The 51,838-nt window shown below is 34.2% G+C and overlaps 1 protein-coding gene and 2 long non-coding RNA genes across 3 annotated transcripts; 1 reads left to right on the top strand and 2 right to left on the bottom strand.

Annotated features, from left to right (window-relative positions):
* Positions 1-8,208: 8,208 nt before the first annotated feature.
* fshr (follicle stimulating hormone receptor) lies at positions 8,209-43,448 on the bottom strand. Its single transcript, NM_001001812.1, is given in 10 exon segments — positions 8,209-9,805; positions 11,686-11,871; positions 14,827-14,901; positions 14,987-15,055; positions 17,446-17,526; positions 17,645-17,719; positions 18,039-18,110; positions 18,400-18,474; positions 22,196-22,267; positions 43,218-43,448. Coding segments are annotated over 10 exon segments (2,007 nt in total). The 5' UTR covers positions 43,391-43,448; the 3' UTR covers positions 8,209-8,676.
* On the bottom strand, positions 33,381-34,925 carry LOC147841407 (uncharacterized). The gene is made up of 2 exons (XR_015504134.2): positions 34,876-34,925; positions 33,381-34,185 (listed from the first exon to the last, which is right to left on the bottom strand). It is a non-coding gene; the product is annotated as an uncharacterized LOC147841407 (long non-coding RNA).
* On the top strand, positions 35,148-36,888 carry LOC147841406 (uncharacterized). The gene is made up of 2 exons (XR_015504136.1): positions 35,148-35,194; positions 36,084-36,888. It is a non-coding gene; the product is annotated as an uncharacterized LOC147841406 (long non-coding RNA).
* Positions 43,449-51,838: the final 8,390 nt, after the last annotated feature.

Raw genomic sequence — 51,838 nt, 5'->3', positions numbered from 1 at the left:
TGCTATAAATATATACACATGAAAGTCAGGTTTTCCTCAAAAGATATGTAAATAATGGTTTCATTGTGTTCAACAGAAGAACAAAACTCAAGCAGGTTTGTAAAAAGATGAGTAAACGGTGACAGATTTTTCATTTTTGCCTGACCAAGGTCATAACAGTTTCTATAAGCTCCTTCTGGCTTCTCTGTGTGTGGTTTTCTCACTGTCCACCGTTCCCTTGACTTTCAGCATTGAACCCCTGGCCTTGATACATGCGCCATATCTTCATAACAGATTCCTCTTCTCAGTGCTCTTCCTCAGCCCATTTGAGGCTTGGGTTCAGGGTGGTTTTAGTGTAGCACAGCTGCTGGAACTGCCACACACTCCCACAACACACACACACACACACACACACAACAGCAGAACAACAGCTCTCTGTCTCCCAGCTTAAACATTATTGCAGGTGCAGAGATAAGAACTGAGTCAAGTCTTGAAGAATCAATCTCACTCCTAACTTGCCCTTTATATTGTGCCTCAGTTTGTGAAAGGAGGGTTTTCCTTTACAGCGGAGGATCTTTAAGATGTACTATAAGTGCTTTTGACTTAAAACTCGCACTCTGTCAGACATTCTCCATTCATACTGCGGTTGGCCAGCGAGGTTATTGTGACCTTGAATAAATCATTCCAGTGCTAAAGGACTGGAATATTTGCGATAAGAGGGGGAGATGGCAAGGGCTATAAATGTCTTTTCAACGCACATGAGAACTAGAATGATATAATAGATTAGAAAAGCCATTTGAATGGACACTGATGGTTAATATAATGCAATTAAAGTTTTTAATGATTTTATTTTTTTAAAACTGAACAGATACACACATATTCATGGTCTCAAGCCTTAAAAAGATTGTTCACCCTAAAAGTCTGAGGATTAGATGTGATTTTGTTTCATTGATTAAATGTTTCAATTTTATTTTTCCATTTAGTCAAAACCAAAATAACAAAATTTTTAAAAATATTTTTATTTCCTAAACAGAAATGCTTCTACCAGTTTTGAATGATATGAGGGTGAATTTATGGTCCACGATTTTTGGACCAAGATTTGCACTTGGGTGAATAATCTTTTAAATTTTCCGCAAGAACAGATGTAAACCATTTGACAAAATGTAGTAGAAGGTTCCACAAGTATGGCAGTGATGTTCTTAGAATTAATAATCAAACATTTTAATAATCTTAGGTTTCACTTTCAGGTACGTGTTAAATGAATCATGGTGTTTAAGACAATACAAACATGAAACATTTTAATAATCTTGAGAACTTCTTCCTCTTTAAATAAAAAATTAAATTTGAAAGAAACAATTCAAAAACAATTCACTGAGAGCCGTGTGCTGAAGGTATTTATACCAAAGTACGCTACATAAAAGTTGCCATGGGTAATTTCCAGCCCGATCTTACGAAGAAATGTAAGAATTTTATGTTTTGTCACTTTAGTGGCTAATTCGGATAAGTTCAGTTGTACGAAAATGTACGATTTAAAAAAAGAGGTGTGGCACCAAACCCCAACTGTCACTGGGTGATGAGCAAATCATACTAATTTGTACAAATTAGATCATACAAATTCATACAAATTAGCCACTAAATCAAAACGTTACGAATTGTCATAAGATTGCATTGGTAATTTTCAAATTTATTTCAGAATATTTCAAAATAATTAGAAAATGTTACTTTAAATTGGATTATCTAATGTTGTAAAATAAAAAAATAAATAAAAAATAAAAAAACGAGTTCAATGCTGAACACAGAGGTCAAGCAGAATCTGCCTTTGACTTGATTTGCACACTAATTTTGAATAATATGAGGGCAAATAAATGGTAAGTATATTTTATTTTGCACTTGTATAAATAATCTTTTAAAATTTTCCACATGAACAGATGTAAATCATTTGACAAAATGTAGTAGAAGGTTCCACAAGGACCTAGTATGGTGATGGTGTTCTTAGAACCAACAATCAAACATTTTAATAAAAGTTTTATTTTCAGATAACAAATCATGTTGTACAAAACATGAAACATTTTGATAATCTTACAAACTTTTTCCTCTTTAATTAATTTCATTTTGGAATAAAACAATTCATGGATGTTAAAGGGTCATGGAACCTTTATTTTTAAGTATGTGCTTTTGAAAAAAATAATTATCTACTTTTTTTTAACATATACATTTTTTGTACACTAAAGCCCAAAGTAATCTTGGTAAAACTTTACAATAAGGTTCATTAGTTAATGCATTTACTAACATAAACTAATCATAAACAACACTTATACAGCATTCATTAATCATAATTGAATATTTACTAATGCATTATTAACATCCAAGTCCATGCTTCTTAACATTAGTTAATGCACCGTGAGTTAACATGAACTAACAATGAACTACTGTATTTTCATTAACTAACATTTACTCACATTAATAAATATTGTAGTAAATGTATTGTTCATTGTTTGTTCGTGTTAGTAAATGCATTAATTAACATTAACTAATTAACCTTATTGTAAAGTATTGCAATCTTTAGTTTCTTTACACGCTTGTTGGTCCATAGCATGTAAATTGCATGATGCAAATTTTGTCATGATGTGTGTACTCGTATTTTTTGGCATTTTCCTTTTTAAAATTGATTCTGCACTATGTAGTTTTTCCACAGGATGCAAACACAGTGTTTCAAGCATTTTCAATCATTTAAATATAGGTCTCAAACTCAATTCCTGGAGGGCAGCAGCTCTGCACAGTTTTGCGCCAACCCTAATCAAACAGCTGATCCAATTAATGAAGGTGTTCAAAAGTAGTCTTGACCAGGTTGTGTTGGAGCAAAGCTGTGCAAAGCTGTGCAAAGCTGCGTCCCGCCATAAATCAAGTTTGAGACCTATATTAAAATAATCTAACTGATTACATTAGGATTACTTTTCATAATGGAAAAACAGAAAGTTTTCAAGTATTAATCATTTTCAAACATTTGGTTACCGCACTTTCAATTTACTGTCAGACTTTCAAAAATGATTCATCACTTGAATTAAAATTAGAATCAAATTTGTACAACACAGACAACACCATTTTTTTCCCTTTAAGATTATTCTGTTTAAGGGGTTAGTCACCAACAACTGCCATTCTGAACACCTGAGACTTTGATTAATCTTCCGAAGGTATTTTCAATAAAATCCGAGAGCTCCCTCTTCCTGTATGCACAGCAAAGGTCCTGAGACATTTAAAGTCCAGAAAAGGAAGCAAAAACAATACATTCCAACTGACTGTAATCCACATTCTAACTACACTGTAAAAATATGAAGAGAGAATTATGAGTAGGGCTGGAGGTCATCGCGCGCACCCTGTCAAACACCACCAAACCCCCACCCCCCGATAGTTAAGCGGGACTCTGCAAAATAAACCGTGAAACTCTGACCAATGTGAGGAGAGTTTACTCACACATGACTTGTTTCAGTATTTTGGTCCGTTTAGAAACTTTGCAGTGTGAAAGCAAACTGCACTAAGAACAAAGAGCAACACTGTAACAATTTTAATCCCTGTTTCGTAACAAATGAATCGATTCACAGGTGTGAAAGCACCTTAAGTCAACGGAACTAGTGGCGCCCCTAGAAAATTTTCTTAGGAGTGGCCAGATGAGGCCACACCAAATCTTGAGGCGCACACAACAAAATAATGTGTAGTGAATAATGAGTAATGTTACATACTTTTTTCTGGTAAATAAAATAATGTAGTTTAAATAATTATTCTTAAAATATTGCAATTTATTCCTTGAAATTATTCAGCATGAGTACACGTGCAAACCAAATAAAAAACAAATATTTAATTTAAAAACACTTTTCAGGTCAGTTATTTTTCACATACCTTTAGTGTACAGCATACAGTATATCCCATGTCTAATTTAATGAACATTAATGGATTAATTAAAAAAAACTGACAAATGAACAAACTGAAGGAAACGCATTAACCATATACACACACAGACTCACTACAGACCGTAATAATATCGTTTATCCTTGTTCCTATTCAAGTGTCATTAATAATAATATGTCTTCTGTCGATGTACCTTTTTGTAAAATACATCCTCAAAATCATTGACATTTTTGGCCCTTTTAAGTCAAACAGCAAAATATTAAAGGTGCTAAATAAACTAGATTCAGTGGATTTCAAAACTTTTTGGTATTTGTGGTTTTCAATCAGAAAAACAACAACTTTTTAATAAAAAAACAATAATTTCTTAATAAATAATGTACAAGGTCTGTGAATCGGCTATGCTTGTGGCACTGATCAATTCACAATAATTTAGGGGCTTCATTTTATTTCTTTATTAATTAATTAATTTATTGAAATATTGTTAATTTACGTAAGTACATTTAAATTGATAATATCAACAGCAAAATCACATTGGGGTGGCTCTTTGGGGGTGCCCCTGAATGGAACTAATTTAAGTAGATATAAACAAAGTTGTTTCCACAGACTTTTTTTGGTGCATAAAACTGTTCTTGCAGCTTCATATGATTACAGTTTACTGTAAAACTCCTGAAGTCACATGGAATGGTTTGACAATGTCTTTGATTTCTTTTCTGGATTTTAAAACATCTCAGGATAGTTGCTGTCTGTAGAAAATAAGAGAGCTCTCAGATTTTATCTTAAATGTATCAATTTGTATTCCGAAGATGAACCTAATTATGCTCATTTTTGGGTGAACTAACCTTTCGAATAAAGATTTGAAAATTATAACACTGTTTTAAAAATCCACTTAAAACTGGCAACTAACAGTGCTTAAGATGGAAAAGAGTTCATCTAAAAAAAAAATCGAAGGAAGTAAAACATAATGTATATTTTCCAGTGTTAGGGAATATCTAGCTGACACCACTAAAACAATAGCAGTTTAACAGTAACTCATCTACTTTTAAAACAAGCTTTTGTAGTTACTTTTTCCAGCAAATAGTGCAGAATGACAGTGGCTACATTTCATTTAGTTCATCTGCAATAGGCTACATAGTGTCAATCAGGCTAGCTACTTTTCAGTATTAACTTGCTACCTTTAAATTTACATTCCCATACTGATATTTTGTCAACGTGTCAAGCGTGGCTGGTAAAGTTGCTTTTAGCTAAAATAGACAAACTAGTAAAAAATGGAGACTAGCATCATTATAAAAGCTACAAAAGCAACGGCAAAACATCTCTGGTAGCTAACTGTACACTAATAGTTATATTAGAAGTTATACCTTAGTTTCAGTTTGATAGCATTTTAATACTTGGAAAATACTGTCATATTTGCGCCATTTTCAGATTTCTAAAAATAATTTTTTTAATAACACTTTTATTATTGTGACATGATGCTTTTTTGACAAAGGAAACCAGCCAAAAGCATCAAAGTAGAACACTAAACAGCCTATGAAAACATCAAAAACAGGCAAATTAATATTACAAAAAGATCAAAAACAAACATATCCAACAGCAAATTATTAAGAAAACTACATTTGTAACTCTTTACACGTTCATATGTAGCCGTGATTACACTTTTTTTTTCTCAGTAACTGTAATGGTTTACAGTTACTGTTTTGTACACTGTTGCTCACACTGTCAAATGTAGTACAACCCCTGGCAAAAAGTATGGAATCGCCACTCTTGGAAGATGTTCTTTCAAATGTTAAATTGTATAGAAAAAAAAAACATACATTCCACAAAACTATTTTCATTTAACAATCCAACCTTCTGGCTGTATGAAACATTATAAAAAAAAATTTAAAAAAAGATTACTGTAGTCAGCTACAACTCTTTTTACAGACCAAACAATGGAATCACTCATATCTGAGGAAAATTATATTAAGTCAGCAAATAAAAACACCACTAGTACTTTGTTATAAGACTTTGAATTGTCTGATGCAAGGATTTAACAGTATTCTTCATCAATCTGTCTCCAACTTTGTTATATTGCAGTTGCATGGAGAATTTTCTTTCATTTCCACTATTTTCAATTAGATTGAGATCTGGACTATTTGCAGGCCATCCCATTAACATTATATGTCTTTCCTGTACAAAAGTTTTCACAGATTTTGACCTATGGCATTATCATCCTGAAAAAGTATGTCATCATCACCAAACATCCTTTCAACTGATGGAATAAGAACGGTGTCCTAAATATCAATAAACTGTAAACTTTTATACTCTGCATTTTTAAAGGATTTAATGACTGTAATTTCTCCTATACCTTTACCTTACAACCCCATATCATTAATGATTGTGGAAATTTGCATGTTTTCATCAGGCAGTCATCTTCATAAATTGGAACAACACCAAACAAATGTTCCAACATCATCACTCTGCCCAATACAGACTCATGATTCATCTCTGAATTTCACTTATATCCAGCCATCCACAATCCAAGATTGTCTTTCTTTAGCTCACTTAAACTTTGTTCTTTTCTGTTTAGATGTTAATCATGTTAATCCTATTTCTATTACGCAATATCTTAGAGTCCGGTCAAAAACTCCATTCTTTGCTTTGTTGTGTATTTTTTTGTTTTTTTTTAAGTTTTCTGTCTTGATGCTTTGACATTTTCCTTCATCTACCAGTTCGCTTCACTTCTACAACCTTCCCATTTGATTTGTACTTGGTACAGATTTTAGACACAACTGATTGAGAACAACCAACATCTTTTGCATTATTCCATAAAGATGTACCTTTTTGAGAAGTTTGAAAACCCTCTTCTTTGTTTCAACTGACATCTCTCGTATTGGAGCCATGAGTAATTTCAATCAGGGGTGCGTATCATAGTACGATGCATCATTTGGGAAAAGAACGATGTAGATGTCTGTCGCAGATCCATCCTTTAAAACACGTTAGTTATAATGTAAAACGTCCATTATGACGCTCTAATCAGGGTGGAGTAACTATTTATTTATTTTTTTTAGTAAAAAAAAACTTTTTTTGAGCTAGTTAAATTGTTTTACAAGCACACAAAACAATCAAATATTAGTTTTGGTAAAAACGTGCACTCATTTTCTACATTGAATTATATGCAAACGGCACATACAGGACCTCTACATGTTTGCTTTACAAATATTGAGTATTTCATATAAAATCACTAAGCCAACACTTATTCTAATCTCATATATAAATCTTATAAATCGCTTATGGTTGTAGGCCTAATTTACAGTAGGCTTTTTATTAAGAAATTAAAAAAAATCATACTTAATGATAATAGTAATAATAATAGTTATTATTATTGAGTAGGCTATTGTTTATTTGTTTTATTTTATTTTTCTGAAAAGTCTACTTTCACAATTTGACATATAAACCACTGGAGAATTGTTCTACGCAATAGGACCCTGTCATATCCGCTTGCTAAGTGTGACGTCACACAAAGCGGCTTCCGAGTCCAAGCGCTCTGTCAAACTGAATATGGAGACTCATCAAATGGTAATAATAAATGTTTACAAAGCGCTGTGTAACTTTCAAAAATCACGATCGCAATACATATATCCATGCCTATTCAAAACAGTATTCTGTACGTCACGACTTAACAAGCGGATACAGATACATTTCTTGATAAATAACCTACTATAAATTAAAAGCATTAACATATGCTATATATTTTGGTTTTACAAGCTTTGGAGACATAAATGACACTTTTAAATAATAGGTCACCCATAGCTTTCATCATGAGCCATGGCTGCGTTCAAAATGGCATAAATGTTTTCAAAGTGCACTACAAAGGGAACGCAATATGAAGATTGCTAAAACTGAACTTTAAAAATACTTTCAAAGCAAATTACACCTAAGAGAGATGACTAATGTTTTTTTATTAATCATGCCAAGTTTAAAAGTTGGAATGTTCAAAAGGAATAGGGCATAGGGGGGATAACTGGGAACAGAACACAACCCGGGACTATGTTTGTAACTACTGTTCCAGAGGTGTAGTTGTAAGCATACAAGTTTGCGACAGTTTTTGCTAATGTTTGTTGGAAAGACGGATTTGGGAAACGCCAAATCAACAAACTATGTTTGTAATGACGAAACTTACGACCTTAGTTGGCTAACGATGGCTTTCGGAAATGCATCGCAGCTTGGTTCGCTCTTTTTTTTAAACTGCAGACTAATTAGCAGTTGTAATCAGACACAGTTGTTTGTTTTAAAACTGCAAAGTACATGATGGTTCCATATAATTTTCATTAGATTTGTGTGTTTCTATTTTTTTTTTTCTATTGTTTGATCTGTAAAAACAGTTGTAAATGACTACAGTGTTCTTTCTTTTCTTTTTTTTAAAGCTTTTCATACAGCCAGAAGGTTGGATTATTGAATGAAAACAGTTTTGTGGCATACATGTGTTTGCTTTTTTTCTACACAATTAAACATTTGAATGAACATAATCCAAGAGTGGCAATTCCATACTTTTTGCCAGAGGTTGTATACTTTTTATCCCTGTGTGTTTGATTGTATACTTTGGGCTAACTGCACACAGGATGGGTCATAGCTCAACCAAGCAGCATCTTGTGAATGGTATTTCTAAAAACATCTTAATCAGTTGACCTTAATGGTCCAGTGCACAAAAGAGACGCCTTAATTTCACACCGTAGAAAATATTTCACATCCAGATTCCACGCTTTTCCTCATGTTTGTCTCCAAGCAGCATAGAGTTCTGACAGATTCAGACAGATGTCAGTGCACTTGGGCAATGTGCACCAGGGAGTACAGCGTCCCATCACTAGTCTTCGGTGAAGGCACCACAGCTCCATTTTGGCCAGAAGAAATCTCAGTGCGGTAGATATGCGCACGCCTTTTAAAGCATCCAAATCGGCTAGTCAGAATGAAAAAATCCCTTTTGAAGGTTTTAGTGAAGAAGGCATAGAGGAATGGGTTTGAGCAGGAATTGATGGGGTAAAATAACACCAGTAGGACTTTGGCGTGTGAAACGGTTATCAGTGGTAGTTTAAATGCTGCAGAAATGGCGAAAAATGAGATGGGCGCCATGCACAAGAAGTCGGTGAAGATGAGCACTGCCATGCGCTTGGCGATACGCATGTCTGCATTGGCAGGAACAAAAGCGGGATTACGGACGGTCAAGTAGATGAGTGTGTAGCAAACGCACACAACCAAAAAAGCAGCAGCGTTGAGTAGAAGCAACAGCACCACATAACCTTGTGAAAGCAACGTTTCTACATCCATTGGCAGGCAGATGCTGGTCTTGCTGTAGCTGCTCACTCCAAACATGGGCATCAAAGCAGTGAGAAGGGAGAAAAGCCAGCCTGTTGCCATCACTAGGCAAGCATGGCGTAGACGCATTTGGCGCTCGAGCTGCATGGCATAAGTGATGGTGTGCCAGCGCTCCAGGGTAATGGCGGTCAGAGTATAGACGGAGAGCTCGCTGGAGAAGACGGTGAAGAATCCTGCCACATGGCAGCCTGCTCCTGTTTGCCAGTCAATGCCATAGTTATAGTAGCGCGACTGTGTGTGAATGTCTACTGCAGCGATGAGCAACAGGTAGATTCCCATGCAAAGGTCGGCGAAAGCCAAGTGGCACATTAGAAACCTGGGAACGGTAAGTTTGTAGCGGCTGGTGAGGAGCACCAGGAGGACCACGGTATTGCCTACTATAGCTAGTACGCTGATGAACCAGATCAGAACACGCAGGAATGTGAAGCCCATGATGTCCTCGCAAGGGTTGAATGCGTCTGGGGTGGGGTAGCAGGTCACTTCTATTACGTCCTTACAGTGGTCGTTGAAAAAATTGAAAAAATCAGGCTCCTCGTGAGCTCCAGTCACGTTGCACATTTGATTCTTCACAGACCTGTGTGAACACAAGTAATATCTTGGTGTACAATCAAATTTCAGAAAAAAAAGAAGAAATTGTATTGGATTTAATACATTTTTGGCAGTGGAAATAAAATCTAATAGAAACTAGAGACTAGAGCATTTTCGGCAAAATTGTATCCCATTTGGTAACACTTTACCAAATTTACTGTAAATACCATTTCTGACTATTAACTTGCTAATAATAATAAGTGGCTTATTACTTGCCTATTATTAGGACACTGGCTATTTAATTGTACTTATAAAGTACATATTCAGCATGATCTTATTGCACAACCCCATTCCTACCCAATACCTACGCCCAACTACACTACCTGACAAAATCCTGTCGTCGATCCCAGATGTAAAAGCAACAAATACTAACTTGACTTCTAGTTAATTATTTGGAAAAGTGGCAGAAGATAGATTTTTCAGATGAATCATGTGTTGAACTGCATCCAAATTATCACAAATACTGCAGAGGACATATTGGAACCCGCATAAACCCAAGACTCTTACAGAAATCAGTCAAGTTTGGTGAAGGAAAAATCATGGTTTAAGGTTACATTCAGTATGGGGGCATGCTAGAGATCTGCATAGTGGATGGCAACATCCACAGCCTGAGGTATCAAGACATTTGCGCTGCCCATTACATTACAAACCACAGGAGAGGGCAAATTCTTCAGCAGGATAGCGCTCCTTATACTATAGCATCCATGTCAAAGTTCCTAAAAGCAAAGAAGGTCAAGGGGCTTCAGGATTGGCTAGCCCAATCATCAGACATGAACATTATTAAGTATGTCTAGAGTAAGATGAAGGAGGCATTTAAGATCAATCCAAAGAATCTTGATGAACTCTGGGAATTCTGCAAGAACGCTTTCTTTGCCATTCCAGATGATTTTATTAATAACTTTTTTTTTTATAAATAACTTTTATTAAGTTATTTGAGTCATGGCAGAGATGTATGGATGCAGTCCTCCAAGCTCATATGAGTCATACACAATATTCATTTTTTTTCTACTGCACAATGACTTCATATTCTATGCTGTACATTATTTCTGTTAAATGACAAGACTTTTGTCTAAGCAAAATCAGACCTTTCTGTCCAAATTAAATAATTAAAAATCAAGGCATGATCATATTTTATTTTGATAAGGTAATCATAATCTAGAAGCCTTTGCTCTTCGTATAAGCCCCTTTTGATACCAAATGATCAACTAGAGGTCAAGTTATTATTTTCTGTTTCTAAAAGTTAAATGGGCGACAAGACTTTTGTAAGGTAATATACTACAATAATAACTATTAATAAGCAGCAAATTAACAGCTTGATTGGGCTAAAAGTCACAGTTAATGCTTTGTTCATTCATTCAATCATTCATTCATTCATTTTCCTTTGACTTAGTCCCTTATTTATCAGGGGTCACCACAGAGGAATAAACCACCAACTATTCTGGCATGTTTTACGCAGCAGATGCCCTTAAAGATGCAACACAGCACTGGGAAACACCCATACACTCTCACATTACAGCCAATATAGTTCAATTAATCTATATCTGCATGTCTTTGGATTGTGGGGGAAACCCACACTAACATGGGGAGAACATGCCAACTCCACACAAAAATGCCAACTGGCCTGGTCGGGCCTCAAACCAGCGACCTTCTAATGCTTACCACTGAGCCACCATGTTGTCATAATGCCTTGTTAATAGTTACAAAAAAGTGTAACAAAATATTTATTTCAGCTGCACTTTTTTTCACTTTTAGTTTATTTTTTCAATGTATTTTCAGTACATTTGTATGGAAATGAGCATATGGTCTAATATCTCTTTTTGGAAGCCCAGCTGGTTGGGAATGAGACATGAGAGATGTGTGACTGACTTGTGCTTCTTGAAGTTTTTGAAGGCGCAGCAGTGGCTGGGGTAGGTCAGGTTAGCCTGCGTGAGCTCAGTAAACAGCTCCAGGCTGGGAAGCTTCCTCAGAGAGTAGACTGAAACGGCCATCAGAAGCTTAAGAGTCTTCAGCATGCTTTCCGGCAGAGTGTGAACAGCAGTTCTGGAGATATCCCTGTAATGACAGCAGCCGTTTCATTGTTCCATGCAGAATCTGGTGTGGGGCCTGTACAATAATGGTGGTTAAACCAACTCAGGGTTAAAGGTTTAGCTTAAAATAGACAAAACCAACCCAGTCAAATCAGGCTTTGAACATACCATGACTCTGATCATTAACTTACTTTAATTGGGCTTTGATTCAGAAGTTACACAGCACTTGAACATGTGACATTAGTATAATGGGATACTGTGATTCATTTCTCATTGGAGAGTTGGCGTGATTCACTGGCACAGATGAAAAAATATGAATTTGAACATAGTTACACAGCAAGATGAAAAGAGCTGTTGATGAAAGAAAAACTAATGGAAAAGAACTTGCTTTATCATTTCAGTTTATTTTGATTATATATACAGAGAGAGAGACTCGTACAGTATGTAGTCATTTTGAATGCTTTATCTGTTGATTCTAAAACCTAATTATATTTCATCCTATCTGTATTTATGTTCGTTAAACCAAACACTTAATTTTTCATTAAATAGATATTTCCCATGTGTGATGGATTAAGGATATTACAAATACATTGATTACATTAATGTACATTAATTACGAAAAAAAAATGTCTTTAAAGGGGTCATGAACTGAGATCTCTGCTTTACCATGAGCTTTTTTATATAAGAGGTCATCTTACAAAAAATGTGTCCTGTAAATTTCAGAGCAGTAAAGCATCACTGTTAGTGAAATAACAGCTTTTAATGACATCAAGCCCAGAAAACACCAGATTCATCATAGGTAGGTAAAATACCACTTACCGTGAAGAACATAACGTGATCTGACAGAAAAGTTGAATACACTCTCAGAAAAAAACTGTTCCTTTGTACTTTTTGTGCTTTTTAGGTACATTCGAGCACTAATATGCTCCTTTGAAGTACCACTGTGGACTCTTTGGGTACAAATATGTATCTTTTGAAAAGGTACTGCCCCAGTGACAGCTGTTTGCTATGCAGAACTGTTATTCAATAATAGCAGTGGGCATTTATTTATAGTATACATTTACTTAAAAACTACACAAATGTCACAAACGGACCTTAGACCACTTAATAAAATATTGTAAAAAGCAGTTAACCCCTTAAAAATAGCTTTTCTATGTAGTGACCTTTAAGTGGAGCAAGGGAAACACAGTAGTTGGCTTTATTGTGTCAAAGTTTATATGCAGCTAATGAGGTATATCCACACAGACTTTTAAGCCAGCCCCACGGTTTCTGGTGAACTGTCTTTCCATTATAAAATCGCCACATTCAAGGTCTGATTTCTTTAAAAATCAGTGATCTTCTCTGCTTGATATACAGTTTGAAACAGGTCTCAGACTAGACAAAAAAGACTGCATTATATTCCATTTCCCGCCTTTAAGATATGACAATTTATTTTACCCCTGTATTGTCAATGGAGTTTCTGCACTAGCCTGCTGGTACTGACGGAGCTAGCGCTTACACTGTCTTTCATCTCGTTTTACGCTTGAACAACAAAATAAATGCAGTCTATTTAGCTGAATGTATTTTATTGACATTACAACATTGATGCTGTAAAACACAGGTGTCAAACTCAGGTCCAATCCTAAAAAACACACCTGATCAAACTAATTAAGCCATTTAGGCTTTGTTTGAAACTTATGTACAAGGTAAGTGTGTTGGAGCAGGGTTGGAACTAAACTGGAACTAAACTAAATTGAAAACAGCCACATAGTCACCGGAAGTTTATTATTGGCTGAAAAACACTGTGCATATAGCCCATTGGTTAGAGCATTTCTCTTGTGTTGGGGTTTGGTTTTGTCAACACAGGCTCAATGGAAATAGATGCTTCAGTCTACATTTTTGTGAAACTGAAAAATGTAAACACGTTTAGCCGCAGTTTCTAGGTAAAACAAACGCTACAGGGCAGTATGATGACAACAACTTTTGTTCCTTTTCACATGGATGATCTGTACATATTTTTTTCCAGTTATTTGTACAAATCCAAAGAAATGCCAATTCCAAACAATGTGCATCTATGATTTCTAATCAAATACATTTGCCTCACCTATCTATATACATGGACAATAATTCTGGCATTGTCGGTTTACTCAGTACCTCACTTTGTGTAGTATTGAACTTGTGATGTACAGCGCTCGAATTTGAGTCCAGTGAAGCACGGTTCCACAAACGAGGTAAAAGCAGTGTAGTTTATTATTATTATTCATTCATTCATTTTCTTATCAGCTTAATCCCTTTATTAATCCGGTGTCGCCACAGCGGAATGAACCGCTGTGAAATTAATCCAGCAAGTTTTTACGCAACAGATGCCCTTCCAGCCGCAACCCAGTGGGAAATTATTATTAATATAAATATTTTATTAAAATTATAAAGATAAAATACAATTTTCTCTTCGGTTTGCTTTTGATAATCTAATTGGTTTGGTTTAGGTGAGAGTTTAGGTGATAAGCATTGCCTTCCCATATAAAGTATAACAAATTGCACCCTAAGTAATTCACTGAAATTTAGACAGAACCTGCTTTGTGCCGTCATTTGAAACATGCAATAAACCCTCATATCGAAACGTCTGAATTTTGGACATATTTCGTGAAAATGTGTGTTGAGGCATTTCCAATAAGCCTGGGTTGGATTTTGTCTTGTTGTGGCAATTGTGTTGTACACTTATATTTTCTTTTAAATTTTTGTTGTGTTGTGCACAATTGGGTTGACCTAGTTAGTTACTCACAGAGTGTAATTTGCTATAGAGATGAACACTGCTAAAAGCCAAACCACATTTATGTTGAAGCAAACTAAACTTAAATTTACCCGACTAAGTTAAACCAGCTTCATGGTACAGGCCTCAGGTAGCAGAGGTTAGTGTGAGTGGAATTGCTGTGAGTGTGTGTGTGTTGATCCAGCTGGTGAGTTTGTATTGTTGTTGAAAGTCAGAGCTGTTCATGCTTACAGAACGACGGGGCCTTCGGCTCCTTTAAAGGCGTAACTGTGGATGTGATTCAGCTGCTGGTTTCCCATGAGAAAGCTGTGAGAAAGAGAGCCAAAGGGATTAGATGAAAGATTAGAGGTTTTATGTGATTTATAAATATATAAAAGATGTAACCACTCACAGTTTTCCAATTTTGGTACCATTGAATGCATGGCTGTCTATCTCACGAATCCCGTTCTTCGTTAATCTCCTGCAAGAGCACATTAGGTGAGATCAGTTAAAAAAAATGGGCTTGGAAACATACTGCTCACCAAAGCTGTTTATTAAAGCAAAACTACAGCAAAGATGGCAATACCTTTCAAATTTAACTATTTCAATTCAGTGTTTTTTTTTTTTTAATGTTTCTTTAATAAATGGAAAGTTCAAAAGAACAGCATTTAATTTAACTTCTTTCCAAGTAATAAGTGTCATTACTGTCACTTTTAAACAATTTAGCAGCGGTATTATATCCAGATACATTTGTGTTAATGGTCAATCTGATCTGCGATTTATGTAAATAAAAAAAACTAAATCACTCAAATCTAAAAATTATTTAAAATAATAAAAAAAGAAAATAAAAATAAAAGAAAAAGTGTTAGATAGCACTATAAGACTTCATACTGTATATTCTACCATATTCGTTTTTATGGTGAACCAAAATAATCTTACATTTCATTTAAAGGTCCTGTAAAATTAAAATAAAGTTTTTTATATGTTAGTACCAGCATGTTAGTCTTAAGGATATCCATAGGCTAGTGTGCTCCAAAACAGAGAAAAAAAATGTCCATTTAGAAGATATAAACATCCAGCATCTGATGATGTCTTTGAATTTCTGACTTCAGGCTGTAATTGACTGCAAATACTTGCAATCAAATATTAAAAAAATAATGTTGGATTTATGATTAATTTTCTGTCGAACTACTTTTGAACCCTTAACAAGTGGGAGGCACATTTGCAAACTGTTGTATTTTCTAAACCGTTCACCTGATTTGGATGTAAATACCTTCAAATTAAAGCTAACAGTCTGCAGTTAAAGCACATCTTGTTCAATATTTGAAATCCATTGTATTGGTGTACACAACCAAAAATGTTAGAATTGTGTCAATGTCCCATTATTTATGAACCTAACTGTATGTAAGTGAGGTTATTGACGACATAAAAAAGTACAATAGTCTAACAACCCTATAATATTTTATAGTTAATATTCATTTTTTTAATTTAACATTAACCTCACTTAATGAGAATGGTGGGTAATGTTTATAACACAGGACTATTTTTGGTTTAATTTTGGAGGCTGCCACTTAAAGATTGTCCTCTATGATCAGTCGCCTTTATTTTTAATGTATGTGAGTGCTGTAAAGGTGTCAAAGTTTAACATTGTGCCATAAAATCAATCTGCTGCAACTAACACTATTGCTGTGTCAATAATCAAGCACAATAACCCCCGGGGTCACAATCCAATGGAAAAAGAATTGAAAAGCTGAGTGCTTTTTATTTGCATGTTGTGTTTTATGTAACTATTAAATACTATTTTTTTATCTTCTGCAGGTTATGGAATAAATATGGAAATTCTAACAGTTTATTAACAAACTGTTGAAGTCAGAATTATTAGCCCCCTGTTTATTTTTTTTCTCCTATTTCAGTTTAACGGAAATATTTTTTTCAACACATTTCTAAACATAATAGTTTTAATGACTCATTTCTAATAACTGATTTATTTTATCTTTGACATGAAGACAGTACATAATATTTTACTAGATATTTTTCAAGACACTAAAAAATATAGCTTAAGGACTATGCTTAGGAAATGTTATTTTAAAAATGAAAAACTGCTTTTATTCAAGCTGAAATAAAACAAATAAGACTTTCTCCAGAAGAAAAATATTATGAGACATACTGTGAAAATTTCCTTGCTCTGTTAATCATCATTTGGGAAATATTTTTTAAAAAGTTCAAAGAGGGGTAATAATTCTGATATTAACTGTATATGATATTTTTGGAAATCTGAAAATATCTGAAAATGAACTCATGAGCTGTTAATCTATAATTATGTCATGACTTTACTTGGAGGCGCACATTATCATTAACTCATCATTAACTACTCATGAACTCCTGTATTTAAACTGCTGATGTTGACATTGACACAACACTTTTCTAATGTTATTCAGTGTAAACACACTAGATGGACGTCCATAAAGAGCCCATGAGTAGTTAAGAATGGGTTACTGATGATGTGCCCCTTCACGTAAAGTCATGGTATAATTATCCATTAACATATATCATGACTTCATGATGGTTAAATTAATCATCAACTAATGTGGTAATTAATACATTAATTAACAAACAAGCATGTACTAACAAGTGATTAAGGTAGCCGTTATTAACTCATGAACTCATGTGACTCACGTTGTAGTTAAAGTTAGTTCATGATAAGTGCATGGCTTAACTCATCATTAATTCTTAATATAGTTATTAGCTTAACAATTAGCTTATTTTTGTCAAGCACCCCAGCAATAACTTTATTCAGTTTGCTGTAAATATAAGTATAGTGTGCATCATTCACTTTTCACAAAATAAAATACCCAATCCATGCCTACTTACAGCTCAGTTATGGTGGCGTTGGTCAATCCGAGGAAAGCATTACTGGGAATCCTCTCTATGTGCATATTATCTTGTAGATCACTGTATTATAGATATGATAAAGAGCATATTTTACATTAATCAACCTTACTACAGTATAAATATATACATACTTTCAGATAGAAATATCCAATAAGATATTGACTTAAATGAAAATTACAATAGAAATTCAAGAGCAGCAGAGTTGATCTGGGAGAAATCTGGCAGGATTTTAAGACCAGTATTTGAGATAGTCCTGGAGGAACACACACGCACACACACACACACACACACACCACACACACAGGGAGACAAGATTGATGAATGCAATACGTCAGAAAGACATTCGTATTTTGTCTTTGCATCTGCAGCCTTTGTTTCCTGTGAGAAACATTTGATCTGGATATTGACCTGTGTTTGGGTCATTCTGCTTTTACTGAGGTCTTTCAGGACTCTTAACATAACTCAATGCTAGGCTGAAACTCATGTGGGAATATACTCCCTTTAAACTGCTGAACCACAGCATGAAACCCTGATTATTCAGAGTTTACTAGACAAGAGTAATGAAAACTCACAGATATCGCAGCTTTGGAAGTCTCCAGAAGGCATCTTTATGCATCACAAGATTTTTGGACTTTGTAATAGTTCTGTCAGAAAGATGCATTGAAGGTTTATTTTGAAGGTTTGTTTTAGACATTCAAACTCATATTAGAGTATTAGCAGACTAATTCTACATGTAGTTGCAATGTTACTTGTAGACTGTCTGCTGGAGGACTATCTGAAAAAATGTGTTAGCAGATATTAAGCAGACAGTATATTATTTACTACAAATATTTGATTACATTTTTCACATATTATACTATTTTTAAAAGCTAAATAAAGCATGTTGCTAAGAATACAGCTGGATTTATTTTGAAGTGTCGTGCAGCTACATACATTTCCTCCAGTTCTGTCAGGTTGAAGAAGGCTAAGGCTTCGATTCGCTCGAGAGCCCCGTTCTCGGACACCACTCTGAGGAGAAAAATAATCATAAAACCAAAAAATATGATGTATAAAGCTTTAGAAAACTGTTTGCAATATAACAATTGATATATAAATCTTAATCGCCATGATGCAAAATGCACTATTTGCTAGACTAAGGTGTATCAAGGAAAATCAAATCACTATGCTGATTTAATGAACAAAATGGAGTTGTGCTAGATTTTAATGGTTCTTTTGATGCTTACTTTGATTTTGAAGTAACTTCGCAATTGCATGTCAACTAGTATTTTAATAAATAGGATTTAAAATATGTATTTAGCAATTTTCTGATTCAAAAATAAACAAGGTTGTTTGTAAACATATACATTAAGTAATATTATTTTATATAGAGCTTAAGAAAAATGTTTTAATTTAATTCTGTTTTGATTGTAAGATTTTCAAAATACATAGCTATTCTCACTTGAATCAATTCAAAGTTTATTTTTTAATAGCAGGTGATGCTCTTTTCAACCATGCACTAAAATGGAAAGGAAGTGCGTTTGGCTGAGTAAATTGTCTTTTATATCACGAGATGAATGTAAACTAGCCCACTTTGAACACATTTGTAATTTCCCAAATCTTTCCTAACTTTATTAATGATTTTTTTAGATTCAAGTGGTATATGTAAGGATCTCTGTCAGCAGGTGGTGGTTTTAGGTCAGCATGAATAGCAGCATTTCCTTTCTACTGTAAACAAATTCTCTGTGTTGGTGATATGCCACAACAGAGAACTTCTAAGAAAGAAATTTTATCTATTATCTCTCTGTAATCTCTTCCGAAGAGAACAGGTTTCCCTTATAGACACATCATCTTCAAGTATCATGATCAGCGCTGGTACTGTTGTATGGATAAATCAGCATTGCTGTTAAATGGGACGAGGCAAGTCCTGTATGGGACAAATCAAATGGGCCCAATATACATGATGTCTCAGCCAATACTGGATGGTTGGCAACCCTAATTGTAGAGACCTTCATAAGAAAATATTGCCTGGTTTAAACCAGAAGTTGGCTGTGCTGAGGACAAAATCAGTGGGAAATCTAAATGTAATATTTATTTTGCTTGCACGTATTGTTATTATTTTGGTCAGGGGTGCTCAAACTTTTTCTAACAAAGGACCAAAAACCAAACTTGATTGAGGTCTGTGGGCCAAATACATATAATTTTTTAACATTTTATAACAAACTTATTACAGTAAAAACACACCATACATTTTATAACACAATAGTGGAGTTCAATGCTGAATACCCTAGTTGAGCTGCTCCTGCTTTTACCTTGATTTGCTTGCAGATGACTTGTGCATTGTCCTGTATCTGTCAAGTGACAGTATTTACATTTTAAAAATCTAATTTATTTACAACTTTTAACTCAATCATTTAATTTCAGTTTGGCTTTGTTTGTAGCTCAACAATAACACAAAGAAACAAAAGGTTGCATTAAATTTGAAATGATGATTTTTGTCAAAGGCATTCGCCCCAACCAATTCACCATCATTCTTGTTCTCTTTTCAGATGGGATGGTGGGCCAAATCAAACGTTTGGCCCATGGGCCCTACTTTGGGCATCTCTGCTCTGCTTCTGCTATTTAATCCACAGAGTTTTCTTTTGTTTTGGTAATCTTCAGTCATAGTCTGACCATTTACTTTGATGTCAGGAGTGACAATTTTTCTATAATAATGTAAGTTTGACAACTTCAGCCACAATATTCTTAACCCTGCCCCTCTTACTGTGTTTGCAAGAAGGGAATGATCCGTAAAAAGAAAATTCCGTTACACTTGGAAGTACATCAACACACTGCAATGTCTGGTTCATGAAGAATTTAAATATTTGTTATGATGGTTCTAATAGTTTTAGCTTGGACAGGCTTCTGAACTTCCAGTATAAGACTGCTGGCCTGAAGCTGCTGTTCTGAAACTGCGGTCAGTATGGTTCTGCATTTTGACATATCCTGCATACACACCTAAAGATGTCACAGATAGCATGCAATCTTTTATTTAGTTCTCTTTAGATTTGTTGTGCTTTAAATGTTACACACAAACAAAATTATGTAAATGTTTGCCAATGTGCCCGAATATCAAAGTAAACACTTAAAGGTGCTGTATGTAAGTTTTTGACTCTTCTGAAGCATAAAAATACCATAATATGATTGCAGATATTTAGGAAACATGCCAAGTGAACATTTTTGCTTATCTGAAAAACAATGCTGAAGTCAGTTTTCTGCATTAAAAATGTGCATTATGTGCTGGAACGTCTTTGTTTTGGTTCTTTTAACCCGCCCAATGCCACTTTAGCCAATTATATTTCAGAACCTGGCGTTGCCTTGGTGGAAAACAGTGTATTTCATTCATTCATTCATTCATTCATTCATTCATTCATTCATTCATTCATTCATTCATTCATTCATTCATTCATTCATTCAGAAAGGCTCTCAAAGCATGTGTCCGTGACCAAAATGTGGCCTCCGGTGGACAGTAGCAGTCTCCGAAATGAGAAGCAGATTCAAAGTTTCCCTTTATTTAGCAATTTATTAATGAGCAAATAATATAAATACTATGAACGTGAAAACCATTTTAAGACATTCAAGCAAAGAATATGCACAAAAGGGTAAGGTTTAGGATCTAATTAATACATATTAAACCTTTTTACTATTATGGTGTGCTTGAGGTGATCATGTCATCAAGTTCTCTTTTGTTCAGCTGCAAAAAATAGAAGCCGTTTCTAAAATATAAATTCCACGTGTTGGTTAGGACCTTTTAATATGGAAAATATTCCTTATGCGTGCCCTTGCTTTTATTTAGAACACGATTGATCCAGAAATGCAATACTAGTTCAACCACTGGGTGCCAAACTTGGGTTACATGATATACTGTATTACTGTCTTAAAGTGACAGTATCACTGTTCATTTCTTTACTTGTTTGGTTGTTGTAATTCAATGTTCCCTTGGTCAGAAATATGGACAAACCTAATTGTTGGGTTCAAAAGTAGCATTCAATTTGAACGAATTAAAAGAAATTATCAAAATGGTACTTTTGTGCAGTTAGTTTGTGGAATTTGAAAGCTATTCTGACATTCTGTCTGGTTCATTTTTAGTCGAGGTCAGACTCTATGTGTTGTCAAGTAAATGCAAAAACTCTCAGAGCTGCTCAATAGTTGAATAAGGTATAATTCTAATTGAATCGTTCAGTTTTCAACTTCTCTTAACCCCTAAATGAAAACCAAAAAAATAAAAAATAAAATAACTGTACATTATGGACATCAGGGCTTTCAGTAAAATAATTTGACTTGCAATTGCATAACATTTTATAGTCAATAAATGTCTAAAAGAGAACATGAAACTGAAGTATTATCTAAAATAGGAAGCATTTAAAATATAATGACCTTCTACTAATATAGATATACATTTGTCAAATTGTCCCTTAGGTTTTGTAGTATTTTCCTGTGATACATATCTCAGTGTTTGGGTCACTGTTAAACATCATGTTCCATATCAAAGTCTAAACAAATTCGATCAAGACTAAATATCATGTGTTTATATGCACTTTTGGATTAAGTCAAAACTTTAGCAACAGCAAATGACAGTTTTGAGCATTCAGCGGCAGTTCTTTGTTTTATGAATGCTTGGTTGAATGTTTTTCTTTCAGTAGCTTATATTCACTTTCATGTTTTCATAGTAAACAACTCAGTGTCCTTCGTTTTTTTTTTAATTTACACTTACATTCTCTTCAGCTCGTGTAGTTCAGACAGGGCTGCTCGGCGAAACACGCTGATCTGAGTCAGTTTGATCTCCCTGCGTAAAATTAGATAGAAGAGATGTGATTCATCATCCAGCAATTCATTTTCTCCAGTGTGTTACAGTTATAAATATCACAGCCTGTTCAGAGGTGAATACTGTATTATGAGCAAATTACACAGAAAAAGCTGGCATGGCTGTTTCAGGTGTGACTGATTCATTTTGCATTTATCAGATCGCCATTTTGACTCCAAAACTTAATTTACACTTTGTAATAACATGCATTTTTGTCAGTTTGATCACAAGCACACAATGCTACATACTGTTGAAATTATTATTATTAGCCACCTGTGAATTTTTTTTTCTTTTTAAAATATTTCCAAAATAATGTTAAAGAGAGCAATGAGTTTTTCACAGTTTTCTTATAATATATATATTTTTTCTGGAGAGTCTAATTTGTTTTATTTCAGCTAGAATAAAAGGAGTTTTACATTTTTATGACCATTTTAAGGTCAATATTATTAGCCCTCTTAAACAATATATTTTTTGATTGTCTACAGAACAAATCATCGTTATGATTTCCCTAATTACCCTAACGTGCCTAATTAACCTACGTAGTTATAAGCCTTTAAATTGCACTTTAAGCTGAATATATCTTGAAAATATCTAGTAAAATATTGTGTACTGTTATCAGGATTCATGGCAAAGAAAATAAGTTAGTTTTTAGAAATTCATACTATTATGTTAAGAAATGTATTGAAAAAAATCTTCTTTGCTTAAACAAAAATTGGGGAAAAATATAAAGGGGGGGCTAATAATTCCAAAGGGTTAATAATTCTGACTTCAACTGTATACAGATATACAGCAAATGTGGTATAATTCACTAAATAACTTTCTATGTCAGCAGGTATAAATATGTTATTTTCCACATTCTAAGGGTGTACTCACACTAGACACGTTGTCTTGAGCTAGGCCCAGGCGCGATTGTCCCAAGTTTTTGCTTTCTGAGCCTGAGCACGCTTACATAATTGATGATGTGACTGTTCAGTTCAACAGAAGAGAAGCGCTCTCGCTCTGTACAATGGAAATTGCTTTAGTTATATTGTTTTGTATTATTTAAAATCGTTTGACATGCAGTAGCATGCAGTTAAATCTTTTGCTGAACAGATCCATCATTTTTGACATGCATAAATGTTCCTGAAAGGCATCGTACAGCACGTATTAGGAGGTTTGCTGAAGGTGGCAGCTGTAGTGCAGTGAAGGGTTTGCATCTTTGATAAACTGTTCATTAAAAAGTAAGAATGAATAATGGATCCATATGAAACAGTCCCTTAAAGTGACGTTGGGTCTTCAGGTTCAACCTCAGGTGCGATTTACGCTCACACTACAAGCGTACCGCAGCAAAGCTCAACCGAACCACACTCTGGCACACGTGTTTCAATTGGGCCAGTCAACTGAACCACACCTAGGCCCAATTCGTAGCACTCACACTTGTCAAACGAGCTAGAAAATGGGGGTCAAACAAGCCTGTGCACAGTTCAGATAGCCTAGTGTGAGTAGTAGACCCACAACATTAGAGTAAACATTTGAGTTAAAGTTCATATGAAATATTTCTTCAGTAGAACTATCCACCCAAAATGTGCTACAGCAGCAAAGTTGATGCTTGGCCATTTATTTGTGTAATTTAAACATTGTTATGTACCCTATTCAGAGTGTAATATACAAATAAATAGATTTATACGTTCAAAAATGTTATACAAGGCTCATAAAAAATAAAACACAGCTCATACAATTGTATAACTGATACACTGTACTCAACTCATCCAGTTGTAACTTATATATTAACTATATATTCGTTTCACAAGCATCTGACAGCCTGAACTAAATATGATTTTCATTTACAATAATAAATCCTAAAATTCCAGCAGCACCATGGCTCAGTGCTTAGCACTGCTGTCTCACAGCAAGAATGTCACCGGTTTGAGTCCTGACAGGGCCAGTTAGCATTTCTGTGTGGAGTTTGCATGTTTCCTTATGGGTTTCCTCCGGGTGCTCCGGTTTCCCCCACAGTCCAAAGGCATGCGTGTGACATAGGTGAATTGAAAATACTGATACTGGCTGTAGTGTATGTGTGTGAATGTGAGAGTGTATGGGTGTTTCCCAGTGCTGGGTTGTGGCTGCAAGGGCGTCCACTGCATGAAACATATGCTGAAATACTTGGCGATTCATTCCCCTGTGGTGGCCTCTGATAAATAAGGCACTAAGCTGAAGGAAAATGAATAAATGAATGAATCCTAAAATTTAACCTAAGTGAGTCTGAGTTCTTAATCAAAGACTCACTCTGACCAGATCATTTGAACCAGAGAATCACTAAATAGAAACTCACTCTGATTGGCAGCATGTTCAATTCGGAAAGGGTTTTCATGATATATCCCTTTGAAGTGTTTAAATTCCAGAATGACAGCTTCAAAAGGGGTTCAGGCATATGGATGAGCCCTCATGAATGTAAAGAACTGTTTTGACACCAAACAACATAGTTTCATGGGGGCCCGAAGTGTCAATGAATTGTACTCTTTGAAATCCTTCATTTCAAAGGGAAGTGGACAGTTTGGAGTTCTACAGTTTGAAGTGACAGTTCAATATAGTGGCTATGACAGATTTTATTCTGAAGTGCGCATCAGAGGGCAGATATATGCCATTTGAAATGCACTATTTGAATTAGGGCTGTTCAATATGATGATATATATTATGTGTACAAAAAAAAATGTCTATTGTTTCATATTATGCCATAAAGTTTTTTTTCGTGGTGTCATAAATAACATCATTTAAGTTATATATATTTTTAAATAATATATTACTTGCTATTAATAAGATGCAGACTGAAACATGAATAACAGCATTGTGAAAACATTGCTATCTTGAAAGTACTATATTCACATCATGCATTTTCATTCAATCATTTTCTTTTCGACTTAGTCCCTTTATTGATCAGGGGTCGCCACAGCGGAATGAACCACCAACTTATCTAGCATATGTTTTACGCAGCGGATGCCCTTCCAGCCGCAACCCAGTAATTTAAAATGTAAAAAAGAAATAGTCTTTTATATGTCGTCAATATAAATTATAAATGTATTGAATTAATACAGAATCAAAACAGAAATGGTGCTATATTGTGATGTATAACATTATCAGGACGACTTATATTGTGATAAGACCTTTATGTCATATTGCTCAGCCATAATTTGAATACGTGAATTTCTAACTAGAGATACACTTTGGCAAGATCATTTAACTTCATGAATTACTAACTAATTCACTCTGATCAGATTAAATGAATTTGTGAATCTTTAACAAGAGACTCACACTGACCAGATCATGGCTGTTTCTCAATATGCGTTCTTCAGCGATCTTGCGTCCTTGTGTAACGTCTTCATCAGCTGCCATAGTTCTGTTCCAAAACTTAAGACCGCAAGAACAGATGACATGTTAAACTTCCCGGATGTGTTCTTGGTATCGACGACGCACCGATGCAGAACTCGCTCTAGTCCCAGAAGTCATTGCGACTGAAGATCGGAAACGCAACACAGATTTATTATTAAAGTTTAGAGATAGAACTTATTTATCTCAGGACTTTCCCTAAATGAAACAGTGAATATATACATTACCGTGAAAATCTTAATAAAGGAATAAACATTGAGTGTTTATTTACTGACATTTGTATTAAAATCTGTTATATTTATGTTGTGCAACGTATATTTGTGAGGTCTCTATGCAGAGTGTATATTTTAAAAAAGGGGTAAAACAATAAATCGTTCTATGAACGCTGTAATGTTTAAATAATTTTTCATTAAAAACGCGTGAAGCATCTTATTTCTCACAGGACGCGTTCTCTGTCTCCCGAGTTCGTTCTTCCGAGGACACCGTTCAAAACTGGTCTTCACAAGAACACAAGTCACAGCCCATATGAATTAGGGAATCTTTAACTAGAGACTCACACTGACTGGATAATTGGAATCATTTAACTGTTTACTGAAGGCTTACTCTGGACTGGATCATTTGAATCGTTAACTACAGGCTCACTTTGGCCGGATATTTTGAATCAGTGAATCATTAGGTTCGTTCGACTTGAACCATGGTTGCAGCCGGTGATCAACCAAATTAAGCAGGTCGCACACCAGAAGCGCCGCTCGGCGCCGCGACACGGCGCGTACATGACAGATTAAAGTATCGCACACCAGACGCGCACATTCGAATGATATTTAACATGAAACTAATCAGATGGCGCTCTGTGGCGCGGCTGAAAAATGAACTGCGTCCTGAGCCGTCGCCGGGCGCCGCCGACAGCCGCCGACTTGCGGCGCCGGTGTGTGTATCCTGATAGAAACCTATGATTAGAATTCTAAAATACGTGGCGCTGCGCGGCGCGCCGCCGAGCGTCGCTTCTGGTGTGCGACCTGCTTTAGACGAGTGCAGGTGGGGGCGGAGTTAAAAAACGAAGCCATCAAGCCGGACACTTCGGGACTCAAAGTTGCGCAGTTATGATGATCAATCACATGGCTTGACATTTAATTAATCATTTAATTATTAAAATAACAACAACAGATATATAGTATAAATAAATCAATTATTAAAATAAAATATTTTAGAATTATATATTTTATATTTAATAAAAAAAAATTTTAAACTTATTTGTTAAGAAATCTTTATAGGGGTGTCAGGATCAATGATGATAATTATTTTATTACAAGTCTATGAGACTTAATTGAGTTAATATTTAGGGTACTAAAATATATCATTTAAATAATTGATGGATCTGAATACAGTAGTCTGTATGCCTATAAAAAGGCAGAATAAATCTATGCAAACAATCTAGTCATTATGAACAAATTATTTATCAAAAGATGATATTGCAGTAAAATATTTGTATTCTTTTAATAAGCATGATGTGTACAAGATAGAGATGCCAAGTAATTGTTTGTTTTGAAATTTGTGAGATGGAATTTGTCCAATAATAAAAGCGAAAAGCATGTTGTTGTTGTTATGTGGTGAACTTGGCCAATCGTGTAATATCAGTGTCGTCATCGCAGTTTCCGCAGTCGCTCTTCAGATGCTGCACCGGCTGAATAAATTGTCTGATCTCGGAGCTCTGTCGCGGTGCTTTGATTCCGCATGTGACAGTCACATGGCGTCGGTGTAGCATCCATCCCAACAACATTTCCAACTGGCATGCACCGCTTTAAGACAGATTTCGATCAATCTGCACATTGCTGCATGAAGTCGAACACACCTATTAACTGGAGACTCAGGGAATCATTAACTAGAGGCTCACTCTGAATGGGGGATTTGAATCAGTAAATCATTAACTGGACTCTAACTCTGACCGAATCATTTGAATTAGTCAATCTTTTTCTAGACACTCACTCTGATTGGATCATTTGAATCTGTGAATAATTAATTTGAAGTTTACCCTGACTGGATCATTTGAATCAGTGAATAGTTAACAAGAGACACATCCTGACTGGATCATACGAATCAGGAAATCTTTAACTAGACACTCACCCTGACTGAATCATTTGAATCTGTGAATAATTTACTGCAGTCTTATGTTGCAGTCACACTAGAGCAGGGGTGTCAAACTCAATTCCTAGAGGGCCGAAGCCCTGCACAGTTTAGTTCCAACCCTGCTCCAACACACTTACCTGTAGGTTTCAAACAATTCTGAAGGACTCAATTAGTTTGATCAGGTGCGTTTAATTAGAGTTGGAACTAAACTGTGCAGAGCTGCGGCCCTTTTGGAACTGAGTTTGACACCTGTGCACTAGAGCTTGAGCATCCGAAATTCTGTTGTGCGGCGTTGTGAAAAGGGGAGGGATTAAACAAGTTGATTAGACATTTTAAAAAGTGAGCGATTGGTCCATATTTTCAATTCCTGTCCAAATAGTAATGTTTTGATCCTTAATTGGTCTTACACAGTCACATTTCCCAGGTCAGAGTTAACCAAGCTTCAACTTTGCAATGCAGAGAACTGCGAAACTTGTCCCACGAGCTTGCATTTCCCATCTGACGCATTTGAGTGTGTATGAATGTAAGTCTATATGAAGTAAACAATGGGTCAGACCGGAAACGCAAGTGGTCACACTGCACTTTTTTTCCTATAGACTCCCAATCATATGCACGCGCAGTACCGCCGCTCCCTATATGCAGAGTACGCAGGTTGCGTAGGGCTTCAACTCCGGAGGGGGCACCATCTCGGTTGCAAAAAAAAAAAAAAATTAATAATATTGCAATAAACTGAGTTTATATAATATATACATTGATAATATGTTGTTAATTACATTTAAAAAATCATTTTATGACGAACGCAAAAACAAACAAACATGTGACGTTATTTTTTTACGTGTGTGCGCATTGCGCATCCACTTGTCTTTGCGGCTGCTAGCAGCATATAGTTATAATTGATGCAAGTTGCAGCTCTATGCCTGGGAAAAGACAACAGCAGTCGGGAGCCGAGAAGAGGAAAAAAGTAAAAGATGAATCGCGTGCATCACTTTCATGTAACTTCCATGAATCTGGAAAACATATTTTTGGTTGTTCAAGTAAATTAGTGAGGCTAATGTTCTCCACAACTGCACCAAACCTGCCTTATTTGTTGTTGTTTACGTTCAGTTTCTTGCTTTGCTGCTGATTGTGCTTTAAACTATGATAGGACATGTTTTCTTTTCGCGTTTGCCCCTCTTCCCCATGTTGCTGATGAAAACACATACTCAATTATTTATATTAACTTTACAATTATTTCACTGCATGTATTATTTATTTCGCATATAGTTATTATATTATATTATATTATATTATATTATATTATATTATATTATATTATATTATATTATATTATATTATATTATATATAATTTTTTGCAGTTATCATTATTGTTTTGTCAATTTCTATATATTTCTTATTGCTGCTGTTGTAATTGCTTGTATCACTGCAATGACAATAAAGTCTCTTTGGTCTTTACATGGGTGGATTGGTGTGTTTTTAAAAGGCCGTTTTTTAATTTTTGTACATTACTATATAAAATGACACAACTGACTCAATCTGTGGTTTCTGAAAGATCAAAAATATAAGATGAGTCAAATTACTGTAAGCCACAGGCCATAAACCATATTTATTGCATGAATTAATTAATGTTTTTTTTCTGAACGTTGACAAAATTTTTGTTAAAAATACACTCTTAAAAACCACAAATGTCTTTGATTTATAGTGACACCAAGGGTCAGTTTTTGTTAAATCCACATTTTGTTTGTAGTTTAGACACATTATGAAGAGTGCTTGACTAGCCCATTGTTTTAATAATATGTCATGAGTTTTTCTTTATATGACTAATTTCTTCTGTATTACAGTGAGGTTCAATGCCGGAATTTGTCACAAAAGAATATGAGGTGACCAGATCCAGCACTGCTCCAGAGACACCAGCAGCTGCACAGGTTGCACAAGGGATGCAGACAAGGACCATCCATCTCTACAGGTACAGACAGGGTTTATTCCTTACCTTTTGTAAATGTTTGAAATTAGGAATGCTTATGCAGAAGACAAGTCAGTGTTTAGTTTAATGTAAACTGTTATTTTATAATGTAAATACTTTAATGTTTAAGTATAATTTTGAGTGTTTATATGCATATTTATGTATATAAATAAATACATGTTTAAATACATATGTTTGTGTGTTTTTGTTCCTCTATGGGGGCACCACAGTTAAATTTCACATAGGGCACCCTATACATATCAAATCTGAATGGACACAGGGTCTATTTTAGTAAGTAAACTAGTAAAACATCTGGCCAGCTGTTTTCCCGTAATTTCCACACATCCAAAACACTGATTTACTCAATAAAAAGCACCAAACACTGATTGTCTTTTATGGCAGTTCATGATTTTTATAGTTTTTGGCTATTAATTAATGTTTGGCCTGAATTAATGTTTACTGTTTTCCTTGAAATCCGTACAAATGAGATTGTATGAATTTATTTATTTCTTCTCTTGAGATCAGTCTGAGTGAGATTTAGAGTATCAAAGCGTTTTCATGCTCTAAAAAAACATTCTTTCCAAATGTATTTGTGAGCTCATCTAATATCTTCTCCTTGCACTTTAAGTAGCTAATAGTTTCTTCTGAAAGTATGAGCAGAATGAGTCATTGCAGAAAGTAGGTCATTCCAGATGTGAAATGTTATGAGAAATGGAAGCGCAGTTACCAGTAGCCTATTTACAGACAACTGCAATTGATCTGTTCGCTGTCAGGCTTTTTTTGTTTGTGCAATTCTTGCTGTACGCCGTCATTAGTGTCTGTGTGTTTTCCCTGTGGACAATCATTCCTGTAATCCCACAGAAACACACATGGCAGTTATACAAAACAAGCTGGACATGATGCCTTGAAGAGCACAGGAAAGAATGTGATGCAGAAACATGAGATTGTGTTGGATATACAGATATTACCATAATATCTATCTATCTATCTATCTATCTATCTATCTATCTATCTATCTATCTATCTATCTATCTATCTATCTATCTATCTATCTATCTATCTATCTATCTATCTATCTATCTATCTATCTATCTATCTATCTATCTATCTATCAAAATTAACCTAAAAACTAAATAAAATCCTTTATTTCCACTACACTGAATTCTTTTCCTCAGAAAAAAATCTCATATTTGTAAATAATGAAATGCAACTTATTTTGTTTGTATTTAAAACCATTAAACTAAAATCATTTGGTTATATTTGTTAAAATAAATGTCAACTTAAAAAATAAAACTATTAAATCTAAACAAATATATTTTATTTAAAAGAAGAATAAAACTGAAATAAAAATCAAATAAAAAAATAATAAAATCAAATATAATAACACTTTAACTACAAAGTAAAAAAAAATTATTGGTTTTGTAAATTTACCAAAATTTGCTTAGTTTAACTAGACGTACTAAAATCCAATAAAACATACCAAAAGAGTTACAGTTTTTCTCAGTCGCTTTGTTGCATTTCTCACAACACTATTTACATTTGCACAACAGTTAATGCATTTTTTAAAACAATTAGTCATTTGTGCACATAATAGTAGCTGTTTCTCATTCCTTCCAACAAATTGCAAATGCTTTTGGATATGCATCAATTGCTTTCATACAACTCTCTGCTGTTTATAACATTATCATTTGCTTATGTCATGTCAGTCAAAATTAACTAAACTTGTGAATGCTGAATAGTAATTCCATATAAAACTATAGTCCTCATTTCATTACTTGAGCCATTACAGACAAAAATGTTGAACTAGTTGTCAAAATCTGTCAAGCTAATTTATATAAATATAAAACAAATTTAAATCTTTATTTTCCTGAAAATGTTTTTAAAATTGAACAATTTGATGAATGATTTACAGACCTGTGTATGTTGTGGGCTCAGTTTTAATATGTACTACAATATTGTTTACAGTTGTGCATAGCTCAACCCAAAGGGAGATTATGTTTGTTGTAAATAAGGATGTATTAATTCGGTAACGCTTTCTTTTACAACCCGCAAAGTACCGCGTAAGTACAGTGAAATTACAGTGTACTTTTCTGTACGTACTGTGTAAGTATAATGAACGTATGTGTAGGTATGAGGGAACAAACCGTAATGCTTGGGTAAAAAGGGGGTAACAACCAGATGTTCATCACGAAAATTACCGCGTAAGTAGAGTGAAATAACGGTGTACTTTTCTGTACCTATAGTGTAAGTATAAATAACGTTTACGTAAGTATAAGGGAACAAACTGTAATGCTCGGGTAATAAGGGGGTAACAACCAGAAATTCAGCATGAAAGGTACCGCTTAAGTACAGTGAAATAACGGTGCACTTTTCTTTAATTTGCAAAAGAACAAACCATAATGTTTGCGTAAAAGGGGAGTAACAATAAGATATACATCACGCAAAGAAGTATATTAAGTTTACGATGTACATTTCTTCAAGTATTGTATACATATAAAGAATTATGCAAGGATGGTGACAACCTATTGCTATCTGCAAATGTACTGTATATGCACCTGCGTGAGTACATTAGTACTCTTATTCAGTGCATGGGTTTTATATGGGGTGTTTAATGAATAAAAGGTTTACAACCTGTGAAATTATGAACCCTTATTGTATACTGTATGTATTTTAAATCTGCAATTCAATATAAAATATATTTCCATACACTACTTACCTTATGTTTACTTGTCGATCTCACCAAAGCCATCAATGTCTCCATAACTCACTATCAACAAATAACTTTGCATGACATAGGCCTACCGTCAGGGTTCAATGCAGATTAAAACAGGCTCGCATCTTTACTGCTGTTGCACAGGGGGGCTAACTGTTGCATTTCAGTAAATGTATAGCTGATGCTTTATAGAAAAATCTAGTAATTTGGTCTTCAATCAATAAAAACTGCTGCTGTAGTTTACTCTGTTCTTAGTGTTCAAGTATACACTAGTATGTTAAAGTTCAGCTTCTTCCCTCTTTGTTCCCTGTAGTTAAAGGGTAAATACAGTATTTGTTCCCTCCTTGTTACCTGTACTTACAGGGTAAATACCACATTTGAGGGTTGTAAATTAAAGTGAAGCTTTGTTCCTCTCTTGTTACCTCCTTGTTACCTGTACTTACAGGGTAAATACCACATTTGAGGGTTGTAAATTAAAGTGAAGCTTTGTTCCTCTCTTGTTACCTCCTTGTTCCCTGTACTTACAGGGTAAATACCACATTAGAGGGTTGTAAATTAAAGTGAAGCTTTGTTCCTCTCTTGTTACCTCCTTGTTACCTGTACTTACAGGGTAAATACCACATTTGAGGGTTGTAAATTAAAGTGAAGCTTTGTTCCTCTCTTGTTACCTCCTTGTTACCTGTACTTACAGGGTAAATACCACATTTGAGGGTTGTAAATTAAAGTGAAGCTTTGTTCCTCTCTTGTTACCTCCTTGTTCCCTGTACTTACAGGGTAAATACCACATTTGAGGGTTGTAAATTAAAGTGAAGCTTTGTTCCTCTCTTGTTACCTGTAGTTAAAGGGTAAATACAACATTTGTTCCCCCCTTGTTCCCTTTTGTTTAAAATGTAAAATCTTGAAGGCAGTGAAATAAATATACAAACACACAATATATTTCTTCTTTACTTTGTAACCTTTATTTTAATAAATAAGCATTTTAAAAGACTTCATATTAATCAAACATTGTCTTGTCTATCATTGCCTATACTCATTCATTTTCTCTTCGGCTTTGTCCTTTTGTTAATCTGGGGTCGCCACAGTGGAATAAACCACCATCTTATCCAGCATATGTTTTACGCAGTGGATGCCCTTCCGGCTGCAACCCATCTCTGGGAAACATCCATACACACCCACTCACACACATTCACTACGGACAATTTAGCCTACCCAATTCACCTGTACCGCATGTCTTTGGACTGTGAGGGAAACCGGAGCACCCGGAGGAATCCCACGCGAACGCAGGGAGAACTCCATGCAGAAACCTTCTTGATGTGAGGAAACAGCACTACCTACTGTGCCACCGTGTTGCCACCCAGCTGCAACCCATCACTGGGAAACATCCATACACACTCATTCACACACATACACTACGGACAATTTTACCTTACCCAATGTCACCACATATTTTTGGACTTGTGGGAGCACCCGGAGGAAACCCACGCTAACATGGGGAGAACATGCAAACTCCACACAGAAATGCCAACTGACCCAGCCGAGGCTCGAACCAGCGACCTTCTTGCTGTGAGGCGATTGTGCTACCCACTGCGCCTGCCTATACTCAAACAGCAAAATAACACATTATTTCCTTCCCCCTTTTTTTCTGGCATCTCTTGCTTGGCTTCCTCTTCTGCTCTTCTCAGCTTCCACTGAGGACTCTGATGGTGAGTGGCTGATGAAATCCCATGGGTCTTGCTGCTCTGCATTTATATAAAATATATGAACAGACAGAAAGGCTTTTAGTAAGCTATAGACATGTTTATTTTCATGTTTAATGTGTGTGTAGTGGTTGTCCAACAATTTCACACACTAAACATTTACAGATACCATACACACACTATACATTACTATCAAACAAAGGTACTATCATCAGATCATATGGGAGATTGTGATCATTTATAGTGATAATAATTAAAGCGCAGAGGGGAAAAGGCTTAAATAGTAGGCTACTGTGCTAAAGTCCTAGGCAAACGTTACTAGTAATTCGGTGGGGGGGTATTGATATATCAAACTGGCATGCTACAGAAAATATCAATTTACATTTCCAAACATTAATTTTGTCATAAACTTTGCTGTAATTAACGTATAAAGGGAGAAAATCGTCTGCACAGTCAGTATGACAACAGCCAGAGATCTGACCTGCTCATCATCCAGTCTTTCTGGAATGACATGAAGAAACTAAATCCATAGGAACTTTGGCAACATTTCTAAGATGTGCAAAGTAAACGACAGTAAACATTGGTAAATATTCGCTACTGGCCGTTTAGATTCGGCCATGAACTAACGTTAATGTTATGCTAAAAACAAATGAAACAAAATAAATATAATCTGGTTAATGCACAATTTCTAATCGTAACAATAGCCTTATTTACTGACAACGATTTACTCACATGTGTTACATGGTGACAAGACGGAGCAATTCCAAACGTCCCAAAAGTCTGAGCAAAACCTCGTGGCGTGCTGCTGCAGTTTGATTCGGATCTTTAGAGGCTTCTTGATTCACAACTCGTTTGAATCAACGAATCAGTAGGCGCGTACCTGAAGTGATACAATATCGCGAGATGGATTCAAATGCACACGGAGCTGTCTGTTGTTCTCGCGATGTTTTGATGTCACACTGATCGGTTTGTTGAAGACGAATCGATTCAACTCTCCGTCCTCCATTCCCAGAATTTCCTGTTCACGGCAGTACAAGGACGGCAGCGCGAGGTAAATAAAACAAGTATTTTTATGACGTTATGCACATAGAAGTGTTTGTTTAGGTTTTTGTTTATATCTGATGTTTGTACCTATTTTTAACAATTACACCCTTTTCACAACACTGTTATGACGCGTTTAACGATCATCAGGATCTAAAATCCTTGAGTTTTTTATATGATTTTTTTTATAAAATAACATTTATTTGTATTTACGTATGCATTATATAATATGATTACATGTGCGAGGTGTTTTAAACAGTGTCTATGGTCATGAGTAAATTAGAAGTTATTCTCTTTTCTTGCTGGCGTTATCAGTTTCACACTATTTTTTTATTTTTCTAATTGTCGAGACAACACCATCGTAAAGTTTTCATTTTATTTGAGCAAAGAAGATTGTAAAAAAATGTGTTGTACTTTCCCATTCACTGTGCTGAAATGTAAAAAGGGTCCATAACAGTACATCAACCATATTATGTTATCTTTCACTTTATTTAGGACTAATGATGGGTTAAGACATGTACTTTAATCAAAAACTAACCTTAGGGGTAGTTAACCCAAACGTTACATTTACTTACCATTTAATGAGTGACACAGAATTTAAATATGTACACTGAACTGCAAATAATCTTTACTTCAAAGTCTATACTGCCTGCACATATATTTAAGCCTTTTCCCCTCTGCGCTTTAATTATTATCACTATAAATGATCACAATCTCCCATATGATCTGATGATAGTACCTTTGTTTGATAGTAATGTATAGTGTGTGTATGGTATCTGTAAATGTTTAGTGTGTGAAATTGTTGGACAACCACTACACACACATTAAACATGAAAATAAACATGTCTATAGCTTACTAAAAGCCTTTCTGTCTGTTCATATATTTTATATAAATGCAGAGCAGCAAGACCCATGGGATTTCATCAGCCACTCACCATCAGAGTCCTCAGTGGAAGCTGAGAAGAGCAGAAGAGGAAGCCAAGCAAGAGATGCCAGAAAAAAAGGGGGAAGGAAATAATGTGTTATTTTGCTGTTTGAGTATAGGCAGGCGCAGTGGGTAGCACAATCGCCTCACAGCAAGAAGGTCGCTGGTTCGAGCCTCGGCTGGGTCAGTTGGCATTTCTGTGTGGAGTTTGCATGTTCTCCCCATGTTAGCGTGGGTTTCCTCCGGGTGCTCCCACAAGTCCAAAAATATGTGGTGACATTGGGTAAGGTAAAATTGTCCGTAGTGTATGTGTGTGAATGAGTGTGTATGGATGTTTCCCAGTGATGGGTTGCAGCTGGGTGGCAACACGGTGGCACAGTAGGTAGTGCTGTTTCCTCACATCAAGAAGGTTTCTGCATGGAGTTCTCCCTGCGTTCGCGTGGGTTTCCTCCGGGTGCTCCGGTTTCCCTCACAGTCCAAAGACATGCGGTACAGGTGAATTGGGTAGGCTAAATTGTCCGTAGTGAATGTGTGTGAGTGGGTGTGTATGGATGTTTCCCAGAGATGGGTTGCAGCCGGAAGGGCATCCACTGCGTAAAACATATGCTGGATAAGATGGTGGTTTATTCCACTGTGGCGACCCCAGATTAACAAAAGGACAAAGCCGAAGAGAAAATGAATGAGTATAGGCAATGATAGACAAGACAATGTTTGATTAATATGAAGTCTTTTAAAATGCTTATTTATTAAAATAAAGGTTACAAAGTAAAGAAGAAATATATTGTGTGTTTGTATATTTATTTCACTGCCTTCAAGATTTTACATTGTAAACTAAAGGGAACAAGGGGGGAACAAATGTTGTATTTACCCTTTAACTACAGGTAACAAGAGAGGAACAAAGCTTCACTTTAATTTACAACCCTCAAATGTGGTATTTACCCTGTAAGTACAGGTAACAAGGAGGTAACAAGAGAGGAACAAAGCTTCACTTTAATTTACAACCCTCAAATGTGGTATTTACCCTGTAAGTACAGGTAACAAGGAGGTAACAAGAGAGGAACAAAGCTTCACTTTAATTTACAACCCTCAAATGTGGTATTTACCCTGTAAGTACAGGTAACAAGGAGGTAACAAGAGAGGAACAAAGCTTCACTTTAATTTACAACCCTCAAATGTGGTATTTACCCTGTAAGTACAGGTAACAAGGAGGGAACAAATACTGTATTTACCCTTTAACTACAGGGAACAAAGAGGGAAGAAGCTGAACTTTAACATACTAGTGTATACTTGAACACTAAGAACAGAGTAAACTACAGCAGCAGTTTTTATTGATTGAAGACCAAATTACTAGATTTTTCTATAAAGCATCAGCTATACATTTACTGAAATGCAACAGTTAGCCCCCCTGTGCAACAGCAGTAAAGATGCGAGCCTGTTTTAATCTGCATTGAACCCTGACGGTAGGCCTATGTCATGCAAAGTTATTTGTTGATAGTGAGTTATGGAGACATTGATGGCTTTGGTGAGATCGACGAGTAAACATAAGGTAAGTAGTGTATGGAAATATATTTTATATTGAATTGCAGATTTAAAATACATACAGTATACAATAAGGGTTCATAATTTCACAGGTTGTAAACCTTTTATTCATTAAACACCCCATATAAAACCCAAGCACTGAATAAGAGTACTAATGTACTCACGCAGGTGCATATACAGTACATTTGCAGATAGCAATAGGTTGTCACAATCCTTGCATAATTCTTTATATGTATACAATACTTGAAGAAATGTACATCGTAAACTTAATATACTTCTTTGTGTGATGTATATCTTATTGTTACTCCCCTTTTACGCAAACATTATGGTTTGTTCTTTTGCAAATTAAAGAAAAGTGCACCGTTATTTCACTGTACTTAAGCGGTACCTTTCATGCTGAATATCTGGTTGTTACCCCCTTATTACCCGAGCATTACAGTTTGTTCCCTTATACTTACGTAAACGTTATTTATACTTACACTATAGGTACAGAAAAGTACACCGTTATTTCACTGTACTTACGCGGTAATTTTCGTGATGAACATCTGGTTGTTACCCCCTTTTTACCCAAACATTACGGTTTGTTCCCTCATACCTACACATACGTTCATTATACTTACACAGTACGTACAGAAAAGTACACTGTAATTTCACTGTACTTACGCGGTACTTTGCGGGTTGTAAAAGAAAGCGTTACCATTAATTCTTTTGCACAATGCTAGGAATAAATTAGATTTGCAAAGAGCAAATGCAGTAAAAATGTGAAACATACATATTCAGTGTCTTGTACTCAGATACCTCACTAAATGCAGTGATGTCTAACTTTACTGTAGTTTTCAAATGGCTGCGCAAATAGTAATAATGCTGTCTTGAGCTTTTTCAGGAAGTGTCACCAAAATCTGACTTTTTTACATTGACAAAAATGTACAGAGTAAACTGTCATAATGAAAACATGACAAAGCCATTTGACTATCATGTTCATAAACAATGGTGTCAGCAGTTTTCATTTTAATGATACTGACACTTTGATTGACATGAATACTTGCTTTTGAGGAATGAGCTCTCCATTTTGAGCCAGTAACACGCTTTTGCAGGTTATCAGCTAGGTTTTGCAGTTTGTACTAATTGTTCTGAGAAATGCATTAGCTGTTCAAATGTAAAGAGTGTTGTGAGAAATGCACCAAAGTGACTGACACAAACTGTCAAATCCAAATTCACTCTTATTAACATTAGTTAATGCCCTGTACTGAGTACTAACAATGAAAAACTTAATTTTCCTTAACTAACATTAAAAAAGATGAATAAATACATAAATAAATGTATTGTCTATTGTTTGTTCATGTTAATAAATACATTAACTATTAATGCATTAATGCTACATTTGAGCATGCAACGCGCTTTTGCAGGTTATCAGCTAGGTTTTGCAGTTTGTACTTATTGTTTTGAGAAATGCATTAATTGTTGTGTAGAAATGCACTAGTGTTGTGAGAAATGCATCAAAGCGACTGAGAAAAACTGTAATATGATAAACTGAAGTTTCATTCTAAAATAAAAATAGTAATATATATTAAAACGTTTTATATTTCAGCTAGTTGTAGCATAATAGGTCAGTTACTGTATCTAAATACTGTTAGACTCGGAAAACAATGAAATATTGCTTATTTAAATTGTATCATTTTCTTTATTGTATTTATCTATGCTTGTAGATTTTATTTATTATATTTTATGCATGATTCACTCACTTACAAGATCACCCAATCAAAAATTAATTTTTTTTTTCCAAATATTAAGTGATCTGATGAAATTATTCTCAATATTGCAATTTATTGTTGAATAACAAAATATTGCAATGTTAGATTTTTTAAATATTGTGCAGCCCTAGAAGGTATTAAAGAAGAAAAATTCTAATTTGTATAGCTTGAACAATTCCTATGATGTACAAGAGTGCATTGTCCTGCAGTGCTAAGCAGAAAGTCTTTTATGCTGAACAATGGAAAAATACAGAAACCTAAGGAAATTAATCCAAGAAATAAACCCAACTTATACAATAACCTGCTTGAGAAACCAGTGGTGGTTTTCGTTATCAATCTCTTATATATCAGTGATTGGTTGAAATGGCTTCATGCAATAATGTAAATGTGAAACAGCTGAGATAAAAACCCACTCTCCTGTGTCAGAGAGTTCCTGATATCATTGAAGTTACAAAAAATATTGTGGCACTCAAAACAGAAAGATGGCTTCTTGTCAGTCACATTCTCCCCAAACCACAATAACAAACTCTTATAAACCATGTCATTGAGATGAGATGTTTTTTAATTAGTCTATTTTAGTCTATTTTATCTATTTTTTGGTGTCAGATAAAAAATTAGAGGAAAAAAAATTGTAATTTAAAAAGATTACAATGTCATGATTAAATGCTAAAGTACTATATGAAAATAATGAATGCAATATGTGGAACATTTCCATATTTATTTCTGTAATAAAATATATCTTTTTTAATTACAACACTTTTATTGGAAGCATAAATTAGTGTGATTTAATTTTAATTTAAACTGATTAAAGGTTACTTTGCAAATTGTTAAAATGCTAAATAAAAGAATAAATTCAATATGTTTGCATATTTTATTGTTTAATTTAAAAGTAATGTATTATGTTTTTGTGCATAAACCATATTCACCTTTATATATTTCTTTTGTAAATGAAAAAAAAGAGCATAAATCATTACAATTATTTTTTTACACCTACGGGCTTGCTTTTAAGTAGTCTTATTTTTGAATTATTGTCATATGCCATATATCATAAAATGATGAAATGTAAGGCATACATTGATATAGTCCGTTTTCTAACTATCAAGTTTGAAAGTTATTTAAACAGTTTAAACTTGCTAAATGAAATATCATGCATGCATTACATGACACATTTGTTTATATCATTTTGTAATTGATCTAGGAGACCTTTTCAGGAAACTTTCAGTCATTTTTTAATGATGCTTGATTATGATTTATGTGCCTACATTTTAATGCTTGTATTTGAGCATAGGCAGCAGTTTAATTACTATTACATATTAAAGTAACATTTTTCAATAAGGTTGTATCAGTTCCTTTTAGTTAATGTATTTATTAACATGAACAAACAATAGACAATACATTTATTTATGTATTTATTCATCTTTTTTAATGTTAGTTAAGGAAAATTAAGTTTTTCATTGTTAGTACTCAGCACAGGGCATTAACTAATGTTAATAAGAGTGAATTTGGATTTGACAGTTTGTGTCAGTCACTTTGGTGCATTTCTCACAACACTCTTTACATTTGAACAGCTAATGCATTTCTCAGAACAATTAGTACAAACTGCAAAACCTAGCTGATAACCTGCAAAAGCGTGTTACTGGCTCAAAATGGAGAGCTCATTCCTCAAAAGCGAATATTGATGTCAATGAAAGTGTCAGTGTCATCAAGACGAAAAGTCCTGACACCATTGTTTATGAACAAGATATGTCATGTTTTCATTTCAGAGTTTACTCTGTACATTTTTTCCAGTGTAAAAAGTCAGATTTTGGTGACACTTGCTGAAAATGCTCAAGACAGCACTTTACACTATTAGCACAGCTACTTGAAAACTATACAGTAAAGTTAGATATTACTGCATTTAGTTGAGTACAAGACACTGAATATGTATGTTTGACTTTTTTTTTTACTGCATTTGCTCTTTGTAATTCTAATTTATTCACAGCATTATGCAAAAGAATACATACACCCTTATTTACAATAAGATAAACTTCCTTTGAGTAGAGCTGTGCACAACTCTTAACAATATTGCAATACAAATTGGAACTGAACCTGCAACATACATAGGTCTGTAAATAATTCATGAAATTTTTCAATTTAGAAGACATTTTGAGAAAAGAAAAAAAAGATTTAAAAAAAAAATAAAATTAGCTTGACAGATTTTGACAACTAGTTCAAAATTTTTGTATGTAATGACTCAAGTAATGTAATGAGGAGGATTAGTTTAATATGGTTTGACTATTCAGCATTCACAAGTTTAGTTAATTTTGACACATGACATAAGAAAATTATAATGTTATAAACAGCAGAAAGTTGTATGAGCGCAATTGATGCATGTACAAAAGCATTTGCAATTTGTTGGAAGGAATGAGAAACTGCTACTATGATCTGCATAAATGACTAATTGTTTAGAGAAGTGCATTAACTGTTGTGCAAATGTAAATAGTGTTGTGGAAAATGCACCAAGGCGACTGTGAAAAACAGTAATAATGGATTACTTATATAAAACTTGATAAATGTTATACAAGAATTTTTTGTTTTTAGTTCATGTTAGTAAACAGATTATCTTAAAATTACTTTAAAATTAAATTTACATTAACAGTAGTTTTACATTTACATTGCATAACTTTAAATATACATTCACTAATGAAACCTGAAGTCCATTGTAAAGTGTGACCCATATTCCACTTAGCTTTCAATTAAATATTTAGTGATGTTGATATTTACTTATTATTAGTAGTAATAAATAAATACAACAATATAACGCCTTACAGATGAAAGAATAAAAAAAACTATAACATGAGAATTTCAAATAAAATATAATAAATAATATAAAATAATAAAAGAGTACTGCCATCTTAAATCATTTTTAGGAGATACATTTCTACAGTAAGTTACATTGTGTTACATTATTACCTCAATTTACATTATTGTTAAGTTAAATAACATCTAAATGTACACATCTAAATAGCTTATAATACCTTTCCACCTCTTCAGAAAAATATTAGTCTTCTTTTGTAGACGCAGTCATTTATTTCATTACATACAGTAGACCTGTTTAAGTCTCTGAATCCAATGAGCCACCTTTGGAGGAACTTCTTCCATCCTATGTACGGTTATCATTTGTTTTGCAACCAGTAATAATATCCTTAATACAAATCTTTTTACTTCATTAAACATTTCTTTAAGCAGTGCTCCCAATAAGCACACAAATGGATTGAAGGGTATTATCTACTACATTTTACTACAAATTCTTGAATCTTAGGGCAGTCCCAAAAAAATGTTTATGATCTCCTATTTTACCAATTCTCCAACATAAAGTAACCGATGGCCCTTTTACATAATGTAGAGATTATGAAAGGAGTATTACAGTACCTCATTTTTACTTTCAAATCAAATTCTTTTCATTCCTTTACTTATAATAATAATAATAATAATAATAATAATAATAATAATAATAATAATAATAATTATTATTATTATTATTATTATTATTATTAGTAGTAGTAGTAGTAGTAGTAGTAGTAGTAGTAGCAGTAGTTATGACAGTAATATTTCACATTTTTTTATAATTTATATTTAAAAAATATAAATCTTTATTTTCATGATTTCAATTATTTTCTATTTATTTTCATATGAATTTGTTTTATTTATTAAAAACATTTAAAAAGCAGTTTTAGTTAACCTAACCCTAACACAACGACAACACACTCTGATATCACATCCTGACAACATAGTCCTTCCTCTACATGTATTTTAAAAGTATTTAGGTTTGTACTCACACAAACGTGGTATTTGTGGGTATTCTTCTTGGTATCTCATGCACCTTGTTGCCCAGACAGATGAAAGAGCGAGTGGATCCATTGAAAGCACAGAACTGAGATGCAGCAAGTGTGTCTTCGGTGTTTGCTATGGAGCAGCCAAGAATAAAGCACAGCATCATTGACAACACCATCCTGAGGCCTGCCGCGGGACGTCCTGAGTTAGCTGCTGTTGTTCAGGTGAGGTCTTGATTCTGTTTTTTTTCCCTCTGCTTGTGTTGGTGTGTTTTTGTGAAGTCTCTGGGAGGCTGATCTTTTTTTCAGAGAGGCTGGTCAAAGCTCTGCACAACACCCAGTGAGACCTTGAGAGAAAGGCCTTCTGATAACAAACAAATGTTTTGTTCATTCCTCCCCTTCAGTCCTCAGTTCTCTCCTCTTCTCATCCTTTTTTTTTCTTTAGAAAGTCACTGCGGTCCTCCCCATCTGTACTAATAACTCCAAAAGTTTCAAAAACAAAATAGTTTGCTGTAGTGATATTCATCGTGAAGAAGCTTTTTTTAGAAGTACATTTCTTTGACTGATTTAGTTTAGTTTATTTGTTTACTGGGGCAATGCAAATTATTAAACATTACTGTAAAATATCTCAGAGTTGGCCAAGAAAGTCTGTTTTTCATCTGTAGAACATTGACAGAATGTTAAACAGTGACACCTAAAATAGAAACAAAGCAACAACACAAAATACACTAATATATAAACATACAAACATAAGTATAATGGGTAAACATTAATTTCTATCTATTCTATCTATTTTCTAATTATGAATGTACATTTACAAAAATGTTGGGTGGTTTTAACTCAAATTTGCTTTAAATAACAAAATAAACACACAAAAACTAAAATTAGGTGTTTTTTTTTTTTTTACTAATTTGATGCATGTTTTACTCATATTTAGATTAAAACAACTCAGGAATTTTAAAGTGCAAAAACTGGAATGAGTTTAAGATGAGGGGAAGCACTTCATATGAGTTTTAGTCATTAGTTGGCATGTTAGTGCTGGTCTCCGTCAGGGAATGAACTGAGCTGTTTAGTCTTAAATTTTTTGTTTGAGTCTGACATGTGTGAGGTTGATAGTAGTGGACTGTGTGTTCAGACACTGACACAAAACACACACGTACACACACTCTCACTCTCAGCAATCAAGCATTTTAACACTCTTTTATGAAAAATATTGGTAAACAGCATTTTAAGAACAGAATAACATGGGCATTAAAAATGTGGGTTACACACACACACACACACACACACACACACACACACACACACACACACACACACACACACACACACACACACACACACACACACACACACACACAGTAAAAGAACATTTTTTACAATTTCATAATCCAAGGAACATTTCTGACGCACTGTTAACATGCTTTTGTGGAATTTAAAAGATCCATGGATGTTAAAGTTTCTTCATGGAAGCTTTGTATAGTTCATATAAAAAACGTAATACTGAATGAGTTTTTTCTTTTGTGAAACAAATGCTTTAGTTTAGATCACAGTTTAACTAATGGCTTAAAAAATTACTTGTTTTAAAAAAAAAGAGAGACACAAAAAAAAGCGACAAAAAAAAAAAAAGACAAATAAACTGACCCAACTCTAAAGGTTCTTAAAAGTTATTTTATTTGTCGAGTGTTTTATTTGTTACGCCCTTGTACCTAGACCAAGGTCGTTACAAATTATTAAGACATTATCTGTTGATTACTAGCATTCTTATTCTGCATCCCTAATTCTACCCCAAACCTAAACCCAACTTCTACCTTAATAACAATTAATAAACAGCTAATTAGTAGTTTATCAATCGAGTAGTGTTAGGTAATGGTTTGTTGATACCATGTATTGTGACCTAAACTACAGTGTTACCCAATTAAACAAATACAGCAGACAACTGATTTAATTAAAACTTTGACTGCAGAAAACAAGAAAACAGGGAACCATTCAAGTTTTTCTTTCTTCAAAATAATTGTAGTGCTGTGTGTCGTGTAGTTCCTGTATATTATTAAAACATGTTATACTAATCAATTTGAATGTTTTAGACTTGTATAATTAATAACTACTTTAGATTTGTTACTTATGGATATATATATATTTTTTCTTTGTAAATTATTAAGTGATATCTAATTGAGAGAACCCTAAATTAATAATGAGGTACTATAATATCCTGTCTTTGATACTAATACATTTTTGTGTTTTGTTTGAAATAAAGCATGGCTGTGACAAAACTAGCTTAACAGATCGATTCATCACTTAATTAGCCAGCAGCCTAAGCAACATAAGACCTATATTTACTGTCGAAAATGAACGTGTTTATGTTAGTCACCATTAATGCAATTATTTATTTAAAAAAATGATTTGCTACAAATTTAGACATTTAATTAACTAATTTAAATTTTACTTTTTTAGAACATAAAAAATGTTTTGTTAAAAACATGACCTTGCATAAAATGATGCATACTGTAAAACACAAGTAAAAAAAGCTGCCACTTTTAGAGGAAAAAAACACACTTGAAAAACTTGTTAATTTCCATGGTTCATGACAACAATGATGTCTTATGAGAATAAATGATCAATCTAAGCAAGAAACTTAATATTATTATAAACGTTAACAGCTTCTGCAAATAGTCTTGAATGTGTTTACAACTGTCCGGAATGCAAGCTTCCTCCTTAATCATGAATGCAAGGTTACAAACTCGCACGTGATCAGATATTATTTGTTTACTACAGAAAGGGAGTATGTGTGCATTGTTCACCAAAATAGCACTATACTTGTGCTTATGCTGGATATAGCAACTACAAAAATACATAAAACAATTAAAGGGACCAAAAATTATCACGGTTATCATTATTATTATTATATTTTTGTTAAAATGAGCTGAAAATATCACAGACTTAAGTCATTGCTCCAAGTTCTGCACTTGAAATGAACAAACCACATACAATTTGCAGCCTAATGCAATTTTGTGACAAAAAACATGAACATTGATCCCTGAAGTATAAATAGGTACATTTAATTTTTTAATAAAGGTATTGTTTAATTAAAAAAAAAAAAAAAAAAAACTTGGAAAAGCTACCTCATTGAAATCCACTTTTATGTTGTTTGTCGCAAAATTTCATGAAATGATTTCATGAAAATATAAAAAATGGGATTTTTCTGACTGATTTTGTAATTTGATTTGCATTTATTTCAATAGTGTACAGCACACGCTTTAAATTAATGAAATACAACATAGCCAACTGAACCCAGGCTCATTGCAAACATGTGCCCAGGACTATATTTTTTGAGAACTGACAAATATGTACAGTATCCTGGACTACATTGTCTTGCGGTTTATGTGTAGGGCAGCATGTACATTATTGACAATCTCAAATACATTACTGGGGCACGTTTTCTCATAAAGTACGTGCCATTTCTCATAAATCCACCAGAGGCAGCTGTGTACATTTCTTCAAACATTAACGTCCTTCTTGTGCACGTTCATAAGAGAAGCCAGTAGCCTTTTTATCATGCATAATATGTCAGCTTGATATCACCTGACCTATTCACCTCCTCCCTGAACCCAACTGATAGTGTTTTCAATAGCAAACTTAAAGAGAAAAGCCATCATAGCCGGATGCTTCTGCTTTTGTTGGATTTCATTGTACTTGCCAGACTTAAAACCGGTCTGCTCCGTTTTGCTCCACCAATGTTCATGGGCTCAACCTGTGTAGTGCACATGCCCTTTTTAGTCTTGGATAGAAATTGCCCTTCAAAAATGATCTGAAGTGCCCCCGCGACAACACCCATAACCCCCACCCCCCCCAGGTCGCCACCCAGAGTGACAGGCAGCTACTAAGTTGCTGCTAGTGTGAACGAGGCTGTACCTGTAAGCAAATACTTCTCAGTTCTCAAAAATGTACACCAGGGCACATTTTTCCAATGAGTCTGTTTGGAGCCGACCTCTGCTTCCTGTTGCCCGGTTCTTTGCCTCCGTATTGTGCGTTTAAAATCATGGCAATCTATTGATTAAACTCCTTACATATTTTTAACTGTCTAAACATGCATTTACATTGCAGACTTCAGCAATTTACTAATCAAAATGTTATAGGATTTACTGTGAATTTTCTAAATTGCGATGATTACAGAATTTATGATAGTAAAAATTAGTCATGTTAGTATCTGTTGCAAAATTTACTGGGGTTTACCCTGAATCCAGTAATCGGTAACCAGTAATCTCTAGAAGCAACCTACATACTGTATTAAAGCTCCCCAACTCAATTCCTGTATAATATGTATATAAATGCTTGTCAGAATATATACAGGAACTGTCATATAATAAAATATGCTGATGATTCTGTGATTGCGAGTCTCCTCCACGTTCAGGATTTGGGGCATGGCTCTGTTGTGGAGAAATTTGCTTTCTGGTGTGATAGATTTTCTTTTCAGTTGAATGTAAATAAAACAAAAGACATTGTAATAGATTACAGAAAGGCATCATTTACACCTAGCATAACACATTAAAGGTTTGGACATTGACATTGTTGACACATAAATATCTAGAGGAAGTTATTGTCAATATGTTGACATTTCAACCAAACACCCAGGCTGTCTATAAAAAAAGCTGAACAAAGACTGTTTTTTCTAAAGAAACTTGGAACGTTTCGGGTTTGTACCTCTGTGATGACACTGTTTTATGAACAATTTATTGTATCTGTTTTATCTTACTCCATTGTAGCTCGGTACAGTAATCTGAGTTTGTCAAATAAGAACAGATTGAGTATCCTTGTGAAGGTGGCAGGCAAGATTATCAGTTTTAACCAAACTGGTCCAATGGTAAATTCCCATAATTATGTTTTAAAGAGAGCTCAGGGTATCCTACGCACCCCGGGTACTCTGTGTTTTAGCTGCTGCCATCAGGACATCATTTTAGAGTTCCTAATTGCAGGTCAAATAGAATTAGAATTTTTTTTTATATAATGGTGGCCATTAGGTCAATAAATGAGTCTAGCGGGGAGGGAGATGCACCTAATAAATTATGCATTGTATGTTGTGTGTTTTTTTTTTTATATTAAGTTGAGTCTGAGTTGAGTCCAAAGCTCTCAAATTCAATTTCTGGAGGGCCACAGTTTTGCTCCAACCCTAATCAAACACAGCTGATTTAGTAGTGTCTAGTCGTCTTGAACACCTTAATTAGTTCGATCAGGTGTGTTTAATTAGGGTTGAAGCAAAACTGTGCAGAGCTGCGGCCCTCCAGGAATTGAGTTTGAGACCTAATTGTGAGCATACCTAATTTTCCCTCTTATAGTTACTGTTTACTCTCACTGTCAGGGACTATTTTTCTGCCGGATGTATGTGGCATTCCTCTTTACCTCTAATCTATATTTTCACAACTTGGCTAGCACTGAAAAAACAAAAAACTAAACTTGTATTGGAAAAGAAAAGTCAATGTTGAGTTTTAATTGATGTGCACCATTGCTGTTAAAAAGTGCTGTGAAAACTATGCAGGAATTCATTCGTGCCACAGAGCTTTATAAAACGCTTGAAAAAGCCAATAACCTTGAGGTGTAGTTAGTAGGGGAAAGACATTTTTCACTCCATGTTATTTTCTAAAATTCCTTTTCTTTGGGCTAAATGTAGAATTCAGAGACAAACGTGTACAAATCAATGTTGAATTTTTTTTTGTTTCAAATGTGGTTCCCTTTGAGCACTAGTTTGATAATGACTATAAAATTTTAATTTAAAATGTAACTCCCCGGGTACAGCTGAAGCTTTAGATGCTTTTGAACGCATGCAGTTTTGTAATGCTGCAATAATTAGAAACCAAAGTGAAGCAAAGTGAATATTTAGGTCAATTCCTGTTTCATTACTATACGGAGTCCCATAAGCGAGAGTGAGGGAATGAGGGAAATGAGTCTGTCACTGCTGAATCTGTTTGAAATACGTAATTAAACCCTCTCAGCAACATTCTCCTTTTACCTTGATGATGAGGACGCTGAAGGTGCTAAAAATAGCAGTGCGAGTTTGGCAATCAGAAAACTGTTCCTGTCTTATCAAGCCCAGGTGAAAACACAACACAGGGCAAAGCAAACTGTACATCTACTGTAATACCAGATCAAGATCAGCAGCATACAAGAAAATATGTGCAACATACTTAAATATTTTTGTGTTCACTGCAATAATAATAATTGATATTTATATAAATTATAAAATAATAATAATACAATTATAATAATTACAAATATATTTTTTTAAACAACAGTTTCATGTTTATATTAAATTTTGTTTAATATTTTTAAAATAATATTGATAATTAATAATAATAATAATAATAATAATATTTTCAAAAGAATATTTACATTTTATGTAAAACTAATGAGTAAAATTGTTTTTGATCTTTTCTGATCTTTTACAAATAATTTTTACTTTATTATTTATTATTTTACTTGAGTAAATTTATACATTTTTACTTTTGAATTATTTTTTATTTAGTTCATTTCTAATTATTATTATTTTATTTATTTACCTTTGGCTGCTACGTGAAATACATGTTTAATTTGTTATTATTATATTATTTATTATTATAAATATAATATAATATAATATAATATAATATAATATAATATAATATAATATAATATAATATAATATAATATCAGATCAGATCAAAATATGTGCAGCATATAATTTGAATATATCAATTTCAACAATTTTTTAGTTTTATTTATTTTTAAGAAAATGTGTAAAACACTTAAATATCTTAATGTTCACTGTTATAATTGATATTTTTAGAAATATTAAAGTGATAATACTACAATTATATCACAATTACAAATAAATCTTTTAAAAACGTTTTAATGTTTATATTAAATTTTATGCAGGCTATTTAATATGTTATTTTTATTATTAATATTATTATTATTTTGATGATGATTATTATTAATAATAATTTATTCATTTTCTTGTCGGCTTAGTCCCTTCATTAAGAGGTCGCCACAGCGGAATGAACCGCCAACTTATCCAGCAAGTTTTTACGCAGCGAATGCCCTTCCAGCCGCAACCTATCTCTAGGAAACATCCACACACACATTCACACACAATTTAGCCTACCCAATTCACCAGCACCGCATGTCTTTGGACTGTGGGGGAAACCGGAGCACCCGGAGGAAACCCACGTGAAGGCAGGGAGAACATGCAAACTCCACACAGAAACGCCAACTTAGCCAAGGTTCGAACCAGCGACCCAGCGACCTTCTTGCTGTGAGGCGACAGCACTACCTACTGCGCCATTGCCTCACCTATTAATAATATTATTAATAAAACATTTTAAAATAACATTTTTAAAATAATATTTACATTTTCTGGAAGTAAGACTAATGAGTAAAATTGTTTCTGTCAAGGAAAATAATCTTATACAAATAATGTTTACTTTATTATTTATTATTTTACTTTAGTAACTTTTTTTAAAAGTTTTTAATTTTCACAATTTTTTATATTCTTTTTAGTTTGTTTTTAATTAATATTATTTTATTGATACAGTTTCTTTGGCATCTACCTGAAATACATGTTTATTTTATTATTATTATTATTATTATTATTATTAATATTATTCAATTTCAATTTTTTTTGTTTCATTTATTTAAAAAATATATTTATTTAGGCTTTCTTAAGCAAATCCTTTATTTAAAAAAAATTATAATATAATATAATATAATATAATATAATATAATATAATATAATATAATATAATATAATATAATATAATATAATATAATATAATATAATTAATACGGTTTAATACGGTGGCGCAGTGGGTATCATGATTGCCTCACACCAAGAAGGTCGCTGGTTTCGAGCCCCAGCTGGGTCAGGTGGCATTTCTCTATGGAGTTTGCATGTTCTCCCTGTGTTTGCGTGCGTTTCCTCTGGGTGCTCTAGCTTTCCCCACAAGTCCAAACACATGCGCTATAGATGAATAATTGGGTGAGCTAAATTGTCCGTAGTGTATGTATGCGAATGAGAGTGTATGGTTGTTTCCCAGTGATGCAGCTGGAAGGGCATCTGCTGCGTAAAACATATTGTGGACAAGTTGGCAGTTCATTTCGCTGTGGCGTCCCCTGATTAATAAAGGGACTAAGCCAAAAAGAATGTAAATGAATGAATAATATAATATAATATTATATGCTGCAGAATGAACATGTATTGTCGCCATCACCCACAACCAGTCAGCAGGGGGCAGGAGAGAACCACACTAACAAGACTGCAACCAACCCAAACCACTACCATCATCATCATCATCCCTCAGCGTACACAGTAGCTCATGGCAATTCTGCTCCAACCTATTCATGTCAGCCTACATTTGTGCTGTTGTTCATGCTAGCATACAACCCCAACCCTTTTGTAGTCTGTCCTGTATATCAAACTACATTTTCCTGATAGTTCCCTCCCTTCACTCCAACACATGCTATGTTTTGTGATCAGAAATCAGTCCTCCTAAACCATCGATGTGTATGGAATGAAAGCAGCTTTCAGGGTTTGCCCTCACAGACAGTCACCTCTAGCCGCTGTTCTTCGCTTTAAGGCATTAGCAAGCTGTGATGTT

This window comes from Danio rerio, chromosome 12, assembly GCF_052040795.2.
Source record: "Danio rerio strain M-AB ecotype USA chromosome 12, GRCz13ab, whole genome shotgun sequence".
NCBI lineage: Eukaryota > Metazoa > Chordata > Actinopteri > Cypriniformes > Danionidae > Danio > Danio rerio.
The sequence above is the reverse complement of the archived record's forward strand: the minus strand, read 5'-3'. Positions and strand labels throughout refer to the sequence as shown.